Source organism: Cibotium barometz, chromosome 32 (assembly GCF_041138505.1).
Source record: "Cibotium barometz isolate CiBa-2024 chromosome 32, ASM4113850v1, whole genome shotgun sequence".
NCBI lineage: Eukaryota > Viridiplantae > Streptophyta > Polypodiopsida > Cyatheales > Cibotiaceae > Cibotium > Cibotium barometz.
Genome location: NC_141077.1, coordinates 24,760,830 through 24,832,918, shown reverse-complemented (window position 1 = coordinate 24,832,918; position 72,089 = coordinate 24,760,830). Strand labels below are relative to the sequence as shown.

Below are 72,089 nucleotides of genomic sequence, written 5' to 3'. Positions count from 1 at the left end.
ATTCACATCTATCTGATTCACATCATATCTCACCACATCTCATCACCTCTATTCACATCACATCCATCCATCCATTCACCTCCATCTGATTCACATCACATCTCATCACATCTATTCACCTCACATCTATTCACCTCTATTCACATCACATCCATCCATTCACATCTATCTGATTCACATCACATCTCATCACATCTATTCACCTCACATCTATTCACCTCTATTCACATCACATCCATCCATTCACATCTATCTGATTCACATCACATCTCATCACATCTATTCACCTCACATCTCATCACCTCTATTCACATCACATCCATCCATCCATTCACATCTATCTGATTCACATCACATCTATTCACCTCACATCTCATCACCTCTATTTACATCACATCCATCCATCCATTCACCTCTATCTGATTCACATCACATCTCATCACATCTATTCACCTCACATCTCATCACCTCTATTCACATCACATCCATCCATTCACATCTATCTGATTCACATCACATCTCATCACATCTATTCACCTCACATCTCATCACCTCTATTCACATCACATCTATTCATAGAATTTAAGAGAATTCTAATTTTTGATATAAAGATTCTTCACGCATCTATTTATGCATAAAAATAAACTTCAGTGGAAAATAACACTTTTATAAAAATCCTTTTATGCATCTATTTATGCATAAATTCAATTTTAAGAAAAATAACACTTTTGAAATAAAATTAAATCGTTTGTGCATCTTTCTAGGAATAAATTCAATGTTATAATGAAAATAACACTTTTGAAATAAAAATAAATCCTTTATGCATCTTTTTATGCATAAAATCAATTTTAATGAAAATAACACTTTTGAAGAAAAATAAATCCTTTATGCATCTTTCTATGCATAAAATCAATTTTAATGAGAATAACACTTTTGAAAGAAAAATAAATCCTTTATGCATCTTTCTATGCATAAAATCAATTTTAATGAGAATAACACTTTTGAAAGAAAAATAAATCTTTTATGCATCTTTCTATGTATAAAATCAATTTTATTGAAAACAATACTTTTATAATAAAAATTTCCATTATGCATCTTTCTATGCATAGAAATTAAATTCAATAAAAATAACACTTTTATAAAAGAATAAAAATTTTCATTATGCATCTTTCCATGCATATAAATTAAATTCAATGAAAATAACACCGCCTCCTTAATGAGGGGAGATCCCCACACTAAGGTGTCAAAAATGCATCAGTTCCTCTAAATATCTCATCTTTTTTAACTAATAAACCTTGTCCTTAGTCAACTCTTCATCTTATGTGAGCATTTACTCAATTTTTGGGGGATTTTCTTTTATTCTTCAATTTATCTCCTCCCTACATTTTGATTAATCTTATTGGTCCATAGGAATCTTAATTGAAGCATAATTCAAAAAATTTTAAAAATTTGGACCCTTAGGCTAAGGTCCTTTATACCTATTTTTAATTAATTATAATTGCACATTGGAAAGTTCTTTGTGAATTTCTATTTCAGGGTAAATCATTTTAGACACTAGGACGATTTTTATATGTAAAAATATCTTAATTTTGAATTACCTCCCTCTAGACATTTTCTCTCTCTAGGCCAAAACAGGGTAAAACAGGATCTTTCTTTTATTTCAAAGAGGGAAATAATTATAAGATCAGAAGGGGAGGTTCTTACACCTGCACACCTCAAAAGCCGGAGGGAGGAATCTTACAGGAGAGATGAAAATATCTCATTTTATTGATTAAAAATTAGGGGTAATGATGAGAAAAGGCACCTACTTCATGAGGGGAGATCCCCACACTAAGGTGTCAAAATTCAGTTTTTTAATTCTTTTCTTTGGTCCTTACTCCACTCTTCATCTTATGTGAGCATTTACTCATTTTGGGGGGGGGGGGGTTCTTTTATTCTTCAATTTATCTCCTCCCTACATTTGGATTAATCTTATTGGTCCATAAGAACCTTAACTGGACCATAATCCAAAATCTTTTGAAAAATCTGGAACCTTAGGCTAAGGTCCTTTATACCGATTTTAAATTAATTCCAATTGCACATTGGAAAGTTATTTTTGAATTTCTGTTTCAAGGATAATCATTTTAGACACTAGGAGGATTTTTATATCCAAAAATATTTCAATTTTGAATTACCTCTCTCTAGACATTTTCATTCTCCAAGCCAAAACAGGGTTAAACATGATCTTTCTTTTATTTCAGAAAGGGAAATAATTATAAGATCAGAAGGGGAGGTTCTTACACCTGCACACCTCAAAAGCTGGAGAGAGGAATCTTACATCCTATCCCACTTAAAACAGGGTTAAACATGATCTTTCTTTTATTTCAGAAAGGGAAATAATTATAAGATCAGAAGGGGAGGTTCTTACACCTGCACACCTCAAAAGCTGGAGAGAGGAATCTTATATCCTATCCCACTTAAAAAACGTGAGATGTCTTCATCTCGCAAACTAGAGGACAACTCTTTCCCTTAAGATCTAACTAATTCTGGGGTTCCTTATAGTTTGGTGAACCCAAGAGAATCCTGGGATAAAGATCCCTTATATAGATTTCATCATCAGATAACAATTCTTTCAGATTATATCATTCATATCCTTAACACAATAATGGTCCATTAGACCAAAATTTCCATCTGAACATTCCTCCATGGGAATTTCAATTATACAGGTTTTTAATTTGTCATCCCTTAACTTGATCCATTGGGTCAAGTGTTGACAGTAGCAATTTGTCACAGCACAATCTACTAATCTCATAGGTGATTTGCTGAAGTCATAAACGTCATTCCAGTTACGAACATCATCACACAGGGACTCGTCCCATTCATCCTCATTATGGTTTTGCTGAACTTATCGCTTTTCAACCAAAATTCAGGAATCATCATTTTTTCAATCAGAGTCCGATTCAACTTATCAGCTCTTAACAACCAGAGTTTTAAAATCATATCAACCACATTCAAATTCATCATCTGGATAGCATTTTTGCTTATAATTTCAAGGTCTTAGATTTACTCGTATATACTGCCAGTAAAGAGCTGCAGTTATACCCTCGGTATATACGGGTAGTCACGGTCCTTGGAATTATAAGGTAAATACCATCATGTCTAAGCCTCAAGCATGTTAGGGATTCCATGCAATTGCGGTACGTCCATCTAAAGACCCAATTACTAAATTATGAATTTCAGTCTGAATATCAATTTGTATGAATTTCATCACACATTTCTAACTTTTTACTGTTACTTCATAAAATTTTGACATTTTTGGCTTCTCGATTAATCGACTTTAGCCAATTCGCTCTGATACCAGCTGAAAGATCCCTGTCCCCTCCGCGCAACGAATTCAGGGGTGCTAGCAGCGGAAGTAGCAATTCTTGCGCTGCGTGGGGCAGGGTCCCTCACTCGGGGCCTCGCCCATGGATATCCGGACAAGAGACTAATCCCTGGGTTCTTCCAAAACCGAACTCGAAAAACTTCCCTCGCTCGGAAAGCACGGGCGATTCCTCCAAGGTATTTTTACTCTAACGTAGTCAAGAGCCTTAACTAACTAAACTGATCTGACGGATCCCATAAGTATCATAGTTAGATCAAGGAAAAGAATTGCACTTGGATCATAGAGACCAACGCTTTTTTCCTCATTGAGAGGACAGCCGTTGATTCTTTTCCATAGAACAATTTTTTATCCGGGATTTACTTCATCTATCTTACTACCATAACAAAATTGAGTCTCATTTTAGGGATCCATCAGTCCAGCCCATCCAGTCCTCCCGTGGGGTTTAGCTAACCGCCCAACCACTATAGTGATGGGATCCATTTAAGAATTTGGTTAGGTTTTGTCGGTACCAGGGAAAAGAGTTCCCAGGTCCCCTAACTGGATATTCATGCAAACTTAAAACTAGTCACACCACTTACACACCCAATATGAAATTGCCTTTCTCACAGATTCAGCTGTCTTTAAAACAATCTTTTAATGAAACTATAGTATCATTGATCATAATCTTCCAAAATATCCGGTTGAATCCTAATTTCCAAATTTTTCCTTCATCGGTGTACCTATAGCATCATTAGCAACTTGAATGCTCACCACCTGTCCACTCAGGGGCCTTTTCGATATAGTTCCTAGCTCATAGTACCCGGCAATATATTCACTCATAAAAATCAAAATGGAATCTCTATTGAAGATCAGCAAGATCAACCAACAGATCCATATAAAAGAGCCATGGACTCATCCGTTAAGGACCAGCGAGGTCAATCAACTAGATCCATGCCCGAATTCAGAAAACAACTCTTACTCCTTGTTCCAATATCTTCCACGATGCACGTGTGGGTATCTTCGGCAACCCCGAGCACCGTATAGTCAGCACCCTCTAGGATCCTTCGCAGGTCACCTAGCGCTTCACTCATAGGCCGTTTCCTTGGTCCCTCATCCATCGTACCGGAAGCTCACCATTTAAATAGAACCGAGGCTGGTCAAGACCTCGATCGACCTTGCTATATGGGAGACGTCCTCCGTTGACTCTCCGTCAGCTGTTGCAACTTTAATCAGATAGGTCTCCACGACCTCATTTATAAGACAGTTAAAATGCTTCCCCAATATTTTTAACATAAAACAGTCATTTAAAAACAAGTCATAAATACAGTTTCTATAACAAACTCTCATCTTTCCACATTGTTCCACATCAATCCTCATTTATTTCATATGTATTCCCATTCTCATCACATCATTTTCCATCTCATCATATCTTTTCTCATTTATCCGCATCAGATCTCATCCACTCGCATCTATCCATATCCACATCTCATTCACATCATATTCATTCACATCACATATCTCATCTATCCCAATTTTTATCACATCTCATTCACTCGCATCCCGATTCACATGACATCACATCTCATTCATCTCATTCATTCACATCCCGATTCACATCACATCACATCTATTCATGTCCACCATCATATTCATTTACATCACATCCATTTATATCCATCACATCACATTCATTCATATCTATCACATTCATTCATTCATATCCACCACATTCATTCTCATAGCCATCCCATCACATACATTCTCATAGCCATCCCATCACATACATTCTATCCACATTATATCACATCACTTCTATCCACATCATATCTCATTCATACACATCTCATCTCATTCATCCACATCCATCCAATTGTTCACATGTATGACTACTCACATCTATCCATACATTCATATCTATCACTTCACATCCACATATACTCATGTCACATCACATCTCCTCACATCACATTCTTTCACATACACATCCACATCCATTCTTTCACATACATCCACATCCATTCTTTCACATACTCATCCACATCCATTCTTCACATACACATCCACATCCATTCTTCACATACACATTCACATCCATTCTTCACATACACATCCACATCCATTCTTCACATACACATCCACATCCATTCTTCACATACACATTCACATCCATTCTTCACATACACATCTATATCCATTCTTCACATACACATTCACATCCATTTTCATCACATACACATCCACATCCATCCATTCATTCACATCTATCAGATTCACATCACATCTCATCACATCTATTCACATCACATTACATCCATCCATTCGTTCACATCACATCTCATCACATCTATTCACATCACATCCCATCCATCCATTCATTCACATCTATCTGATTCAGATGACATCTATTCACATCCCATCCCATCCCATCCCTTCCATTCATTCACATCTATCTGATTCACATGACATCTCATCACATCTATTCACATCACATCCCATCCATCCATTCGTAGGGTCTCCAACTTAGTTTCAAATTTGACGAGAGTTTTGAGTGTATTTTTCTAAACACGTTACACCTTCTTTCCTCGAAACTAATGAAAGAGTTTGGTCTTGGTCATAGTCTGATTCAAGGTTCGAGGGTCGGATAAGATTTTTCCTAATCTATCTTTCTTCTTGAAAAGGTTTGATAATTCAGTTACTATTTTACTGAATTTCTTTCTTTGAATATTCACTTAACTGATTTCTAAATTAGTTACGCATTCCAATGAGGAAATAGATTAATCATTTATCTGAATATTTTGATCTCGATAGATTTCCTGAATTCTCTTTTTACAATCCGTGTGAATATAAAACGATAGAAATTTCTCTCTTAGAGTATTTAATTATTCATTTATCAAATACTCATAGAATTTAAACATAGAATTTAAGAGAATTCTAATTTTGATATAAAAAAATTCCTTTATGCATCTTTCTATGCATAAAAATCAAATTTAATGAGAATAACACTTTTGTAATAAAAAAAATTCCTTTATACATCTTTTTATGCATAAAAATCAAATTTAATGAGAATAACACTTTTGTAATTAAAAAAATTTCTTTATGCTTCTTTCTATGCATAAAAATCAAATTTAATACTTAATATCAGTGATATCCATGCATATTCATAGGTGAATATGTACATGGAGTAATTAGAATATTTCTTTTAGATGCAAAAATGGGGGAATTACTCTTCTGGAATAACATAAAAACAAACTTTCTTTTCCATAAAATTTTAAAAAATTTTGCCATAACCTCCTTTGTATGGCTGAACATTTCTCTATTCTATCATTCTTTATTTAACTTAAATTAACCCAAAATAGATTTACAGAACTCTAATCTACACACTTTTCTAAATTCAAGAGAGTAAACAATAAAAAGAGTTTAATTAATCCTTTAGTTAATCTTTCTAGGATTGAGAAAGGTTGGAATGTAAAGAGGAGAAGGGGGTGGCCTTTTTATCAAAGGCTAGCATTTGAATTTAATTCAACATCTGCAAAACATAAAAATTAAGAAAACCATAGATTCTTCATTAAAAAGTAAGAAAATTAGCTTACATGGAGCTTGTAAGCTCTCCTCCTTTGGCTTGAGGGATTGAGGGTTCTACTCTTGCTTGAAGCAAGAGTGGCCACCAATTCACTTTGGAGAATTGAATTATTAAAAAATTCAATGTAGATGGCTCAGGACAGCAAGAGAGCAGAGTAACAGTGCATAAACAACATTAAGCTTTTACAAAGGGGGAGGCTTCTATTTATAGGAAAAAGTGAGCCTCTAACCAAGCAAACTGATTCTAGAATTTTCCAGATCAGTTTGGTCAATTTTTTACCATTTTTGGGTCAGTTGAGCTTACTTTTTGGATCTAGTATTGAAATAGGAGAGTGGAGATGTGAGATCCTTGACCCACCGCACAACGAATTCAGGGGTGCTAGCAGTGAAAGTAGCACTTCATGCACGGGGTAGGGTCTCTCACTCGGGGCCTCGCCCACGGATATTCGGACAAGAGACTAATCCATCGATTCTTCCAAAACCGAACCCGAAAAAACTTCCCTTGCCCGAAAAGCACGGGCAATTCCTCTAGGATAAATTTTCTCTAATGTAGTCAAAAGCCTAAACTAACTGAACTGATTTGACCGAACCCGTAAGTCCCATAGTCAGATCAGGGAAAAGATTGCACTTGGATCATAGAGACCAACGCTTTTTCATGGAGAGGCACAACCGTTGATTCTTTTCCATAGAACAATTTTTGTCCATAGATGGCTCTCAGGACAGGAGCAGAGTAACAGTGCATAAACACCATTAAGCTTTTACAAAGGGGGAGGCTTTTATTTAAAAGTGAGCCTCTAACCAAGCAAACGATTCTAGAATTTTCCATATCAATTTGGTCAATTTTTGACCATTTTTGGGTCAGTTCAGCTTACTTTTTGGATCTAGTTTTGAAATAGAAGAGAGGAGAGATGAAAATATCTCATTTTATTGATTAAAAATTGGGGGTAATGATGAAAAAAAGGGGCCTACTTCATGAGGGGAGATCCCCACACTGAGGTGTCAAAATTCAGTTTTTTATTTCTTTTCTTTGGTCCTTACTCCACTCTTCATCTTATGTGAGTATTTACTCATTTTTGGGAGGTTTTTCTTTTATTCTTCAATTTATCTCCTCCCTACATTTGGATTAATCTTATTGGTCTATAAGAACTTTAACTAGACCATAATCCAATTTTTTTTGAAAATCTAGACCCTTAGGCTAAGGTCCTTTATACCTATTTTAAATTAATTCCAATTGCACATTTTTGAATTTTTGTTTTAGGGAAAATCATTTTAGACACTAGGAGGATTTTTATATCCAAAAATATCTCAATTTTGAATTACCTCCCTCTAGACATTTTCTCTCTCCAAGCCAAAACAAGATCTTTCTTTTATTTCAGAGAGGGGAATAATTATAAGATCAGAAGGCGAGGTTCTTACACTTGCACACCTCAAAAGCTAAAGGGAGGAATTTTACATCCTACCCCACTTAAAAAACGCGAGATGTCCTCATCTCGCAAACTAGAGGATACCTTAAGATCCAACTGATTCTGGGATTCCTTATAGTCTGGTGAACCCAACAGAATCTTGGGATAAAGATCCCTTTATATAGAACTCATCATCAGATAACAATTCTTTCATATAATATCATTCATATCCTTAACATAATAATGGTCCATTAGATCGAAATTTCCATCTGAACGTTCCTCCATGGGAATTTCAATTATATAGGTTTTTAATTTGTCATCCCTTAACTTGATCCACTGGGTCAAGTGTTAACAGAAGCAATCTGTCAGCACAATCCACTAATCTCATAGTGATTTGCTGAAGTCATTATCGTCATTCCAGTTAACGAACATCATGACAGGGACTCATCCCATTCATCCTCATTGTGGTTTTGCTCAGCTTATCGCTTTTCTGAAATTTAAGAATCATCATTTTTTCAATGAGAGTCCAATTCAACTCATCAGTTCTCAACCAGAGTTTTAAAATCATTTCAACCACATTCGAGTTCCTCATCTGGATAGCATTTTTGCTTATAATTTCAAGCTCTTAGATTTGCTCGTATATACTGCCAGTAAAAGAGCTGCAGTTATACCCTCGATATATACGGGTAGTCACGGTCTTTGGAATTATAAGGTAAATACCATCATATCTAGGCCTCAAGCAAGTCAGGGATTCCATGCATTTGTAGTACTTCCATCTGAAGACCCAATTACTAAATTATGAATTTCAGTCTGAATATCAATTTGTATGAATTTCATCACACATTTCTAACTTTTTATTGTTACTTCATAAATTTTTGACATTTTTGGCTTCTCGATTGATCCACTTTAGCCAATTCGCTCTGATACCAGCTAAAAGATCCCTGTCCCCTCCATGCAACGAAATCAGGGGTGCTAGCAGTGGAAGTAGCACTTCTTGTGCAGGGCAGGGTCCCTCACTTGGGGCCTCGCCCACAGATATCCGGACAAGAGACTAATCCCTCGGTTCTTCCAAACGAACTTGGAAAAACTTCCCTCGCCTGGAAAGCACTAGCGATTCCTCTAGGATATTTTTACTCTAACGTAGTCAAGAGCCTTAACTAACTGAATTGATCTGACACCGAACCCGTAAGTATCATAGTCAAATCAAGGAAAAGACTTGCACTTGGATCATAGAGACCAAGGATTTTTTTCTCATTGAGAGGGCACAGCCGTTGATTCTTTTCCATAGAACAATTTTTAATCCGGGATTTACTTCATCTATCATACCATAACAGAATTGAGTCTCATTTTAGGGTCCATCAGTCCAGCCTAACCCCATCTAGTCCCGTGGGTTAACCAACTTCCCAACCACTATAGTGATGGGATCCATTTAAGAATTTGGTTAGGTTTTGCCCCGAGTACTAGGGAAAAGAGTTCCCACATCCCCTAGCCAGATATTCATGTAAACTTAAAACTAGTCACACCACTTACACACCCAATATGAAATTGCCTTTCTCACAGATTCAGATGTCTTTAAAACAATCTTTTAATGAAACTATAGTATCATTGATATAATCTTCTAAAATATTTGGTTGAATCCTAATTTCCAAATTTGTTGTACCTATGGCATCATTGGCAACCAGAAAGCTCACCACCTGTCCACTCAGAGACCTTTTCAATAGTTCCTCATAGTACCCTTCAATATATTCACTTATAAAAATCAAAATGGAATCTCCGTTGAAGATCAGCAAGATCAACCAACAGATCCATATAAAAGAGCCCTGGACTCATCCGTTGAGGACCAGCAAGGTCAATCAACCAGATCCATGCCCAAATTCAGAAAACAACTCTTACTCCTTGTTCCAATATCTTCCACAACACAAGTGTGGGTATCTTCGGTGACCCAGAGCCCGAGCACCGTATGGTCAGCACCCTCTAGAATGCTTCACACGTCACCTAGCGCTCCACTCATAGGCCGCTTCCTTGGTCCCTCATCCACCGTACAAGAAGCTCACCATTTAAATCGAACCGAGGCTGGTCAAGACCTCGGCGGACCTTGCTACGCGAGACATCCTTCGTTGACTCTCCATTAGCTGTTGCAACTTTAATCAGATAGGTCTAATGAACATATTTGTTTGTGAATATTCAAGTGATTGGGTTTAACAATTGTGAATATTCAAGTGATTGGGTTTAACAATTGTTTATGATTATGTCATGATCTTATTTTTCATATGAAAAAAGAGAGAAAGAGAGCGAGAGCAATGCATGTTTAGCTTTTGCAATAAGATATCATTGACAGTTTCAACCATGTTTGTGCTCAACATATACAAAGCAATAAAGAATTGAGATGTTTTGTATTGTGTCGATGAATAAGATAGTGTTAAGTTTGTAGACTCGAAGGATCTATACACAAAACATGAGTTAAGTGTACTGTGTTGAGAAATGATAAGGAGAGAGAGAGAGAGAGAGAGAGAGAGAGAGAGAGAGAGAGAGGGGGAGGGAGGGAGGATAGAGAGAGTGAGCAAAGAGAAGGATAGAGCGAGAGGCAGCTATAGAGAGTGAGAGCGAAGAGAGAGAGAGAGAGAGAGAGAGAGAGAGAGAGAGAGAGAGAGAGAGAGAGCAAAGAGAAGGATAGAGAGAGTGATTATTGTGACTTTGTGAGCTTTTTAATCTTACCTAGAATTATCTTACTCAAGTTTTAATTATCTTTACTCTCAATCATGTTGTGCATTACTTGCTATGAACCTCCCTAAGCACCATAAATCTTAAGTAAGGTCCTCGATCGTTGCTATAGTAGTCACATCCGAGTCCTTCTAGCTCATGCTCATCCTATAGGAGGTGCCTAAGAACCAATGGACAAGCAAAGAGTGGCTGGTGAATTTAAGGAAGCTCCCAACTTTTGCCAGCAAATTGATCTTTTATGGCATGGTCAAATACTTCCAATTTCCATAGATTGGTCTCAAAGACATGCTAAATACCAGGTTCTAGAAACTCTTTGATATCATGCATTGATCTAGTCACATTGTCTTTTCCATGCAAGCCTTTCATCACATGTTTCTATGAGACTGGCAGTACCTTTGAAACCAATGCAAGTTTGTAAGTCTCACCCTAAATCGGGCCCTATCTACTACTTTCTAAATTCTTTATGGGCCCAAAGTCGGTACAAAATCCTTGTCCTAGGGTGTGGCACACAAGCTACACGAAAAGACAGTCGAAGATAGCAAATTAAAAGAGTCAAATAAAGTAGTGTGTTGGAGTGTTCACTCAAAGGAGCCTCTAGACAGGAACACCTTTAGCCCCATACCCATGCACAACACCAGCAAATTAAAAGAGTCAAATAAAGTAGTGTGTTGGAGTGTTCACTCAAAGGAGCTTCTAGACAGGAACACCTTTAGCCCCATACCCATGCACAACACCAGCAATACACACATGGGCTCTACATTAATAGACACATCTAACAAGAATAGGCATTGACATCTCAAAGCACTTTGAAGGAGCTAGAAGGAGCTTCTAGACAAGCACACATTTAGTTCCATACCCATGCACAACACTTGCAATACACACACTGGCTCTGCATTTAATAGACACATCTAACAAGAATAGGCATTTAATAGACACATCTAACAAGAATAGGCATTTAATAGACACATCTAACACAGGCTCTGCATTTAATAGACACATCTAACAAGAATAGGCATCGCTATCTCAAAGCACTTGAAGTAAGACTCATCATCGATAGTTGTCTAGGTCCTCAATGGGTGCAAGGTTGGCCCATACAATGACCCATCACATGGATCCTCCTCAGTAGGAACCTTTTGTGGCCTTGTCTTCGACCACACCAACTCTTGATCCACTATCCCTAGTACTTGCTAATGCTAAATCCCTCAAGCCACAGAGGTAACCCAACTCCCTTGTAGCTATGGACAAAAGCCCATTGTCATGCATCAACAATTTAATGATCTTAACTCCTTACGAAAAGAAATGTCAAGCAAATGTCAAAGAAAGCAACAAAGAGAGTCAAAAAAGCAGTTGAGTTGGAGAAGTCTTCGAGTTAGAGGAGTATATACACAAGGGCACACCTTCCGCCCACTACCCATGCATGTCACCTACATATTCCACCCACGAGCATCACATTTTTTTCACATCTCGCATCTCATAGCACACACAAACACATGCACCTGCAACAAACCTTGTCACGCTAGCCCTCTAGGTACGTCTATGGTGGATGGGAGACCATGGTGAGCACGACATATCATGAACCCTTGGGACATCTATGGATGGGGGACCATGGTGAGCACGACATATCGTGAACCTTGTAGAGACATCTGTGTGGATGGGGGACCATGGTGGTGGTCACAAGCCTAGCCCATGGTAAGACATATTGCTTGGATATCCTCAACTTTTAGGTACATTTGTGGATGGGGGACCATGGTGGACACGTCATATTACGAGCATACTGCAAACCCTCTAAGGACATCTGTGGATAGGGGACCATGGTGGTGGGCACAAGCCTATCCCATGGTATGACCTATAGCCTGGAAATCCTTGACTTTGCAAGTTCCTAGAAAGAGCTTCCATGCATATAACATTCCCACACACCCAACCTCTGGCTATGCATTTGCTATAAACAATCCCAATCTCTAAGCATCACGCTGTGAGATTGGGCCGCCCCAACAAAATATCATGTCATGCTGCCAAGAAGATCCAGACCACCCTCTACCCATCCAAATCATTCCATGGTGGTCTTGGTGCTCATTCTGTCAATTAGAGGGTGCGAATTGGTTCTACAAACTACTTAATTTTGAAGGGTCCAAGCCATTTCCACAACAGAAGGAGGTCTCTTATGAAGAACTTCTATATCACCTATATCTTTCATGCCGCCTCAACATGCTTTGCCATGACATGATGCCTACCACTATAGCTACCCGATCTCTATCACCAATATGCTATGCATTTGACTCCAGATTGGTCCCGAATCATACCAGTTATCCTCAGCCACCAGCTTCATGGCGTATCCTGAATCATCCACACCTTTCCACACCAACAGTAGCATTACCACCAACTTTAGTGACACGAGGACATGGCACGAATGGGGTATGTGAACCACATTGTAGGCTAACATGATTTCACCGGTTCTCGACCATAAAGCGCCTTGCCATCTTACCTGCTTGAACGGGCACTTATCTTCTGTAAGATGGCGCTAGAACATATAAAGCGGCCTTATCATAAGCTTAATGGCATTGTGTACATACTTGCTTAAGACTAGTAATGTAGTGGCCAATTTTAAGTTTGACCAACCTAGTGTGAAAATTAGTCACTTGTGTACATTCTTGCTTAAGACTAGTAATATAGTGACCAATTTTAAGTTTGACTGACCTTGTGTGAAAACTAGTCACTTGTATATAAGTCATTTTTGACACTTGTGACCGGCCTAGTGTGGAAACTAGTTAGTTGTATATAAGTCATTTTTGACACGAAGCAAATGGATTCCCTTGCAATATAATACTTGTGAGCTCCCCTGCTTCTCTATTCTTTCTTGCATATATGCTATTGAATCTTACTTACTCTATTCTTACTTGCATTATTGAATCTTGCTTACTTGATGGATACATCCTAGATAGGTTGGTTTGTAGGTTTTTGTCTTGCATTATATTCTCCTTCTTCCCTTGCCTTTTGTGACAGACAACCATTGTGAAGGCTATCTCTTTTACCTCCATATAGGTATAGAAGGTACAATTGTGGCTCTAAGGCAAGGCCCAACAATGACATGTGATTTGATAAGGCTAAGGTAGGCTCTTGATCTGAACACCAAGAGTGCAGCCAATTGGCTTTGCACTAACATGTATCCTACTTGGCTACTTGGCATGGTCTACATAAGTTGTCTCCTAACCATCAGCCACCTGGGTGCTCAACATAATATAGGGGGCCTTTAAAAATCCCCATCCAAGGTCACAGCGAAACATTTCATTGCTGAAACGAAACATTGCTGAAACAATTTATTTTGGAACAAAATGTTTCAATGCCGGGCAGATGAACAATGAAAACGATAGAACGAAACAATTATAAAATCTGAAGGCTGGGGGCCCAAATCTGAAATTTCATATTTGGGCGTTCAATTGGAGAGGAAAAGTGCAATTTCCCCCTCCAATTTAGGGGAAATTTCAAATTCGGGCCTTCAATTGGAGAGGAAAAGTGCAATTTGCCCCTCCATTTTAGGGGAAATTTCAGATTTGGGCCTTCAAAACTGGAGAGGGAAAGTGCAATTTCCCCCTCCAATTTGGGGCCTTGAATTTGAAGTTTCAAATTTGGGCCTTCCAAAATGTGAAATTTCAGATTTGGGCCTTCAATTGGAGAGAGAAAGTGCCATTTCCCCCTCCAATTTGGAGGCCTAAATCTGAAATTTCAAATTTGGGCCTTCAAACTTATTTACAATTTTACTTTAATACTTACAATAAAGAAAACAAAAGTACCAAAAGCGAGTAACGAATAACCAAACAAAGTTTAAAACTATGATGCATAGTTGATTGTATCCATGGACAATTCCAAGGGATTTCCTCATTGTGATGAGTAATACTATATACATGTTACATAAATAAAAAATAGCATGCCTTGGTGGAGCCGCAAGCATAAATTATAATAATGTTCAATATTGAACGTTTTTATTTCTTCCTTCTTGAGTTTTCAGCTGCCCTAAAATGTTGGATGAAACGTCCGGACTGAAACGTTTCAATAGTGAAACACGTTTCACGTTTCAGTAGCAATGAAACACGTTTCGTGGGGTGACCATGTCCCCATTACCATCACAGTGACACAGACAGGATTGATTTCCAACTGTTGGGTTACCACCTTTGGCTATCGCCACCTCTTCCTCTTTGTTAAGGGTTTTGACCATGTTTAAGTCGGAGCTTTGACCTATAACATTCTGGCAATTTTGAAACTTTTCTTTGTCTCTTCCTTTTCCTTTGTCTTGTGATGAAGTCAAACCTTGATGCCCCTTTCTTTCTTGGTTAGTTTGCTCTCTTTGTTCATAAACTTATAGCTTGGATTGTAATTCCATAAAACTTGGTGGCTCCCTTAAAAGATAAAAATATTGGACCATAGTGTCATGATCTTCCCTAAGACCATTCCATACAAATTTGAACCAACTATTCATTCTTCATTGCACCACCGATAGCAGAAAGATCACTATTTAAGTCATATGCATGAGGCATTGAGGGGTCTTTGATAACAAAAGAACTTTCATGGGTGAGGGAGAATTATTGTTCATGCTTTGCCTTTATTTTGTGTCACAAGTTTTTGATGGCATGTAAAAACCCTTTGTCATGGATGGGGGAGACTCACTGTACGTTCCATGTCGGCCATGGCCCATAGCAAATTGTTATAACTTTTTGAAGTGCAGGGTGTGGTGTGTAAACACTCTTTGGGGGTGGGGGGGATCAATTAGACAAAAGTGCCCATCGACTACCCTTCCCTTTTGAAAAAAAACCGACATACAACCTGTTGGATGATCTTGTAAGGGACGAGTTGTGAACCCGGTCATGGTCACACAACACGAAATATATTGGGAGAAAGTGCACGAGACCCGCAAGAGTGATAATAGCATGCAAGTGTGGGAACATCCTCCTTGAAAAGTGTTTTTTTTTCGACCAGGTAAATTAAAGGCAATGCTTTAATCTGATATTATATATATATATTTTAAAATCAGCCTTTGAAATAAAGACAAGATCAATTTCAACCAGGAAATAAATTTGTTGTTGGCGAATGACGTGGCGTCTGTGGACGGGGCTGCCTAGGACCGTCCATGTTGTTGGGGACCGTCCAATCACAGGCTGCCACGTACACATACAACAAACACCTTGTGTAGAAAAGGAAGCTGTCTTACGTGTCGTTCTCTCTCCTTCAAGCCATGGCGATGGCTTCTTCTCATCGGCACACCTTTGGCAGCAGCTTTCAGCACAGTACTGCAAACCCTAAACTTGTAAACTCTAGAAATTTAGGGTTTATCGCTGCTCTGCAGGTAACATTTTTCTCTCATCGTTTCAATCTGATTATTTTCTTTATGTTCGTTTTTCTCTCACCAGAATGTTGCTTTTAAATCTTGCAGAAAGAGCTCCATGGATTCTGTCCGCAGCAGACAGATCGTAGACCATTTCCCTCCACATCTTGCTGTTTCAAGCCCGTGCAAATGACTATCGTTGAGGAAAGGCCTGTGGCTTCCAGAACCTCGACAAAATCATCTCCAACTAAAGTTTTGGTAAAATTCTGCGACCTATCAACAAACCTTTTACCATGAAAAGTCTATTGGAAAAAAAGTGTTAATGAACGTTAGCTATGCAATGAATCGTAAGAAATACTGTTAATTATTCAGTTAATTTTAGGTGATATTGCTCGGAAATGGTTGATCATTCGATGAATGTGGGCGAAGATGCATGATGTTTACTGTTATTACTGCAATGAAATTGCTCATTATTTAATCGAGAAATGCTGATTATTTAACGGGCAGCAGTGATTAAAAACTTGCACGCAATAGATTCGTATTGAATTTTGACAAAGAAATGTCCCAATTTTTGCCCTTACAGGCCTACGAGCTTGTGCAAGGAGCTCTGGTGAGATATTTGCTTCTTTCCTGCTTCACGCAGTGTTAAGTCGCTAACTAATCAGGGATTCCAACATATTCTCTTCATTCATGTTTGTTTGGTGTCGGACTCTATGTGAGAGATCAGGTGAGGTGGAGTGAAGTGATGGACAGGGCTACCCGGGAGCCGCCCACCGCAGTTCTTCTCCATGGAATTCTGGGATCCAGGCGCAACTGGTGTAAGTGCATTACAGTACAAAATTGTTTAATTAATCTACTCATTAGATACATAGAGGAGCTCCCCTCCTTCAAAATAAACTCAACACCACAGGCCAGTACTGCCTGTTGATGCCACCCTCAGGGCTCCATGTGTAAAGGAAAGCATACCGCTTTCGTGCATAGGCTGGGAGCTGTCCGAATGGGCCCTTGGCAGCCACAACTAGAGTAGATGAAGGCTGCGCCTTAAAATGATTTTGCAGGCAGTAGCATGGTGCTCGTCACAGAGGCCTGGGACCGGTGCTGCTACTCAGCCTTTAATGCGGAGCAGTTCATTTTTTGGGGCCCCTTTTATGACGAGCATGTAGAATGGCTCACCAGGATGTGGATTGCAAAAGCTGATACTGGCTGACTTTTGGGAGGATTTGAGGTCTTTTTGACTTTAGGGTGGTGCTACATCTCCTTTCTCTCACATTAATAGCTTTCTATGATGGAATGTTATGCATCGTGAGCGAGCATGTTCTTGTCACATCAACAATCAGATGAATGTGTCATGCTAGGCTACTAGTTAGAGTTAGGGTTTAGAAAATGCATCCACCCATGTTGTGAGCCCTAATCTATGAAGGGACAAAAGAGGCTGTGAGTATGAGGTAGAATGCCAATAACGGGAAACACCAGGCTGCCCAGTTAAGTTTTGAGCACCCTCAGGTGCAATGATTGTGCAAATTAAGGCCACCAACACAAATCTGTTACATGCACTGTGTAAACTTGAGTGGTAAGGCTTGCAAGAGTTTTTCAGTGCGTTACTTTTACTTTAGTTTGAAGAGAAGGGTAAGAGAGAAAATGCACTGACAATCTACTGGGCCCCAATAATCCATCAAGGGCCTGCACCTTTCAGTGTATTTGTTTTCTTATTGAGGTTGAAATGAGTACAATGACAAAATCACGTGTGCGCCCAACAAAGGTGTGACAAGGAAATCATGCATGAACTCAACATGCTGAATTATTAACTTGGCATCACGGGCTTCGGCCTTGAGCCTAGTGGGCATGCCCTCGCCAAAAACCATCAGCTTGCCTCTCTATGGTTGTCAACTCAAGGCAGGCCCACTGAGCAGCCTGCTTTGTGATGACATCCTCTGTGTTGCTGCTGTTAAATATGGCAACAACATGCTGACCACCTACATAGCCATAACACTTGAATAACTCGGCCAGCTTATACTCCCTAGTGGAGTCCCTCTCTTGCTTATTGTCCAGCTCCCTATTGATGGTAGGACCAATTGGAGGTGGAGGTGCTAGAGCAACCACTATCACTGTAGAAGGTGTGGGGCTAGTAGTAGCTGCCAGATGCTTGGCGTAGGACTACTTCTTGTGTGTAATAGTGTGGAGGTAATAGCATTGATTTTCTTTATGCTACTACCACCTTCTGGACACAGGTAAGAAATTGGGCTGTTGTGGCTGAGGCACGGTGGACAAGGTTGTTTGTGGTCTAGCATTGTTATGCATCGTTTCCATATTCTTTTTTTCTTTTGAGAAAGTTTTTCAGCACGGGTTATTTAGCCCGTCACTCTTAACCTCTCGGCTACATGGCAGGAGACATCATTTCCATATTCTAAGCATGCTTAACCATGTCCGCAAAAGTTTGGGGACGGAAACCACGAAAATACCATTGGAGATTATGGTCCAATCCATAAAGCAAGAGGTCTTCTTCTCCCTCTACAAGTGCAAGGCGAACTGGGTGACCACCTATGCAAAATTTGCAATTTCTGCTGCAAACCACAATACTCATCCTCAAGACTATTGAGGTAGGAAACACCTTTTGAGGTCATCCTCAAAACTTGTCCCACTGGTAATGAGGTGGATGAGAGCACTCTTACGACAAAGGAGAGATCCTACTTAGCAATACTAGTCATCACCTAGGTCCGAGGATCTGTGTATGTAACCACCTTTCCAACCACATGTAAGCTTTACTGGGTCAAATGACAAGCGGTTAGCATGACCTATGGACTGAAAAAAAATATGCCTCAAATTGATGTCACTTAGAGTGAAGGGTGGGGGGATAAGCTTAACATTATGCTTATGGAAAGCAATCTTTGCGAGAAGATGGGGGACAATTGAAGACAACGCTGATTATGTGTGAGTGTGAAGAGCGTGCAATTGTTGCTAAAGGATAACTAGGAGGTCCTGATGGTCCTGTCTATGCCTGGCCATCTTAGCTCTGTGGTGGTCCTCTTTGGCTCATCAAGCCGCCTCAGCTTCAAGTCGCTGCAGATCTCAGTTAGCCTACGCTCTAGTTCAAGCACATGCTGATGCTCGCATTCCAATTGCTCGTGTGGTTCCTGTGGATACCTGAGGCTTGTTCATTTCCACAAAATATCTCAATCATCTCTATCAGAATTGAGGTATTGACTAATGCTTCACCCTCTCTGGTGTTGGTGTCAATAGTCAGGCTGAATTTGGGGCTGAACAAGTGGCAGGACTGCTTACTGAGGAGGAATTGTGCACGGGCTGCCTTCTAAGTGATGGAGTACTGGAAGACTAACATAGGGCTGAATAGCAATGATCTGAGTAGAGGCTGATTGCAAATGCTGGCTTCTGGCTATTCCTGTGATGCACTAAATTCTTGATGTCAGATGCTTGATTAATCAGTATCTTGATTGATCTGATGTGGGGAGAAGAGGGGCCTACTTATAGCTCTATCATTTGGTTGGCTGGTCGGCTTGCCCGACCTGCTTCTGCCCTGTGCGATCACTTCTCACACTTGTCTGGCCTCTGCTCAGCCTGTCCAAACATGTCCGGCCTGTTTGTCTTGCCTAGTTGGCTGTCTAGGCTCCTCTCTACATGTCTCCTACCTAGCACAGTAAATTTCAAGCCCATTGGGCGCTGATGACGTTAGTGGGGATGTCGTAGTATCTAGTCCATACTATGCATAATGGAGTTGATAGTTATATAGTCTTGTGGGTTGACTACCATGAGTATATAACATGCACATTCCTAAAAGGTGAATTTGGGCATGTTCCTGGATTCATCTAGGTATATATAGTCTTGTGGGTTGACTACCATGAGTATATAACATGCACGTTCTTAAAAGGTGAGTTTGGGCATGTTCTTGGATTCATCTAGGTATATAAATTTCAAGCCCATGTTGGAAGATGGGTTGAAGTTGTGACTCAAATACTCTACTCACACATGCTATGGTTTGATGAATGGAATTGGTGCTTCTCCCACTCAAGAAGGACAAAGTAAAGATTTGTGTTACTTGGGATCACCCCTACTCAATACTCTCCTTCTCTCTCAACCCACAAGAATGATGAATACTCTCTCAGCGACTCCTCACAAAGTAAGCAACTTCAATGTTCTCAACTATAGTTCACAAAGCATACACAAAGATGAAATTACCCACACTCGCTTGTGCCACTCAAGAAGATGAACAAAACAGAAATTTACAAAGCCACCCAATCTTGCTTACGCTCTAGATTGAGCTTAACCACTAACCTCTATAATGTGCCACCAAAATCAGAGATTAGACTAATGATAATGATTCTCACAAAGCAATGAAGACTCCTCACAATTTGTGCCACTCAACTTTGAGAAATAGTACTCACAAAGATGACAATAACAAATTAACACCCATTCACAAAGATACCCTCTCAACAAATGATCTCCCATGGAAGGGAGCTCTGATACTACATTAAAATACCATTCAATATGGAGAACAACATAAAGTAAATGGATTAATGCTAACCTTGCATAAACACAAGTGAAACAAGCATAAATAAGGCTTGACACAATTATTCCACAAAGTAAGCTTAAAGCTCTGTTATCACTGAGATCTCTTAGACATAGAAGGGTTGTACATTCCTTTGAAGGGAGAGAGTTAGGGTTTCATGTGGGAGACATACACAGAGAAGAAGGGAGAGAGAGAGAGAGAGAGAGAGAGAGAGATGTGGGGATAAGTCAACTCACAGTATGAGTGTGTGACTCCCCTATCACACATGTATATTTGCTCTAGTACACATAGTGCACTTAGTATATTAAAAGTACTAAGTGTACTATGTACTATAAAACTTATGGGCTAGTACACACTATAAGGGTGGGCATAATGCCTTTACCCCAACAACCTCCCACTTAAAGGCAAAGTGCCCTTAAATGAAGGAAAAGAAAAATCAGAATGTACATGATAATATACAAGGCCATATCAAGGCTGAAACTGGCCTCATCCAATGCCCATCAAGTGTCTGCAATGAGCAAACCGCTCCGGAGGCAAACTCTTTGTCAACAGATCAGCCGGGTTGTCATCCGTATGAATCTTAACAAGCTGAATTTGCTTGTTCTCTATCACCTCTCTGATGAAGTGATACTTCACATCCACATGCTTCGTCTTTGCATGAAAGACAGGGTTCTTTGCCAACTGGATGGCACTCTGACTGTCACAATGCAACAATGGAATATCCCCTGTATAACCCAAATCAACCACTAACCGAGATAGCCATAATGCCTCCTTGCAAGCCTCTGTGGCTGCAATATACTCGGCCTCTGTAGTAGATAAGGCAGTGCACTTTTGCATCCTGGATATCCATGACACAGCACCTCCTGTGAATGTAAACACATAACCGGTAGTAGACTTCCGGTTATATGGATGACCGGCATAATTTGAATCCGTGTAACCATGCACTGATGCATCCTGTTTGCCAAAGCATATGCACATATCCTGTGTGCCCTTCAGGTATCTCATGACACCTTTCACTGCTTCCCAATGCTTCTTGCCAGGGTTGGCCATGTATCTAGAAACCACTCCCACTGCAAATGCAATGTCCGGCCTGGTAGCAACCATGGCATACATGAGATTGCCACAAGCTGAAGCATACGGAATCTTGGCCATATCAGCCCTGTCACTATCCGACTGTGGGCTGTCCATAGCACTGAGTTTCACATATGGAGGCAAAGGAGTACTAGTCTTCTTCCCCCCGTCCATATTGAACCTCTGTAAAACTTTGCCAATGTATTCCTTCTGAGACAAATACAACACATGCTGATTTCTATCCCGAAGTATCCGTATACCCAAAATGTGATTTGCATCACCCAAATCCTTCATATCAAAGGTCTGATGCAGCCTCTTCTTCAAGGCATCCATCTCTTTACGAGATTTCCCGGCAATCAACATATCATGAACATACAAGATGAGGATCAATAGACTGCCATCCAAAGCTTTCTCGGTGTATAAGCAGTGATCTATGTCTACTCCTGAAATCCTTGGATTTCATGAATGTATCAAATTTATGATACCATTCCCTTGGTGCCTGTTTGAGCCCATAAAGACTCTTTTTCAGCTTGCATACAAGCTTCTCCTTTCCATTCACTGCATAACCCTCTGGCTGTTGCATATATATCTCCTCATGGAGATCACCGTGAAGAAAAGCAGTCTTCACATCCATCTGAATCAAATCAAGATCATCATGAGCAACCAAAGCTAATACAGCTCTAAGTGTGGTCATTTTGACCACTGGAGAGAAGATCTCATCAAAGTCCACACCATATTCCTGCTTGAAGCCCTTAGCCACTAACCTGGCTTTGTATCTTGGCTTTGCATCAGGTGCAACTTTGAGCCTGTAAACCCATTTGCATGGCAAAACCTTCTTGCCTGTAGGCAAATGCACCAACTTCCATGTTCCATTTTTGTGCAGAGAATCCATCTCTGACTTCATAGCACGCTCCCAAAGATCCTTGTCTGCCCTCTGTAAAGCCTCCTTATAACATGAGGGCTCCCCACAGTCAGTGAGCATCAAGTAGTCAACCCCTGGAACAAACCTTTCAGGGGGTCTGGAGGGTCTTGTGGACCTCTGTACCCAATGACAATGACCATCATATGCAGGTTGCTGTCCAGCCTGCATATCACCTATTGGTGGCTCCTGTTCCATACCATAAGGTTGAAAGATCATGCCCGGTATCTCCTCTAACTGTGGGATATCCATAGGGATATCTTCTGCCATCTCTATGGCTGATTTACAGCCCTTGGTTGTTGTCCATGATGTCCATCATCATCAAAGATGACTCTGCCAGGCTCCTGTTGCCTTGCAGGCTCCTTATACATGCATGTTTCATAAAAAATGACATCATTGCTGCGTATAATCTTTCTATTCACTGGATCCCAAAGTCTATATCCCATTTCACCTCTGTCACCATATCCTAGGAATATGCATTTGTGAGACTTAGGATCAAGTTTGGTGCGTATTTCCCTGCATATGTGCACGTACGCAACGCAACCAAACACTCTCAAGTGCTTGTAGGACGGAGGCTTCCCTGTCCATACTTCCTCTGGCACTTTCCCACCAAGCCTCATGTTAGGTGACCTGTTTATAAGATGAACGGCTGTCATAACAGCTTCAGCCCAAAAACCATGAGGTAACGCAGCATGTGACAACATAGAACGGACCTTCTCCTGAATGGTCCTGTTCATCCTCTCTGCTGTCCCGTTTTGTGGAGGATCATAAGGAGCAGTGAGCTCCCTCTTGATGCCTTTAGCATCACAAAAGTCCTGAAACTGTTTGGACATATACTCTCCACCATTGTCGGAACGCAAAGCCATCAATGTTTTGCCAGTTTGATTCTCAACATGAGCAACAAACTTCTCAAACACTGAGAATGTATCACTCTTCAATCGAAGAGGATAAACCCACACCTTGTGTGTGGCATCATCAATAAAAGACACAAAATATTTTGCCCCTCCCAAAGAAAGCTTAGGCATCTCACATACATCTGTATGCACAAGCTCTAACTGAGCATCTTTCTGTCCAAGAGCTTTCTTGTGGGGGCATTGGAGTTGCCTGCCATATATACAATGCTCACAAAACTGAAAACTTGAGAACTTTAGAGAAGGCAAGTAACCAAAACGAGACAATTTCTCCATTCCTTTGACACTCATGTGTCCCAACCGGCTATGCCACATAGAGATTTCCGGCAGCTCGGTTGCATTTACATTAGCATGGTGACAAACATTAGCATGCATCAAGTAAAGAGTGTCCACCTTAGAGCCTCTGGCAACAACCAGTGAGCCCTTACTAATCTTCCACTTTCCACGACCAAATGTGGTAACATAATCAGCATCATCAAGTTGTCCAGTAGAAAGCAGGTTCTTCTTGATCTCAGGCACATGTCTGACATCATGGAGCATAAGCTGTGAGCCATCTGAAAACACAAGCCTCACATCACCTCTGCCAAGAATCTGGCATGCATGGTTGTCACCCAAATAAACTACTCCTTCATTGCCAGCAGTATACCTGACAAACAAGTCTCTGCAACCTGTGACATGAAAGGAGGCACCTGAATCAATGATCCACGAGTGCATACCATGACCATCTCTTGCAAGGAGTGAATGGGCATCAGGTGAAGACGTGAATAGGACTTCATCCTCACTGGCACCTGCATGTGACACATTGACTTCTTCAATCTTGACTCCACTTTTGCCCTTTGGCTTTGCATCTTTGGCTTCATCTTTGTCTTTGTCTTTTCCTTTGCCCTTTTCCTTTTGATCATTCTTCCATTTGTAGCATTACTTTTTAAAATGTCCCTTTTTGCCACAATAATGACATTCCAAGTCCTTTTTGGAGCGGGACTTGCTCCTTCCCCGTTCTTGGCTTTTACCCCTTTGCTGGGATCTCCCACGTGCATTCATTGCATTGGACTTTCCAACAGAGTTGTTCTTCCTGTTCATCTCCTCTTGAAGGAGAGCACCCTCCACATCTGCATATGACAGCATAGCATTTGAATTGCTAGTGGCTGTCCTGAATGTGTCCCAACTCTCTGGCAAAGTGCATAAGAGAAAGGTGGCTTTGAACTCATCGTCCATTGTCAACTTTTGATTGATGACCTGGCTGACAACACCATTAAACTCATTTAGATGGGCTGTCACATAGACGCCCCTTCCTTCATTTGATGACCTATGAGTTTCTTCAACCAATACACTTTGCTTGAGGCACTTTGCTGGGCATACAAGTCGTGCAATCTTTGCCACATTCCCCAAGCTGTCTTCTCTTCACGTATGCTGAAAAGTAAAGTGTCTGACACAGACAACATGATAGTGGATCTTGCTAGCTCATCCATATCTTCCCATTCTTCAGCAGTAAGAGAAGCGGGCATTACACCCCTTTCTTTGATGGGCTTGTGCTACTTCTTCTGGAGCAACACATTATAGCACTGGGTTTGCCAAATGTCATAATTATGTGAGCCTTCAAGCTTCTTGATGTGAAGCAATGAAGAGCTCTCACCTGTGGTTGCCATAGCAATATGCAACCTTTGTCAATGCCTGACTCCCTGCAAGATGTGCAAACACTGCACCAAAAGCACACAAAGTGCTCACAGTTGTTCTCCCAAAGTTTATCTCCCACTGCGGAAGCACGAATGCAACTCTCCTCCCACTGAATGTGATAAAATCACCAAAATCTGGTTGCTGCAGATTTATGACAGCACCTTAGATGTGCTCTGTTCCCCTTCCAAAATACTGTACAGTAGTACTAAGTGCTCACCAATGATGTACCAAATCTGTACCGGCAAGTACAGCAGTTGAAAATGAACCTTTTCCTCACTCAAATCAATGTACAGCCATGCCAAAACTTGTACAAAGTTGTACCAAATCTTTACCAGCAAGTACAGCAGCAATAAATGCTCTCCTAGCTGTCCAAATGAGTGAAAATCAGACCTTGGCAGTCCCTACCACTGCATACAACAGTCCCGGACAGAAATTGGGCAAAAGCCCCTTGATTGCAAGTGGATTACTGAGGGTTCAAGGCATAAAAGTCTTCCCTACTGCTTTGCCAAGCTCAACAAGCACAAAATCTTGAAAAGCCCCTTGATTCAAGATCAATTTCTGATCATGAATGGTACATTAATGCACACGAAGGCATCCAGAGTCTTCACAATGCTTCCCCCTGGCCACATATACATCCAATAAAAGCCCCTTGATTTACTGGCACATTGAGTGCTTGACAAGCATCAACACATTGCCCAAAGCATCAAATGCCAGTGCCTGCATGCAAATCAGCCCGATTGGCACAAAAGCCCTTTGATTTGCACTTCAATTTCTTGCAATTTTGGCCCGAATGTGAGATTGCTCACATCATACAGCATGTATGAATGCCCAATGGCACAATTACATCAAAAAGCCCCAAATGTTGACATCCAATTTTCTGCAATTTTGGCCCGAATGTGACCAATGTCACCCAATGTTGCCAATTTTGCTCAAAATTTGAGCCATTTGGACGTGTACGTGCTCAATTGATGATAATGGACATGCAAATCCCAAAAAATTGAAGCAAATACCTCAGACAAGTTTTGATTTCTGTTGCAGAAAGGGGGGTGTCGAATTTGCTGCTGCTGTGCGGGTGCGGATGCAGGTGGGCGGTACCTCGCGACTTTACTCTCTGTTACCTTGTGGCGCAGAGAACCAGGTTGACATGATGAAGCCACTGGATGGCTGCGAGGTGCGCAGCTGGATGCGTGTGGTTGTAGCGATGGCCACTAGGCGCTGAGCGGTTGTAGCGCTGGTCACTAGGCGGAGGCGGCGGCTGGTGCTGGCGTCTGTGGTGGAAACAGGCCGCGCCGCTCAAAAGTGCGGACTCTGTGCACTTGTGCTGCCCAGGCTAGCGGGCAGAGAGTGGTGGGCAGCGGCAGTATCGCCGAAACGGGCTGAGCCTCTGCACTCATGCCACCCAGATTGGCGGGCGGAACGTGGGAGGATTGGCGACTGGTTGTGAACGGGGTCTGGATGGCGGTGGCTCTGATATCGCTGTTGGTCACACTTGTAAGCGCACACACGCGCACGATTTCCAGCTCATGCGCTTTCAAGCGCTTCACACTTTGCGCACAATTTCCTCTCTGCACGCTTCACAGCTCTGCCGGCTTGTGTGACAATTTGTAAGCCGTAAAACCCTTCGCTTCACCCACAGCTGTACGACAGCAAGTTCTCCCTCTCACTGTCTTGCAGCGCACGTGCTCCTTGCTGAGCACCAGAAAGCTCCAAGCAATCTCCTCTACTCGTGCCAAGCTCAAGGCTCCATAGCCGAGCTTCTTCTTCGCGATGAAGGTGACTCCGCACACCCGCACTGTCACCAATTGGCCGACCATTTGGTCCATTCCTAGTTTTTGCGTCTCGTTCACTTGAGGCCAGGCCGGTGTCTCATGTGAAGAGGCCAGTATTTTGCTGACATGGACGGGAGCCAGACTGGTGCCACCCGTGTGTTAGCAGGATGGTGTCGTATGGACGGGAGCCAGATCAGTGCCACCCGTGTATGACCTGGACTGTGTTTGATCCATGGGACTGTCACGCCATGGAAGAGCCAGTATTCGTGCCGTGTTTTACGTATGGGACTGTCACACCATAGGGAAACTCGTGCCTGGAACTGTGTCTTACCTATGGGACTGTCACTCCATAGGAAGACCAGGTTTTTATGTTTTATGTCGTGCCAGTTTTGTGCCGACAGATATTTTGTACATGTTCCATGAACGGGAGATATGTCCATGTTACTATTTGCACATGCACACATGATTTGCATGCTTGAAACTGTTTTCGCATGACATGTATTTGTGTGTTTGCCTGCCTGACGTGTTACTTACTGAGCGGGGACGCCTGCCAGTGAGTCGTGAAGTCTGCCCTGTATTCTGACAAGTTTCAGTGCATGTGAACAGGTGGTAAGTATATGGTACATGTTGTTTTAATGTTATTTTATTCTAACCCCTTTATTTTATAAGGTTAGGGGTTCACACTTATTTAAAAGTGGGCACCCCCTTTTGGGCACCCACTTTGGGGCCAAGGTGGGGAGCCTCACTTTTAAGTGAGTGTGGGGGTGGGCATGGTCTCCTACCCCCACTAATCCCCCACATGCAAACGTGGGTATGACCAAGGTTAACTCCACTTTCAATTTTATTAAAAAAAGGGCCCCCTTCAAGCGTAGAGGGCATCGCATCTTCTTGGCGTTGATTTTTCATCACCCGGCGATCAACCTTTTTGCGTGGGGAACTGTCGACCATCTCCTCGCATGCTGCCTCTTCCATACAGGCTGCGCATGCTTCTATACGGCTGCTTTCACTTCCTCTACAGGCTGGCTGCAACCACCCCTGCAGGCGGCTGCCTTCTCTTTCCACCTCTACAGGCGACTCCTCCAACGGGCTGTACCCTCGGCTGCCGGCTGCGCTTGCCCCTCTACAGGCTGGCTGCAACTACCCCCCACAGGCGGCAGCATACTTGAAGACTGGCGCTGCTTTTCTCCTCTGCACTCAGACGTGGGTTCCACCTCCACAAGGACTGTTGTGGCTGCTGTCACAGGCGGCTACTGACAGGCTGCCATTTTCTCTACCTTCAGGACATTGTCCACCACCAGTAAGTTGTGCTCATTCTCTCACAGCAGGCGGCTGTGGCCCTTCGTGGTGGTGCTTGTCTTGATGCTACTACTTGAGGCAACTCTTTCTTCGACAAGGGTGGCTTCATAGTCTACACAAACACCACAAGTTTTGGTTTTCTATCAACCATCTACAAGTAAGTGATTTTCAGATTTGAGTAAAGTATTATATGTTTAAATCTGATAAGGGATTCATCCCTCTACGGCCAACACCCGTTCGGTGCCGGGTTGTCCAAGCTGTATTGGCGAACCTCGGTCCAAAGGTGCTGAGATCGGGAGAGCCAGGCGTTAGTACGAGAGCGCCTGTTTGTGCGTGGTCTCGGAACACCAGTGAGGCGCTCTCCGCGGAGTCCAGTGAAAGCACAGGACCGTAGAGATTGGGCCACACTAGTGGTCGTTCTGCTTCGAGTTTTCTTCATTGAAATCCGAGCCTACTTGTTTGGTACTGTTTTCATATGTACATGGACATTATCTGGTTCTCAGAACCCATGGAGCATTGTATTCATTAAAATACTCCCAATAAATATATCATATATTGAGGGGGGGGTCGGCCCGTTCCGGCCCCAGTGCTGGTGTCCATCTTCCATTTCTGTTCATTTAAATTCAAGTTGTTTTAAAGTTGTCCATTTCAAATTTGTGGTTTAAAAGTTGTGCTATTAAGCGTGTGGGTGTCCAACGGAGTCCTTCCCACTTGACGGGATCGGTTTCATTGGTATCAGAGCACGGTTGTTTCCCTCTTCCTAGTGGGGAAACGAACCTGTGTACTGGACATCCCGCTTCTAGCAAACTTTGAACACAATGGACAGCCAAGGCAACCCTTTGGAAGTACCAAATTCAAGGGGTCCATCTAGTGCTTCTCGTGGGTCTGATGCCCTGCGAGGTAGGCACAAGCCCCTTGAAAGGGTTCTTGATAGTGAATCCAAGGGTCAACTGTCTCCAGGGAAGACAGTTATGCTTGAACAAGAGCCTGAAGCTATGAGGGCTGAAATGGAACATATGAGAAAACTTTTGTAGGCTCAGGAGCAAGAGTTAAAGTTTTTGCATGAAGATCCACATCTGCAAAGTGCTATTGAAGCCAGGAAGGCTGATGCTATGGTTGATGTAACTTTTGAATCAATGGCTCGTGAAGTGGGCAAGAAATCAAGGGAGTTGGCACTTGCCTATCTCCTTCGCAAAGGTGATATCAAAGAGGGGGATGACGGAGAGCTGAAATTCAGAAATCCACCTCGTTTGAAGCATGGAGATCCCGCATCCCAGAGGCTGAAATCTTTTATGCAAAAGGAAGAGGTGACTGTCACCTCTCGACATGCATCCTCTCCCCAAGGCACTAAGCCTGACAGATATATGTATGCCAGTGCTCATGGAGGGCATCAAAGTCACATGCATGCAAGATATGTATCTCATGGTGACAGGTCTGTTTCCAGAAAAATTTTGCCTTCTGAGTTGTCTCATGGAGAGACTATGCCATATGCAGGTAAGTCACATGCATCTGAGCTTCGAGTTCGTGGAGCACATGCCACCGTGCCCCATGAAGCTTCTTTGACGGCCCATGGAGCCCATGCAGACAGGGCTACCCCGTTGGATAAGGGGAAAAGAAAAAGAGAGGACCATGAGCCTCATGCCAAGAAGCTCAAGGAATTCAAAGCAGGTGATAAATCTGTCAAATTTGATGTCTTTCATGGTGAACATGATGCTTCTAAGGTGTTAGCGTTTGTGGCACAGTTCGACATTGCTTTTAGCGATGAAGACTTTACAGAAAAGTCAAAGGTGCGCCATGCTAGCATGTTTCTGAAAGGCACTGCTGCCCATTGGTGGATCACCGAAAAGATCACCAAGGATCCCATCTCTACTTGGAAGGAATTCAAAGACAGATTTTATGCTCAGTTCTTGCCACCCAATGCAGAGCAAACTCTCACTCAAAAGTGGGATAGGCTGGAACAAAAAGATAATGAGAGTGTGCAACAGTATGTCAACAAATTTTGGAAAGTGTTGCTGGAAGTGACTCCCTTTATGCTAATCACAGAGGATGAAAGAAAGAGGAAGTTTCGTTCTGGATTGCAACCTGCTTATAGATCGGGTATTGAATTGCACCCAAAACATACGTTGCAACAACTCACAGCTTCTGCCCTTGCTACAGAGCAATTGGTGCTCAAGATCAAGCAGGATCAAGGAGGTTCCAAGGGAAAGGACAAGGCTGCCCCAAATCAGCAAAAGGGCGGACAGCCATCTAAAAAGAACTTCCGGGACCCTTACAAGGGTGGTAAAGCTGAAAATTACACATCTAAAGAACAGGGCCCAAGAAAGAACAAATTTGGATTAACTCCGGAGCAAAGAGAGCAATATGCTAAGGATGGAAAATGCTTTTCTTGTGGTAGCAAAGACCACATGTTCCGGCAATGCCCAGATCGCAAACCAAAGCACGAGGACAAGCACACCAAACCAAATGTTCATGCCGTTCCTGATGTGCAAGGTAATACAGGTCATGATGCAAAAGAGCGTATGGTTTGCAAGGCTTGGGGGCAAATCAAGGATCAGCCCGCACTATTCATGTTTGATGACTGTGCAACTGACAATTTCATCTCTATGCAAATGGCAGCTGCATTGGGTATCGAGGTTGAAAACATGGGACCTCAGATTGAAGCCGAAGCTGCATTTATTGGTAAAGAGGTGCAGGTTACCCCTTTGATTGGGAAGTTGCGTATCCATATACAGGGCTATCTTGATAATGAGCATTTTCTAGTTGCTCCTCTGAATGGATGTGATGTATTGTTGGGCAAGCCGTGGCACCATAGGCTTGAGCCCCGTAAAGACTACAAGTCTAATATGATTTCTTTTATGCATAAAGGCCGCATGCACTTTATTGATGCTGGCAAAGAAGGGGATTCTATCCCAGTTGTATCACACATCCAAATTAATAAAGCAATGAAAAAGAGTCTTTCAGCGTACTTGGTTTTTGTGCGTGATAGTCTTGTGCCAAATCAACAAAATGTGGATGCTATGTCTAATGATAGACTGAATTTTCTTAATGCATTCAACGATTGTTTTGCTGACTCATTGCCAGGTGAATTACCTCCCCAAAGGCCCGAAGATCACCGTATAGATCTTGTGCCAGGTAGTTCTCCTCCTAACAAACCCGCATACCGAGTGAGTGCCGCACAACAAGAAGAAATTATGAAGCAGGTAAACGAGCTTTTAGAGAAAGGTTTGGTTCAGCCCAGTTCCTCACCTTACTGCTCTCCTGTGCTTCTTGTTCAAAAGAAGGACGGATCATTCCGTATGTGTGTGGACTATAGAGCTTTGAACAAGCTTACCATCAAGAACGGATTTCCTATTCCACGTATTGATGATATCCTGGATAAGCTTGATGGTTCAGCTTGCTTTAGCAGACTTGATTTGAAGAGTGGTTATCACCAGATACGTGTGGTGCCACAAGATGTCCATAAGACTGCATTCAGGACAGCCTTCGGATTATATGAATTCTTGGTAATGCCTTTTGGTCTCACCAATGCTCCTGCTACTTTTAATCGTATGATGGATAGGATATTCCGATCCCATCGCAAGTTTACAGAAGTCTTCTTTGATGATATCTTGGTTTTCTCCAAGAATGAACAGGAACACAGAACTCATTTGGTCACAGTGTTCGAAGAGTTGCGGAAGCATAAACTTTTCGTCAATGCCAAGAAAAGTGAGTTCTTCCTTTCAGAGATTCATTATCTGGGACATATTGTATCCAAGGATGGAGTTACAATGGATCCTGCAAAGATAGAGACTATTCGGAATTGGCCCGAATTGCAAAACGTACATCAAGTACGTAGTTTTCTGGGATTATGTTCGTATTACAGGCGTTTCATAAGGCATTTTGCTATGATTGCCACTCCTCTACATGATCTCACAAAGAAGAAAACTGTTTTCAAATGGACTTCAAAGGAACAGGATGCTTTCTTGCAGCTCAAGCATGCGATCATATGTGGACCAGTATTGATTGTTCCTGACTTGCACAAGTCATTCGTGGTTGAATGTGATGCTTGTGGTGATTGCATAGGAGCTGTCCTAAATCAAGAAGGGCATGCAGTTGCATACGAGAGCCGTCGTTTGCATGATGCTGAGCTTCATATGGATATCTATGAGAAAGAGCTCTTGGCTGTAATTCACGCCTTAAAGATTTGGAAACATTACCTTCTTGGGGCTGAATTTGTAGTCAAGACAGATCATCAAAGCTTGAGATACTTTCTATCTCAAACTAAGCTTTCAGAGAAGCAGATGAGAATGGCAAACTTTCTTTCCATGTTTCATTTTCAGATTGTGCATACTCGAGGAAAGAAAAATGTCGTGGCCGATGCACTATCTAGGAGGCCTTATATTGCTGCAGTCTCAGTGGCCTCTCATGGAGATCTATCTGCTATGAGAGATTTGTATCATTTGGATGCTGATTTTTGCCATATTTGGACTGATTTGATGGCTGGTCATTCACATGCCTCTTATGTTATCAATGAGGGTTATCTAATGAAGGATAATTGCCTATGTGTGGTGAAGGATTTCCGTCCAAAGGTTATGGACGAATGTCACGCTCCACCATATGCTGGTCATAGAGGTATTATGCCTACTACTCGCATGATTCAGAGGTATTTCTTTTGGCCAAGCATGCGTAAAGACATTGAGGCTTATGTGCGTGCATGTATCACTTGCCAAAAGGTGAAATTTGACAGGCAAAAGCCTCCAGGTTTGCTTCAGCCATTGCCTATTCCCTCGCAACCTTGGGAAAGTATCACGATGGATTTTATTATGGATTTGCCTAGATCCCAGCATGGGAATGATGCTATTTGGACTATTGTGGACAGGTTTAGCAAGCAAGCTCACTTCTTGCCCGTCAAGAAAACCATTAAAGCTGATCATATGGTAAAGCTTTTTCTTGCTAATATTTTCAAGCATCATGGTATGCCTAAATCCATTGTTGGGGATAGAGATCCCAGGACTACAAGCCTATTTTGGAGGGCTTTATTTGATAATATGGGTACTAAGCTTGAGTTTTCATCAGCTTATCATCCCCAAACGGATGGCCAAAGTGAAGCTGCAAATTCAGCAGTGTTGGATTTGTTGAAATGTTATGTAGCAGATCAAAGGAGTGCATGGGAGAAGTATCTTCCACTTGTTGAGTTTGCCTACAACAATACGATCCATGCTTCCACAGGAAAGGCTCCGTTTGAGATTATTTATGGGGGCAGAGTGGTCTTGCCACCCATCCTTCGTACAAAGGATGAGATATTTGCAGCTGATGAATTTGTTCGTGACTTGGATGTTGCCTTTGGTCAGGTGCGGACAGCCATTGCAAGATCTCAGGATAAGCATAAAATGGCTGCTGACAAGCATAGAAGGGACATGGAAGTCAAAGAAGGTGATTGGGTATTGCTGAAATTTGAGAAGGCTAGGCTTCGGAAGAGGCCAGGACGAGAAGGATCATATCCTAAGCTTTCTCCTCGCTATTATGGACCCTTCAAGGTGATTCACAAAATCAATGAAGTGTCCTACAGGCTTGCTCTACCTAGTCATTGGAAGATTCACAATGCTTTTCATGTGAGTCTATTTCGGAAATATGTGGGGCCAGATCCTGATGAGCCTGTCACAGAAGATCCGCCAGAGATTGAAGAGCTTGAGGAGATCCTCCAGCCAGAACAGATTGTTTTACACAAGGAGAGAAAGCTACCTGCAGGAAAGCTTTCCAGGAGATACCTTGTGAAGTTTAAGAATTATTTGCCTATTGATGCCAAATGGGTAAATGAGGATTATTTTGCAGATTATCCGCAATTGTTGCAGGCATATCTTGAGGCTTTTAAGTTGAGGTCAACTCTTTAGAAGCCCGGGGGGATGTCACCAATTGGCCGACCATTTGGTCCATTCCTAGTTTTTGCGTCTCGTTCACTTGAGGCCAGGCCGGTGTCTCATGTGAAGAGGCCAGTATTTTGCTGACATGGACGGGAGCCAGACTGGTGCCACCCGTGTGTTAGCAGGATGGTGTCGTATGGACGGGAGCCAGATCAGTGCCACCCGTGTATGACCTGGACTGTGTTCGATCCATGGGACTGTCACGCCATGGAAGAGCCAGTATTCGTGCCGTGTTTTACTTATGGGACTGTCACACCATAGGGAAACTCGTGCCTGGAACTGTGTCTTACCTATGGGACTGTCACTCCATAGGAAGACCAGGTTTTTATGTTTTATGTCGTGCCAGTTTTGTGCCGACAGATATTTTGTACATGTTCCATGAACGGGAGATATGTCCATGTTACTATTTGCACATGCACACATGATTTGCATGCTTGAAACTGTTTTCGCATGACATGTATTTGTGTGTTTGCCTGCCTGACGTGTTACTTACTGAGCGGGGACGCCTGCCAGTGAGTCGTGAAGTCTGCCCTGTATTCTGACAAGTTTCAGTGCATGTGAACAGGTGGTAAGTATATGGTACATGTTGTTTTAATGTTATTTTATTCTAACCCCTTTATTTTATAAGGTTAGGGGTTCACACTTATTTAAAAGTGGGCACCCCCTTTTGGGCACCCACTTTGGGGCCAAGGTGGGGAGCCTCACTTTTAAGTGAGTGTGGGGGTGGGCATGGTCACCTACCCCCACTAATCCCCCACATGCAAACGTGGGTATGACCAAGGTTAACTCCACTTTCAATTTTATTAAAAAAAGGGCCCCCTTCAAGCGTAGAGGGCATCGCATCTTCTTGGCGTTGATTTTTCATCACCCGGCGATCAACCTTTTTGCGTGGGGAACTGTCGACCATCTCCTCGCATGCTGCCTCTTCCATACAGGCTGCGCATGCTTCTATACGGCTGCTTTCACTTCCTCTACAGGCTGGCTGCAACCACCCCTGCAGGCGGCTGCCTTCTCTTTCCACCTCTACAGGCGACTCCTCCAACGGGCTGTACCCTCGGCTGCCGGCTGCGCTTGCCCCTCTACAGGCTGGCTGCAACTACCCCCCACAGGCGGCAGCATACTTGAAGACTGGCGCTGCTTTTCTCCTCTGCACTCAGACGTGGCACAAGGACTGTTGTGGCTGCTCTCACAGGCGGCTACTGACAGGCTGCCATTTTCTCTACCTTCAGGACATTGTCCACCACCAGTAAGTTGTGCTCATTCTCTCACAGCAGGTGGCTGTGGCCCTTCGTGGTGGTGCTTGTCTTGATGCTACTACTTGAGGCAACTCTTTCTTCGACAAGGGTGGCTTCATAGTCTACACAAACACCACAAGTTTTGGTTTTCTATCAACCATCTACAAGTAAGTGATTTTCAGATTTGAGTAAAGTATTATATGTTTAAATCTGATAAGGGATTCATCCCTCTACGGCCAACACCCGTTCGGTGCTGGGTTGTCCAAGCTGTATTGGCGAACCTCGGTCCAAAGGTGCTGAGATCGGGAGAGCCAGGCGTTAGTACGAGAGCGCCTGTTTGTGCGTGGTCTCGGAACACCAGTGAGGCGCTCTCCGCGGAGTCCAGTGAAAGCACAGGACCGTAGAGATTGGGCCACACTAGTGGTCGTTCTGCTTCGAGTTTTCTTCATTGAAATCCGAGCCTACTTGTTTGGTACTGTTTTCATATGTACATGGACATTATCTGGTTCTCAGAACCCATGGAGCATTGTATTCATTAAAATACTCCCAATAAATATATCATATATTGAGGGGGGGGTCGGCCCGTTCCGGCCCCAGTGCTGGTGTCCATCTTCCATTTCTGTTCATTTAAATTCAAGTTGTTTTAAAGTTGTCCATTTCAAATTTGTGGTTTAAAAGTTGTGCTATTAAGCGTGTGGGTGTCCAACGGAGTCCTTCCCACTTGACGGGATCGGTTTCACGCACACACACGGACACAACCGTGGCTTTGATACCAGTTGAAGGGAGAGAGTTAGGGTTTCATGTGGGAGACATACACAGAGAAGAAGGGAGGAGAGAGAGAGAGAGAGACATGTGGGGATAAGTCAACTCACAGTATGAGTGTGTGACTCCCCTATCACACATGTATATTTGCTCTAGTACACATAGTGCACTTAGTACATTAAAAGTACTAAGTGTACTATGTACTATAAAACTTATGGGCTAGTACACACTATAAGGGTGGGCATAATGCCTTTACCCCAACACCCTTTATAGAAACACATGAGCAATTCAAGTTCCTCCCATGAATCTCTCCAGCTCCCACTATTCTATCCACCTCTCTCAATTAAGGGTAAGTGGCCTAAACATGGGGGGGTGTAAGTCCGGCGAGGCGTGCCGTGATAGATTCAACCACGTGTCCAAGAGATAAAGATATATAGAGAGAGGGGGGAGAGAAGGGAATAAGGTTCTTGCACACTACAACACACTAGAGCGGGGAACATCCCTTGTCCCCTTTCAGGAATTTATTCACGAACAATCCATGGGAACGTTGGCCAGGATCAATACGATCAATGAATACAAAACAAACAGATATGCCGATGTAGGATATCCAAGTCGATGTCGATGTCGATGTCGAGGCCCAAGATCTCTGATGCCGAGCACACCATGGGATGACCCACAAGTATCTCTCACCAGGTTAGTACTAGATCCAAAATCCAAAATTCAAGCCCAAGCCCAAGCAAGGGCGGCGACGGTGAGTAGATGAAGATGAGGATCTTCTTGCTCTCCGCAGGCTTGATGCCCAAAACAAGAGGGCTCTAGCTTCTTTTATACTTAGGGAGGGCCTTGCTTTTTGCTAAAAGCAATACTTTATGCTTTGCTTTTCCCTTTTTGCTTTAATATTTTAGTAATAGTAAAATATTGCTCATCTTTTGCCAAAGTTCTTGATTTATTGCCTTTCTAGCTTCAGGGCCTTACTTTTTGGCCCTGGAGTTGCTTTTTGAAAAAGAGGCTTTTAGCTTTTTGATCCGGCTCAGTCTCCTCTTTCCAATGGTGTCCAACTGAGTTTGACTTTTTCCTTTTTCCTACTTTTTGACCAAAACTAGTGCTTTTTTTCTTGAGCCTAACTTCAAGATCCCTGTTCCCAAGCTTTCATCCATTTGTCCATGTCATAGTCACCAGAAACGAGAAACGAGAACGGAAAAGTTGAGGAATGGAAACGGGGAAATGAGTTTTTAGGGGTGGAAACGGCCGTTTTTTGTGGCAATATCACTTAGGAATCAAGACATGGCCATGGAAACAGATGGGATCCTGAAATGGCCATTTCTTGTGACTATGGTCCATGTGTTCGGGTAAGAATTCCATCATGTGAAAAGAGCTAGGAGGGCCAAATAGTTCCAGGGGGGCCACCTAAGAAGATTGGCTAGCTAAACCCACCAAACTAGGCACTAAAGATAACCTTATTTCTTCTACCAAGATCAATACCCTGAGATATTAGTACCACATAGATAATATGCCCCAACACATAGATACACACCTATATATGGAACAGTCATCAAAGGCGCACTGTGAGGAGCTCATCCACCAATTGAAGGCCAGTTGTGGACAGAAGATCGTTGTATCCACATGATTCTTTAGCAATATGTTTTGGTGTTCATCTTGTTGCAATTCACTCCGTCGTCATATTTTAACATTGTTCGTACAACATATGCAAGGTACGGATTGAGATGCAAAAGCTACTGTGATGTGACTGCTCAGCATGTTGAGTACCCCTGCTACGGCGATAGGGCAAGTGTATGGACGATATTAGTCGATGGTGATGACTTTTTTTTTGAGGGAGAGGTGTGCATAAGCCACCTGGGAGAGAGAGGAATAGAGTGTGTAAGGTGGTGGCCATTGGGCCACCTCACCCTTGGCCACACCTCTCCCATAAGTGAGTGTGGAGAGGTGCCCACACCTCAAATAACGAGGCGCCACTTTAAAAGATCCTGGGCAGCCGGATTTATTAAAAATGTCAAACTCACCTATAAAGTATCCGCCCACATGTTAATAAAATGTGTACTTGCAAAGCCAAGGTATAATATGTAACTCTTGCAAAATAAATGAAGCGTTGAGAGTCACCACCTGCTCACAGTCCACAAACTAAGTTAATATACAATTCACACACACTGTAAGACATCCCCAACCCGTAAACTAGACATATAGATCTTGTAGGCAGTAAAACCATTTCATGCGCAAACATTGTCTAGCATGCAAATATGCCATGCAACATACAAAATGTATTGGACAATCTCCCTTTCATTTAGCTTGTATCTAGTTGATCCCGAGCATAGGCAAAGCATCTTCTTCATTACAAATCATGCAAATGGGATTCATTAAACTAACTAGCATCATGTCCTTTTTAGTCACAAAATTTGTCCCCAAGCCAACCAGAATACCATACTACGGATTGGGGTGCGGACCACGTCTCCAGACCTACCAGATGTAGCCTCCTGGCCCATGGCATAGACTCAAGTCCCCTGCCTTTAGGTGCCAGTCCACATGACTCTTGGGGTAGACATAAGTCCCTTGCCAACTAGGTGTCATGCCTACACTATGGAGCTCGTCCATAGGTCGCAGATGCCCAAATGATGACAGTCGGAGTTTTTGCTTCAGTGTATCAGAGGAGATATTACTTGGAGTTTGTTCCACTAGGAGGTGGTGGTCGTGCTGATCAATACTGATGGATACAAATTCGGTGCGATTCTTCTAGAGAGTAGTGTTCTTGTTTTTTCTTTCTTCCTTCAGGGCGCATTGGAATTGGTGCAAGAAGTTCTTGTGATCCATATGAATCAATGCATTAGTGGCTGAAGTGTAGATATCGAGTTTTGCCAGGCGATTATGTGTTCTTTTCGTGGGCTACTAGAGGATACTCAACAGCCTGTAATGTTTCTTTATGAACAGTTGGAGAACTGGAAAGTGTTGGATCATGTGAAAGTTGGTCATCTACAGGTTTCTTTGCAAGTCTTTGCGTTGACGCAGCAAGGACGGAATGTAAGCCTTCGTAGTAGGGCGCAAAGTGATCTCGTAGTGTCCGGGATCTTGGGTACCTTGGATAAACTTTGTTTGGATCTTCTCTTTTTATGAAAGGGCCCTTTATATGGGCGTTGTGCAGCTGAGTACAGCTGCAATGCGAGGAGAATGGACACGCCTCATCCTATGGTACGTGTGGACAGCTTGCAGGATAGTGGGGCGTAGTAGGTGCTTCAAGTCGGGCAGTAGGAATAGGTGTATGCCTGTGGGCTGCATTGGGACAGGCGCAGGTTGTAGCAGCGGCAAAATCAAGGCACATCCTATCTCCATTTGTAGCACCTCACGCATCCCACAAACAAAGAGATCCCATTAAAGAGAGGTGACCACGATGAGCTCATCAAAATCCACGGATAAATTTGATTTTATATGGTTGAACCATAGTCCAATCTCATGCATCTATTTTAGAATATTTTGGACAAAATTAGGAGCTAGTCTATTTCTAGCTTGTTGATCTCCTATAAGGGGCATTGTACACTTTCTTTTGATAAATATAGAGTTATTTTCTTCTTCTTCTCGTGTATCATGCAGTTCTTTCAAGATGTAGACATTCAAGCTTCTTGGTGTGTAGTTTAGGAGTAGGGTATTTTCCTTTTTCTTTTTCAACAATTTATCCAACATACTGGTGCATAAATACATGCACAAGGAATTCATCAATCCATCTGCATTTCTCAGTGCTAGGCATCGACAGAGCATTTCTCTTTTAGAGCGTGGGTTGGCCAAGGAGATCTTCAGCAGTGTTGGCCTGTGAATTGATGTCTATGTTCTCAGCCATCTCTTGTACTTGAATTCCAGTTGTAACATTCCATTCTTTTTCAATAGTTTAGGACACTTGTGTGTGTTGTGTTTATTGATTCCAATGCACTCTCCTCTCAAACCCTAGCGCATAGACATGAGTGTTCTACAGATCGGTCCAAGGCTTCCTATTGCAATAGATTTGAGCAATATGAAGAGGACCACAGATGAATCCAAGGATTGCTATTGATTAGATTTCAGCAATTGGAAGAGGACAACAAAAGGTTTTCTTGCTTTGTTATTAATCATGCTATTGGAGCTTAGCAAGCAGTTTAGTTCTTAGCAAATCTAGCAAGATTGTTTGTAAATATGTTGGATTTATTCAGCTTAGCAATATAAGCAGATTAGGTTGAGAGAAATGGAAGGTTTGTTTCAATGTATTGGCTTGTAAGGATTCTGTTTCTTTTTCAGCAACTTTTGCAAAAAGACTTGCACAAGAGTTTCCCACTTGGCAGGTACATTTCAAATTGTTTCTATACTTTTCAGAATAGTTTGGTTAGTGAAAGGTCATCCAGGAGGACTAGCTTTTTGCTGCTTTCCGATTTACTTGAAAGGCTTAGGTAGTAAAGCATGACAATTTGTGGGTTACATGGGCAGTTTCTCCTAGTTGACTTGCGGTGCCATGGTGATTCTGCAACTATTCAGAAGCATGGTCCGCATACAGTTGCATCTGCTGCACAAGATGTTCTGAGGCTTGTAAGATTTCCAAGGAATCTCATTTTTTAACTTGGTTTGGTTTTGTGCCCCCTTTTTAGACGAGATTCTTTAGAAACCCTTTGTCATTTAAAAAATTATTATTTTTATTTAAAAAAATGCCTGTGTAGATTGGACAACTGAAGCTGACACCACGAGTCTTAATAGGTCACAGTTTTGGAGGAAAAGGCAGGTGTTATGTTCTCAGCAATAAGCTTGCCTTCATGAATAGTTATAGTTTTTATGCCACCTGCTAACAGGGTTGTTTGAGGATTTTTTTTCTAGTTGAAGAAAAATAATATATTCCCTTTTTTTTAATGAATGTTTTTGAGTAAACAGTTGCATTGAGTATTGTTGATCAAGCTGCAAAACCTTTGGCACGCCCGGTTCAGGTAACGGCTGACACTGATTGATGCGAACTAGGAAAAGCTATGCTGATAGTCCCTTTCCCTTAAGCTGGTGTTGGTGCCCCTAAAGAGTATTTACACCAGCATTCCTTTGAATGCAGGTATGGGTGCTGGATGCTACACCTGGAACAGTTCGAGCAGGGGGCAATGGAGAGGATCATCCTGCTGAACTTATAGAGGCTCTGACAGAAATGCCCAAGCAGGTGTAACAAGTGAAAAAAGTCTCGCACGCATTTAAGATGGTTTGCATGGAGAAAAGGCTTTAGATTTATTTGATAAGGTGATACATATCAGTGTTCCATTGGCAGGTCTCGTCAAGAAGGTTTGTAATAAACACCTTATCAAAAAAGGGCTTCTCGGATGGTGTTGCACAGGTGGATAACTTGCCTATTGATGTGATTTTTTGGAATGAGCTTGCTTTTTTGAAGCTTAATTATGTATGACGCTACCTTTGGCAGTGGATGACTACAAATTTGAGACCTGTGGAAAGTGCAACTTCTCCAGCGTTTTCATGGAACTTTGATTTACAAGGCATTTCAGACATGTACCAGTCGTATGAGACTACTAACCTATGGTCTGTACTTATCCATGCATATTTATCTTTCATGCAAGGACAAATAACATAGATATGCCCATAATTCTTATACATATTTCTTATGCATATATTGATTATGTCTATTAGAATAGATAAAATTACTTAAAATGTACTCATTTGTATTGGGAGGTAGATATTGCACGAGTGCTCTTTTTTTTCACACACACATAGATGCATACAAAGCCAACTGTAGAGAGAGAGAGAGAGAGAGAGAGAGAGAGAGAGAGAGAGAGAGAGAGAGAGAGAGAGAGAGATGAAATGATATATTAACGTCTTCAAAAGGCCAAAATGACCTATGAGACCAAAAAGGTTACAACAATTGGTGGATCTGATACAATGTCTGTGTAAGGAAAGCTAAAAACAACTAAACAACTAACTGAAACTGAAACAACTATGAGGAAAAGTACGGTACTAGGAGCTCCTAATGGATAACATATGGGAGGAAAACTCCAGCAACAAAGGTAAGCATCCTACACATCACTATCCAAAGATGTCTCTCATTGGTCGATGGCGGATATCCTCAATGTCCTCCATGGTGAGTACTCTGACTGGACGTCTCCCATGCCGTGCTAGTATGGTCCTGATCCTCTGTTGTAGTCTCCGCCGGTGTCGAGATGGGCCTCTCATCTTGGGGCGCCTGGACCGCCCCAGCTCTATAACCCGATCAATCATCAGTGTACCTCTGGTGCGGCTGTACTCTGGGGCTAGCTGCAATGCCTGCTGACCCGACTGCTCAATCTCTGGTCGAAAGAAGTCTGTAATCTGCCTCTGTAGGTGTCTCTCCCTCTCTGATCCCCTCCCTCTCAGGAGACCCTCTCTATGTCTACGCAGCTCCAGCAAGTACAATCCGAGGCATCTCTGATCCTGGTATCTCATGACTCTAGAAAGTGGTCCAAAGCCCTCTCTGAACAGGCAGTGAAAACGGCCTCGTATCTCATAATATACTGGACAATGACATATGTAATGTAACTCTGTCTCTGGCTCCATCTGGCACAGCTGACAAATCCTGGCCTCAGCTGGTACTCCTCTAAATCTGCCAGTCTCAATCTCTAGCTGGTGTGAGGATGTGCGCATCTGACCAATAGCACACCGTACCCCATGAGAAAGATGAGTATCCATGTAGCTGGGTCTAATCACAAACCCATCCTCCGTGAGCTGGAGAAGATGATCTCTATAGAAAGCCATCTTCGTACCAAGCTCGTGTGTCGGCTGTATCCATGTCCTCCTAGTGTCCAGCTGAGTCAAGTCCTGCCTGATAAGTCTGGTAATCTCTGCCCGTGTGAGAGAGAGGGAGGGTGCATCCAGGGAGTACTGAAATGGAGGTAGCCTGTCCATACTAAAGCCATGCAGTTGGAACCAAGCTGTCATCTGTGCATACCAACATGATCCGTCTCCGTGTGATGCCAACTGTCGTGAAGACTCCAGGGCTAAGCGAGCATATCTGTCTCTAGGGAGAGCCCAAGTGCTATGTATAAAGGAGATTGATCGAGTGAGTGCCTCTACTACCAATGAGGGGGCAGCCATCTCTGCACGGATAATATCATGTGGTACAGAGGCCTTGGCCCTAATCATCCGGGAAATCATAGAAACCAAGGACCTCTCCATACGTCTCCATCCATCAGTGCTACCAGCTCGGCTGTGGTGATCCACTAAGGGTCCCCATATCTCCACTCCATCCAGCATGGCTGAAGTGACCAAAGTGTCAAAGAGCCAGAGCTTTGTTCGAGGTTCCTGAAACTGAACCTGCTAACACATCCTCTCTAGTCTCCCCAATGCTGCATAAGCTCTGGTCAATCTGGTCTCCGCTGCTCTCCTCAAGGAAAATAGTGGGCCACTAAAAACCACACCAAGGTAAGTATATGCATCTGTATACTCCACTGTCTCCTAACCATATGTAAAGGTGGGCATTGACCTCCTAACCCACTGTGCTGTGGTGTTAAACACCATCACCTTGGTTTTACCAAGGTTAACAGACAATCCACTATCCTCTGCAAACATGTGCAATGCATCCAAATGACGCTGCATCCCCTTTGGAGAATCTGAGATCAGCACAATATCATCAGCATACAATAACAGCGGAATCCATGTCCCTGCTAGCTGTGCTCCTCTGTCACCCTCCCGCTCTACATAGTCCGAAACCTCATCCACATACATCCCAAATAAGGTGGGGGAAAGGAGGCAGCCCTGTTTCACCCCAATAGTGGAGAGAGAAATGAAATGAAATGATATATTAACGTCTTCAAAAGGCCAAAATGACCTATGAGACCAAAAAGGTTACAACAATTGGTGGATCTGATACAATGTCTGTGTAAGGAAAGCTAAAAACAATTAAACAACTAACTGAAACTGAAACAACTATGAGGAAAAGTACGGTACCAGGAGCTCCTAATGGATAACATGTGGGAGGAAAACTCCAGCAACAAAGGTAAGCATCATACACATCACTATCCAAAGATGTCTCTCATCGGTCGATGGCGGATATCCTCAATGTCCTCCATGGTGAGTACTCTGACTGGACGTCTCCCATGCCGTGCTAGTATGGTCCTGATCCTCTGTTGTAGTCTCCGCCGGTGTCGAGATGGACCTCTCATCTTGGGGCGCCTGGACCGCCCCAGCTCTATAGCCCGATCAATCAGTGTACCTCTGGTGCGGCTGTACTCTGGGGCTAGCTGCAATGCCTGCTGACCTGACTGCTCAATCTCTGGTCGAAAGAAGTCTGTAATCTGCCTCTGTAGGTGTCTCTCCCTCTCTGATCCCCTCCCTCTCAGGAGACCCTCTCTATGTCTACGCAGCTCTAGCAAGTACAATCCGAGGCATCTCTGATCCTGGTATCTCATGACTCTAGAAAGTGGTCCAAAGCCCTCTCTGAACAGGCAGTGAAAACGGCCTCGTATCTCATAATATACCGGACAGTGACATATGTAATGTAACTCTGTCTCTGGCTCCATCTGGCACAGCTGACAAATCCTGACCTCAGCTGGTACTCCTCTGAATCTGCCAGTCTCAATCTCTAGCTGGTGTGAGGATGTGCGCATCTGACCAATAGCACACCGTACCCCATGAGAAAGATGAGTATCCATGTAGCTGGGTCTAATCACAAACCCATCCTCCGTGAGCTGGAGAAGATGATCTCTATAGAAAGCCATCTTTGTACCAAGCTCGTGTGTCGGCTGTATCCATGTCCTCCTAGTGTCCAGCTGAGGCAAGTCTAGCCTGATAAGTCTGGTAATCTCTGCCCGTGTGAGAGAGAGGGAGGGTGCATCCAGGGAGTACTGAAATGGAGGTAGCCTATCCATACTAAAGCCATGCAGTTGGAACCAAGCTGTCATCTGTGCATACCAACATGATCCGTCTCCGTGTGATGCCAACTGTCGTGAAGACTCCAGGGCTAAGCGAGCATATCTGTCTCTAGGGAGAGCCCAAGTGCTATGTATAAAGGAGACTGATCGAGTGAGTGCCTCTACTACCAATGGGGGGGCAGCCATCTCTGCACGGATAATATCATGTGGTACGGAGGCCTTGGCCCTAATCATCCGGGAAATCATAGAAACCAAGGACCTCTCCATACGTCTCCATCCATCAGTGCTACCAGCTCGGCTGTGGTGATCCACTGAGGGTCCCCATATCTCCACTCCATACAGCATGGCTGAAGTGACCAAAGTGTCAAAGAGCCAGAGCTTTGTTCGAGGTTCCTGAAACTGAACCTGCGAACACATCCTCTCTAGTCTCCCCAATGCTGCATAAGCTCTGGTCAATCTGGTCTCCGCTGCTCTCCTCAAGGAAAATAGTGGGCCACTAAAAACCACACCAAGGTAAGTATATGCATCTGTATACTCCACTGTCTCCTGACCATATGTAAAGGTGGGCATTGACCTCCTAACCCACTTTGCATGCATGAAAACGTCCTACTAATCACACATGCATGAAAACATCCAACTAATATACTAGTAAATATGCAATGTCAAGTATCAAGCACAATCACCTTCGCTTTGGTTTTATTTTTGGGCTTTTGGCTCGGATTTTTCTTTGGGTTCACAAAAATCCTCAAATTTGCTCTACCTTTGTCACAAGTAGGGGACCCAGAACAATACTAGACCAACACGTCAAGTACCAGACACAGAGCATGGAAAACACAACGGAAGAACCATAAACAATATAAAACCATCGTACTAAGCAGGAACGGCCAGACTCCCGTAGGAACTTCTTTATTTAGATAGAAGCTTTTTACTTTAAAGCAAGGTGCGGGTGTATGCAGCACCGGATTTTCCACGAAGCATCAACAAATCTCTTGCCTAGATATCTATCTAGTGCCAAGATAAAAAACACAGCACCAAAAGTCATCCGAAAACTGTCTCAATATAGTCCCATGAATCAGCTCATAAACAGTCCATAAATAAGCCCGGAACGGAGCCAAAAACAACCTTGAACTCCGTGCCATATCAGCCCCAAAATAGAGCCTCAAATCAGCCCCAGAAGAGCTCTCAAAACTTTCCCAGATTCCTCCAAAAACAGCCCCAGAAACTGCCCCAAATCTGCCCAAGACAAGGCCAGAACTGATGACAGCTGTCACACGCGTGGGTATGGCTGCCGTACGGCCAGCATTGTACGACCAGCAGTCAGCTGCTGTACGGCTAGCACGAGGGAAATTCCACCACCAGCCAGCTGTACGGCCAACGCAAAGGAAAGAGAGAGGCATAAGGCTGCAGTTGGCCAGCAGAAAAGAGAGAGAGTACCCCTACTGTACGGCTTGTGCCAAAGAGAGAAAACTCCAATTGGCTGAAACTGGATGTGCATGCCATAAAAGGAGAAGCCCCACTCGTTTTTAATGAATTCAACCAGCTATATATACACAGTGCTTTTCCCTTTTTGTTTAAAATAGGTGTACTTGCCCAAAAATGTCAACTTTATGCTTTTCCCAAGCTTGCTTCCCAATTTTCATGTAGGCGCCTTCTTTTGTCCACATAAACATGCCCAAAATAATAGTAAGTCCAGCCCGTCTTTCATGATGTGTGAACACACCGACTTATAAACATTGTAAGTCACTTTATTGATAAAAATCCCATGGTGCTCATGTTGCATAGCCATCTTTTAGGCCAAACTTTGCCAGTAAATGCTCCAGCTTGCTTCTGTGGAAAATCCCCGTTCACACCTTGGCTCCGATTAGTGTGTGAAACACTGGTCAAGTGGTGAAGGGACCAAATGGTGCCATCCCCTTCGTCTTATAAACCAATTGTCTGCAATTGTATAAACCTGATACCACTGAGATATCTTTCAAGTATAGCAGATGCATTGCCAATCCATGATATTTCATAATTTTGGCATTAAAGCCATAAATTCAGATCCACTATCCGAAGTCAGATATGGGCACAAGAGCCAACCGTATCGAGAAACCATCTTTATCCATATCCTAAGTCAACAATTCTGATAATAACTAGACACAGGCACAAGAGCCAACTGTGTCCCAAATATCCATAAATCTATATGTGGAGTCAACAACTCTGATATTAACCAGACACAGGTACAAGAGCTAATTGTGTCCCAAATATCCATAAATCCTTAAGTAGCTTTAAGTACCTGCAAAAGAAAAGTAAGTAGAATACGTAGTCACAAAACATCTTGCCATGCCATTGGATTGCATAAGAGCACCACTCCTATGATCCATACGCCTGCCCAAGCCAACCATGCTTCACATGTCCATATGGTTCACCAAGGCAACGACCCTTCCATGAAACCATACATGCTTGCCAGGTTTCCCCTTCCACGAGGCTTCACTCACCAGGGCAACTACCCTTTCATGAGTGTTGATAATACTCACTAGGCTTACCACCCTTCCATGAGTTTATGAGAGATTCACCAGGGCTACCACTCTTCCATGAGTTCTCCGAATCACTCACTAGGGTTACTGTCCTTCCGTGAATGAATCCATCCATAGTTGGCGTAGACACAGTCCCCTACCAACGAGATGTTAGATCACATGACCCTTGGCGTAGACATAAGTTCCCAGCCAGCAAGGCGTCATGTCCACTCTACCACATGCACTCCATGTCGGTACACTGGAGGAGAGATGAGCTCAAGTTCACTCTACCACATGCACTCCGTGTTGGTACTCTGACCACACACCTTGGACGAGAGGTGAGCTCAAGTTCACTCTACCACGTGGAGTCCGTGGTGGTATCCTGATCACAGACATGGAAGGGAGAGGTGGGCTCAAATGTAAAACACAAGATGAGAATGAGTCACAGGCAGAAATATCTTGGTTCTCCATAAACATGTCAACGACAGATAGTTTTATAGGCATTTTGGCTGCCAATAGTTTTACAAGCATTTCGGCCGCAAATAGAAATCCATTGAAAAATCCTCGATCCATGAGATATCCATGAGTTCCAGAAGTCCACTGCATCCCAAATAAAGGGATCCAAAAACATACTCCATCCAAGCAAAAGGACCCAAAGAGCTATATATAAAGCCCAAGAATTACCGAGCCAACGATAACTATATAGATGAGCCAAAGCATCATATATGTATAAATCCTCAAACAAAGATATGCCAGAAACTTTGTCCATAGTCCTTGGACATATCCATAAGAAAAACCATATAAACTAGGCTTTTCAACCATAATGTTTACCTGAAACAGTTCAAGGCAAACAAACAACACACAATTCTCCTTGTACAGGCATACAAGGGTTAAGTGTCCAAAAACACTTGGAATAAATTGCAAAAAAAGCAGCAACTTTGCAAAATTCAAAGTAAACTTAGCTTTTCTCGCCATGTTCATCATGAAGCCAAAAGAAATATCTCCTCAACATACGCATAAGATATCTTGAGATATAGCTCCATATAGCTTGCTCATAACCTTGATTTATAATCCATATGGAAAAAGTGCTAAACATGAGCACATAAAGCCAACTCCATATTTCGAGGATAATATATGTGAATCCATAAATCCTTAGTCCAATGTCTACTGCTCATGCTCGTGACTGCTTCCACAAGCTCAATAGCAAAACTGTTGGTCAGTGTTGTCCCCACTTTTGATCTTTTCTCTTTCTCATTGTTGGAAGAAAGCCTTTGCTTCCTAGAAAGCCTATGCTCTGATACCACTGTCACAAGTACCAAACACAAAGCATGGAAAACACAACGGAAGAACCATAAACAATATAAAAACACTGCATTGAGCTTGAACGGCCAGCCCCCCGTAGGAACTTCTTTATTCAGATAGAAGCTTTTTACAATAAACCAAGGTGTAGGTGAATGCAGCACTGGACTTTCCTCAGCAAATCTCTTGCCCAGATATCTATCCAGTGCCAAGATAAGAAACACAGCACCAAAAGTCATCTGAAAACTGTCTCAAAATAGTCCCATGAATTCAGCTCATAAACAGTCCATAAATCAGCCCGGAACGGAGCCAAAAACAACCTCGACCTCCGTGCCAAATCAGCCCCAAAACAGAGTCTTAAATCAGCCCCAGAAGAGCTCTCAAAACTGGGCCAGATTCCTCCAAAAACAGCCCCAAATCTGCCCAAGACAAGGCTAGAACTGATGACAGTTGTCACATGTGCAGATGCGGCTGTTGTACTGAAGTAGTAGTACGGCCAGCACTGTACCACCAGTAGTCAGCTGCTGTATGGCTAGCTCAAGGGAAAGACCACCACTAGCCAGCTGTACGGCTAGTGCAAAGGAAAGAGAAAGATAGACGGTTGCACAATCGACCAGCAAAAAAGAGAGAGGGTATCCCTACTATACGGCCTGCACAAAAGAGAGAGAAAGAAAGAAAGATTTTATTAACGTCTTCTAAAGGCCAAAAAATGGCCTACGAGACAAAACCTATGTACATCATCATCATGTCTCAATGGACATCAAATGGATACAAAAGAAAAAAAAAAGTACAAAGTACTCTATAATGTGGAGATAAATCTCATACAGGGCTCTGGCTAAGTACTCTGGGGTGGGTGGGAGGCATGGTGGGTAAATACATCCAATAAAGCATCTAGCTCCATCCGGTGCCAATGACTGGGTGTAGGATGTCATACATTGGGTTAGGGGCAAGATATCTCCCAATCTGTGCTAGATCAATCTGGGGTCTGTCCTCTTTGCTATGTCTCCTCAAGAGCTCATCAATCTGTGTCTGGTGGAGACTTGGGGAGCGAGGGCTAGTGGGCGGAGGTGTCTCCTAGATCATAGCTCTCTCGCTCGGGCTGATGTCACTCCTCTGGTAGTAGATGTAGATATAGTGCGTCTCCGAGTGACTCGGGTTTGGACCAAAGGAGCTGTGGAGGATGTCCCACCACTAAGGAGAGAGAGAGAGAGAGAGAGAGAGAGAGAGAGAGAGAGAGAGTGAAAACTCCAATCTGCTGAAACTGGATGCACATGCCATAAAAGGAGAAGCCCCACCCCTTTTTAATGAATTCGACCAGCTATATATGAAGCGCTTTTCCCTTTTTGCCCAAAATAGACTTGCCCAAAAATATCAACTTTATGCTTTTCCCTTTTTGCCCAAAATAGACTTGCCCAAAAATATCAACTTTATGCTTTTCCCAAGTTTGCTTCCCAAGTTTCATGTAGGCGCCTTCTTTTGTCCACATAAACATGCCCAAAATAATAATAAGTCCAGCCAGTCTTTAATGATGTGTGAACACACCGACTTATAAACATTATAAGTCTCTTTATTGATAAAAATCCCATGGTGCTCACGCTACATAGCCATCTTTTAGGCCAAACTTTGCCAGTAAATGCTCTAGCTTGCTTATGTGGAAAATCCCCGTTCACACCTTGGCTCCAATTAGTGTGTGAAACACTGGTCAAGACTGGTGAAGGGACCAAATGGTGACATCCTTCGCGCGCGCGCGCGAGAGAGAGAGAGAGAGAGAGAGAGAGAGAGAAAGAAAGAAAGAAAGAAAGATTTTATTAACGTCTTCCAAAAGACCGAACTCGGCCTATGAGACAAATCGGAGTACCTGTATGGGGTTATCCTCTGTCATCCCAACAAAATGAAAAAGTACTGAATAAAAAAGCTGAATCTGGGTGTGCAGGGGATGGAGCTCTATTACTAGGAGAATGCAAAGCTATATGCATGGAGTATACAATCATGATATGCAACCTAGCTAGCTCCATCCTGTACCATACTGGGGGTATAAAATGGTATACATCAGTGAAGGGGGTGTCCACAGCTCCCTGAGAGAGAGAGAAAGAAAGAAAGAAAGAAAGATTTTATTAACGTCTTCCAAAAGACCGAACTCGGCCTATGAGACAAATCGGAGTACCTGTATGGGGTATCCTCTGTCATCCCAACAAAATGAAAAAGTACTGAACAAAAAAAAAGCTGAATCTGGGTGTGCGGGGGATGGAGCTCTACTACTAGGAGAAAAATGCAAAGCTATATGCATGGAGTATACAATCATGATATGCAACCTAGCTAGCTCCATCCTGTACCATACTGGGGGTATAGAATGGTATACAGAGAATCTTTTAATCTCTAACAAGAGACTACAAGGGTCTATGAGACCATGGCAATACATCAAAAATGAAATCGTAACATGCACAATGGCATGTAACAAGACTTACAAAAAAGAGAAAATAAAAGGAGGAAAGTGGAAGCAACTTAAAATTAAGAAAAAAACTCTTACAAAGAAAAGTGGAAGCTTTGTAGGAAGTTCTAGCAGCATGTTTGTAAGGGCTAAATGTATCCATAATGTCTCTACTCATGCGCTTCCAAAATAAGCTCCTCCAGGTCAAGCAGAGGCCTAGTGTTGCCCTATGTCGTCTCCTGATATCAGCCACCTGTTGGTGTCTAGTCTCAGTGAACGCCCACTTCCTCAGAGATCCTTGGGGAAAATTGAGGGTTCATATACTATTGCCTCCCCTCCCTGTGTGAAAACATGGTTGTCCCACCACTAAGGAGAGAGAGAGAGAGAGAGAGAGAGAGAGAGAGAGAGAGAGAGAACTCCAATCTGCTGAAACTGGATGCACATGCCATAAAAGGAGAAGCCCCACCCCTTTTTAATGAATTCGACCAGCTATATATGAAGTGCTTTTCCCTTTTTGCCCAAAATAGACTTGCCCAAAAATATCAACTTTATGCTTTTCCCAAGTTTGCTTCCCAAGTTTCATGTAGGCGCCTTCTTTTGTCCACATAAACATGCCCAAAATAATAAGAAGTCCAGCCAGTCTTTAATGATGTGTGAACACACCGACTTATAAACATTATAAGTCTCTTTATTGATAAAAATCCCATGGTGCTCACGCTACATAGCCATCTTTTAGGCCAAACTTTGCCAGTAAATGCTCTAGCTTGCTTATGTGGAAAATCCCCGTTCACACCTTGGCTCCAATTAGTGTGTGAAACACTGGTCAAGACTGGTGAAGGGACCAAATGGTGACAACCTTCGCGAGAGAGAGAGAGAGAGAGAGAGAGAGAGAGAGAGAGAGAGAGAGAGAGAGAGAATCTTTGAATCTCTAACAAGAGACTACAAGGGTCTATGAGACCATGGCAATACATCAAAAATGAAATCGTAACATGCACAATGGCATGTAACAAGACTTACAAAAAAGAGAAAATAAAAGGAGGAAAGTGGAAGCAACTTAAAATTAAGAAAAAACTCTTACAAAGAAAAGTGGAAGCAACTTAAAATTAAGAAAAAACTCTTACAAAGAAAAGTGGAAGCTTTGTAGGAAATTCTAGCAGCATGTTTGTAAGGGCTAAATGTATCCATAATGCCTCTACTCATGTGCTTCCAAAATAAGCTCCTCCAGGTCAAGCAGAGGCCTAGTGTTGCCCTATGTCGTCTCCTGATATCAGCCACCTGTTGGTGTCTAGTCTCAGTGAACGCCCACTTCCTCAGAGATCCTTGGGGAAAATTGAGGGTTCATATCCTATTGCCTCCCCTCCCTGTGTGAAAACATGGTTGTGGGCACTGGAGCATAAGGAAGTGATGCCTTGTACCCAAGATGATGAGAAGCCCAAGTGGATCATGGTTCCCTCTAGGAAGGCCCAATCGACTTTGTCATAGACCTTCTCGAATTCAAGAAGAAGCACTGCAAGGTCCTCCCCCCACATCCTGGCAGTCGAGGTGGCCTCCCAAAAGGTGAAGATGTTATCCAAAATGCTCCTATCCTGGATAAAGCCTGTCTGTGTCGAGTGGATCAGATTTGAGAGGCGTGGCTGAAGGCAGAGGCTGAGTGCCTTGGCGAGGATCTTATAGGGCATCCCCAAGAGAGGGTGACGGGTCTCCACTTGCGAATCTAAAGTCTGTCACCTCGCTCCTTTGGGATGAGGCAACTGAGACCTCCGCCATGCGCTTGGGAAGGGAGCTGGTCTAGGAGGTAACCTCGTTGAAAGTTGCTTGGAGGCCAGCCTTCATGAGGTCCCGATGCTGCATGAAGAGAGAAACCGGGAGTCCGTTCTCCCGGGGCACTTCCTGGGGAGTGCTGAGAGGGCAAGCATAAGCTCCTCTGAGGAGAAATGGAGATCCAATGATGTCTGAAGGGAGTCCGAAATTGACATAGAATGTGGTGCCAGACCCTTTGACAGACCTCCTCATGCTTGGGGGAGAGGGGGGGGAGTCTGGTTCAGTAGAGAGCAGGGTATGGTAATACTCCCGGGGCAACAGCCTGGACCTTTGGAGGGGTGGCCGCCATCAATCCATCTGGCCTCCTCAAGCATTGAATACCCTCATGGGCGGAAATGGAGCCCAGTCGTGGGCGAAGAAATCTCAGGAGACTCTGGCCCCACCTGGGGCCAAAAGGAGGCCTGGCATGATATGTGTAACTGCTCCTCCAATGTCGTGAGAGCGGTCTGGGCTGTCTCAAGCTGTCCTCCAATCCAATGGCTATGAAGGGTCTCCTGAAGGATCCGAAGAGGAAAAGCTGCGGTGGAGCCCTCTCTCTGGCTCTCTGAAAGCGTTGAGCTGCTCCTAGGCTGCCACTTGGAGGAAGTGGCTAACCTCCTGGAGGGTGTGTTCTAGGTGCTCCATGGCACCTTTGGGTGTCGCGGGGGGGGGGGTGTAAGCTGACCATATCTCCTCGATCCTCTTGATGATGATGGGGTCCTGTAGGAATGTAGAATCACTTGGGTCATGGTCGGAAGGAGTGGTCCTGTAGGAATGTAGAATCACTTGGGTCATGGTCGGAAGGAGTGGTGCTGGCAAGGAGGCCCACCATACCGCTACTATCGCAACCCCATTCATCCACATAAAAGTGGTCCAGGCGGGATAAGCTAGGGCTGTCCAACTGGCCGTCAGAGTGGGAGAAGAGAGGCTATGAGGCGTCCAACCAAACCCCGGGAGGTAAGGTAACCTGGCCTCTGATGTCAAAAGCAAGCTCCTCTCAAGCTGAGCAATTGGGTCCTGGGCTGCCGCCCTGCAGTCCTCAGGGTCCTCAAGCATGTTAAAGTCTCCTCCCATGCACCATGCATCTACAGGGGGTAGACCACGGCACACCTGAATCCAAAAAATGTTGCTCTGTGGGAGTGTGGATGTTGAGGAGGCCAAGTTTTGTCGTCCCAACCTAGAAAATCAGCCATTGAGCTCTTCGAAGGACTATTGTGCCTGGGTCCACCACCCAGCTGCTACTACTGACTCTCCGAGTGAAATGCAAACTCCACCCTAATTCCTAAAATGCAAACTCCACCCTGATTTCCATGAGGGGTCCAAAAGCTAGAGACAGTAGGCGTGCCTCTTGCCAGGAAGAATCTCCACCAACGATGTGTGCGGCCAGGTGGATCATGAGCACATCAATGGTGCCTCCCACAAGGGCCGTGTGAAGCTGTCCTTAACGGCCGACTTCTTGCGCCTTCTGCAAGAGGCGCTCCTCGCCCACAAGCATTCCATGAGACAATCCTTATAAGGACTTCTTAGTCTAATGATATTTGTAAACATGATTAAAGACTCAATACTGAAAGTTAAGACAAATAGAACAGAAAGTTGAGTGTTGTTGCATTGAGAAAGGAGCCATTCTTATATAGGGCCTGAAGACTGATTAAAGACTCGATACTGAAAGTTAAGACAAATAGAGCGGAAAGTTGAGTGTTGTTGCTTTGAGAAAGGAGTCATTCCTTGCTTGGTCTCCGTTCGAGCGATGGGGAATCAACTTTGTGGGCCCCGTAAACTCTTCAAGCGTGACCAGCTCCCCCACTCTTTTGGGTTCCTCATCGCCATTAACACATCAGCAAACACCCTGCCACCATCACATCTCCGCCATCAGTGCAACCTTCGGCCTCTGCACTCTCTTGGGCGTCTCACACCACCTTCCCATATCGCCATCTTATCACCTTCACGGTCCGAATCTGTTTCTGCCAAACCCCCCTCCTGTGCATTCATCACGCCATCGACATCGCCGACTAGTCTTCTGCGCATTCCGAATCCATATCGTCCTCTCGCTGTCTGAATTACCCCATGGCTTCCACAACCACACCCACACCCACCTCCGCCTCTTCTCTCTCTCTTCTCTCTCTAGGTGTTACATTCTCTCTCTTGGACAATACATATTCTCCTTTCTCTCTTCTCTACATAAAGCGTCCCTTTTCTCTCTTCGACACCTGTTGGACAAGAAGTGTCCAACAGGTGTACCTTCTCTCTCTTCGCCAAAATGTGCCCTTTCTCTCTCATGGACAAAAAATTGTTCCCCTTGTCAACGTAACAGTCCCCTTTCTCTCTCTTTGACACACCCTGGAATTGTTCCCTTTCTCTCTCCTCGACATGTCATGTCCCCCCTTTCTCTCTCTTGGACACCATCGTTCTCTTTTCTCTCTTCGACACTTGCTCCCTCTTTCTCTCTGCCAACATGTCCTTCCCTCTCTCTTCGACAACTTTGTCTCCACTCTCTCTCTCTCTCTCTCTCTCTCTCTCTCTCTTCATCACAAGCTTCCCTACACTCTCTGTCTTCGTCACAGTGCTCCTTCTCTCTCACTTCAACATCAAGCACCCTCTCTCTTCGACAACCCTATAAGGGTTTCTGTTTACCTTCCATTTCCAGTTTCATTTTCTAGGTGCCAGTAGTATCATCTTTATTTTTCATTTTCTGGGTTTTTTTATCTAGACATTGTATCAGATCCACCATGATGTAACTTTTGGTCTCATAGGTCATTATGGCCTTTTGAAGATGTTAATATAACATTTCATTTCATCTCTCTCTCTCTCTCTCTCTCTCTCTCTCTCTCTCTCTCTCTCGCGTTGCACCATGCTCAGTCTCTCGTCATTGCTGCTTCACCCTGCTCTGCGTGGGCTACTATGCCATTCTGGTCGACACTTTCTCATACTCGGCCACTTGCCAACCCCCCCCCCCACCCCCACCCCCCCCCCCCCCCCCCCGACGCTCCCCCCCATTCACCGCCAACCTGCCGGCCTCTCTATACACAACTTCTAGTGCTTATCCTACGCCCAACATGGGATCGGTCGCCTGCCAACAAACCTCGCTTATCCCTGCTCGCTTCCTCCTCCCATCACCCACACCCTTGCCCCCCTTCCCACACCGGCCTCTTTAGTAAGAGAAAGAAACTCAAAGGTCTAGAGAGAGATGATTGCACGACTCAATAGTACTTTGATTCATGTGTTGTGAAGTACGCCAAGTACATGCTTTTATAGGTTGCAAGCCTTATCTTTTGACTCACATAAATAACATACACATATAAGCATATGACACATGTCATACACTTATCTTATCGAGTTATAAAAGTGTTCACACACACACATACACGAAAAACTCTACACACATACATACGAACACATAACCCTTTGGTGGGGGCAGCAGTTCACACATGGATACACACACGAGACTCCAAAAGACCCAACAAACCCAACAAACCCCCCTTCGGAGCGAAGGTCGAGTGACCTGAGATAACCTTCATCATGCTCTATGATGGCCTGTGGATTGTACCATGTCTCCTACTAGACGTGTTTCCCATGCCAACTCAAAGATTTAAGTCGGAGCATGGTTCAGAGGTTGAATTGAGCACACTCATGGCTTTATGTTCAAACATGACCAGAGGCTTAAGTCTAAAGCATGGATGCATGACAACTCAAAGGTAGGGGACCAAGGCACCTACATCTGGAACTTCCCTTCTAGGAGTGATTTGTGGGAGCTCCACCCATAGCAACTACATACTTCAGTCTACTCATGAGAAAACTCCCCCTTACTCTAAACATTGTAAACATTGGAGATGCAGCCTTTTATACAACTAGGCAATACAAACATTTAGACGGAAGAACACGTGGGAAAATGTAACACACACACAAGATTGTTTTTTAGATTTTGGAAGAAATCCCGGGCAGAGAACCACGACTCACACACAACACGGAAATTAGAAATCAGGGTAAAATCCTCTCTCGATGCCCGTGGTGTCGCCTTTTTCAGCATCTTTTCTGTGCTGCCACCTTGTCCATGGCCTTATGGAGACTTCAATGTGCTGCAAGAAGCTCCAATTTTATCAATTTTGGCCCTATTTTGGAAAACTCCCTAATTTATGTATACAGGAGCTTTATCTTGATGCTAATGGCTCAATTTTGCAGAAAGCCTCAAATAAATTGAAAGAAGAAGAGTTTAATTAGAGAATTATCATCTTGATTTAAAAAAGGCCTAAATTTTCTTTGAAATTGCCGGTTTACTGATGATGATGATGATGGCGAAGGCGAATCCAGTAGCAGCTGAAGGTGATGGTGGTGGGCTCATAGTGGGTTATGAGTCCACATAGCAGTGGTTGGCGGAACATGGTGAAGCTGATGACGAAGGCGGCCAATTTCGAAGGTGGCGCTTCGGCCGGTTGCGTTGACCTCAGAGGCAGTGGCAACTGCTATAGAGTTGCGTGCAGGGCAGCTACAGTTGGCATAGTGCCCATTGGCCGGGAGGCAGGGGAAGGTTTGGCGATGGTCAGGTTGTCGAAGAAGCATCAGGTTCGCAAGCACCAAGCTCTGATACCAAGTGAAGGTGTCATTAGGGTTAGACACAGGCAAGGGCTATGGTGGCTCAAAGATAGCCATTGTGGAAGTGTACATGTAGAGAGAGAGAGAGAGAGAGAGAGAGAGAGAGAGAGAGAGAGAGAGAGAAATTCAATGCTCTAGAGAGAGATGATTGCACGACTCAATAGTACTTTGATTCATGTGTTGTGAAGTACACCAAGTACATGCTTTTATAGGTTGCAAACCTTATCACATAAATCACATACACATATAAGCATATGACACATGTCATACACTTATAAGAGTGGGTTCACACGTAAGCAGGTATTTGCACACACACATACATGAATAAGGCTACACACACATACATACGAACGCATAACCCTTTGGGGGCAGTACACACATGGATACACACACACGATACCCAACATCAATTGCCTGTCCCCCCCCCCCCCCCCCCTCCCTTTCAATCGTCTCCGGCAGACAATCACAAAACAAGACCATGGTGTTGAGGTCGAGTTGGGAAGGGCAGGTGTTCGTCATGCTGTGGAAAGGCTGCTGATCTACGCAGATTCAAGCACCTTAGTGCTGCACAATGGTGAGACCCGTTGGAACTGCAAGCACTACGTGAGCTGCTGCCCTCTACTGGAGATAAACTCGATACTTGCTCAAGAGGTGGTTGGGCACTGCTGTGTTGGATTTCTGCCATGTGCATCTACTAAGGCCTTGCTAAGATGCTTGTTAGCACGTTTCGCCACTTTTTAGTTCCTGTGCTTTTCCTTCTCTCTTCAACACACTCCACCTTTTCAGAGTGTGTGGGTGTGTAGTGGAGCGGGGCAATGTAGCCGCACGTCTCCCTAGCCAAGTAGCAACTCCTAGAGGCATACTGCCTTAGAGTGAACTCACGACACAATCAGTGTCACCAACCCTAGTGTGCTAGGCAACAAGATCTGCTACATTAGGCTCACAGAGAAAGGCTTCATCTAGTAGCGAGGCTACTTGGGTATTCACACATCACATGCCATGTGGATTGCGATTGGCCAGCTACTACGGGTATCCTCCCACCGCCTACAGGTAGGAGTGCATATTTAGAGATGGAGAACTCATACGAAGACCTTTAGAGGAGAGGATCTGCAGATTATGCCACACAAGGGTCGAGACGGAGGAGCACTATACCTACCACTGCCCAGTGTACTATGAGATCTGTGGGAGGTACCACTATCTGTGCCGTGAGGGTTTTGGCCCATTATCGATGATCGTGGACTTCCCTTACTAACGCTGTGTGGGACTCTTCTTACCGGAGCTTCACAAACACAGAGATACACTCCCAAGACAGAGGTCATAGCCACCACCCCTCCTTCCTCGTGCCAGCCAACGATCACCAGTTTCTTCTGGGCCCAAGGAGAGGATATCGGCATAGTGGACCCTGTGGGTGGTGGTCCACCACGGGATACCTCAACTTGGCCCTGTCCTGAGGAGTCACTTTAGAACGAGCTTGCGCGCTTCGACGTACCTAGCGTCCCCTATCCACGAGACACCAACCACGATCCTCCATGAGCTCCAGATCGAAGACATGCTCCACCGCCATCACACCACCTTTCCACGTACTGTGATAGGAGGGAACCTCTCGGCCATACTGAGTAACCCCATACTTGAGAGAGGTGTATCCTCTACTAGAGGACGATGTGCCCCACATGCTTCATATTCTCATGTACTACATGATGAGAGTCTCTTGTAGCTTATACCCCATGTACTTCTGCTCGTTTCGGCTTCTCATCGTCGAGTGGTCATCGCATTCGCCTCTGTCGCTCGCTGCTGCCACTTCTGCCTGTTTCTCCAACGAATCGCCGCTAGTTGGGGCGGAGCTCAATATTTCCCCAGGCTCTTTGTCCATCCGGTGGGTCGGAAGCTCCGCTAGGCTCTTTGTGCCCCCAATTTGCCAGCCAGGCTGAGTCGAGCCACCTGCTTTGTTGGTTGGGCGAACTGGGGGACAAAGAGCCCAATTGAGCTTCCCACCCCCACTGGGTGAAAGTTTGCCCTTTGTGGCCTTTTCGGACAACTGCCAGTTTTGACCACCTAGAGCCTCCCATGCCCACCTACCTCGACAGCTGCGTTGTTGAGTTTGCCTCTGGCGACACCCAACAGCTTCTCCACGTAGAGCCTCTCCTCTCTGGAAGCCCTCAATCGTTGCATCCCGACCAACAAGCTTAGGAAAGTAAATTCGATTTGGGCCTTTTTTTTTTTTGGCAAATTGTGCTTAATCAAAAGTAATTAAACCTAATTACTTTATCATATTTCAAAATTGAGAGTGCAATTCTAGCATTGAAGTGTTACTACAACATGCTAAAGTATTATTGATTAAAACCCTCATGTTTGGAACCCCTAATTTTTGGAAACCCTAATTTTTTTTCGAGGGATTAGACACTGGCGTTGGAAACTCTCCTCTGTTAAGACCTTCCTAGATTCATAGCATATCATGACTACCCACATGTTCATCGAAAAGTTCAATGGGGAAAGTTTCCACACCTGGTAGGAAGTTTAATCTCATGAGGGAGGGCCTTTGGCCTTTCATTGAAGGGAAAGAGAAGATGCCCGAGAATGAAGATGCAGCTCAGAAAGCATGAAAGCTTAGAGATCAAAGAGCCTTTGGCCTCATAGCCCTTGGCCTCTCTAATAATTTTATACATCATGTTGTTGATCTCCCAACCTCCAAAGAAGTCTATATGATGGAACTTTTCTTGTGACTATGTGTTAATAGTTCTCAAAATTGACTTCTTAGTCAATTTCACCTAATTGTTGAAATTTCTTAGAAGTATTTCACTCACTCTTCAATTTCTCACTTACCCCCAATTTATAAATCCCAATTTAGTGCTTTCAACCTCAATGGTCAAAACATCATTTTGCCCAAATTTGACTTCTTGGTCAATTTCATCTAATTTCGTATCCGATTGTACTAGTGTTCCACTAGCTCTTTAATTTTTCACTTTCTTCCAATTTATAAATCCCAATTTCATACTTCAACCTTAATTGCATCTAATTTCATACCCAATTGTGAGAATTTCTTCAGTTTCTCACTTTTCTTCAATTTACAAATCCCAATTTCATACTTTCAACCTTAACCGCATCTAATTTCACACCCAATTATTGATATTTCATACGTTTTCGTTAAATTTTCTTACTAGTGTTCCACTAGCACTTTAATTTTTCACTTTCTTCCAATTTATAAATCCCAATTTCATACTAAAACCTTAATTGCACCTAATTTCATACCCAATTGTGGGAATTTCTTCAACTTCTCACTTTTCTTCAATTTACAAATCCCAATTTCATACTTTCAACCTTAATCGCATCTAATTTCACATCCAATTATTGATATTTCATACGTTTTCGTTAAATTTTCTTACTAGTGTTCCACTAGCTCTTTAATTTTTCACTTTCTTCCAATTTATAAATCCCAATCTCATACTTCAACCTTAATTGCACCTAATTTCATACCCAATTGTGGGAATTTCTTCAACTTCTCACTTTTCTTCAATTTACAAATCCCAATTTCATACTTTCAACCTTAATCGCATCTAATTTCACACCCAATTATTGATATTTCATACGTTTTCGTTAAATTTTCACTCTTCCTCGATTTGATTTAACAAGTGTCACTTTGAAACTTCTCTGTTTCGAAACGATGAAACGATGAAATAGACGAAATATTTCTTGTGACTACGAGCCTTATGCTTACATGCTCCAAGTATGAGGGGGAGGGGGAGTGCATAGTATGAGCTTATTTACCTTTTGGTGTTCCTCTTGCATGATTGCATGCGTTTCCCATGCAGTAATTGTGCAGTAATTTTAGACTGGGGCATGCTCTGGGGCCCTTACTAGGTGTGGGTTTTTAACTATTTCAACGTGTTTGGGCACCTTTTCCCAGATTGGTGCGTTGTTCTGGATTTTCTCTGTAGTTCCTTTGATCTCCTGCTTTAGTGTGGGAAAAAAACCTTATGGGCATGTCTTTGCTTCATGTCACGGAATGAGTTAGAGAGAGAGATTCTTATAATCCTTTCTCTGTAAGATTGAATGTCTTGACTAGCTTACAAAGGGATCCGTGGTATGGCCAGGCATATAGTTGAGAATGTACCTCAAGGTGTTCATTGCAACTTTCTTAGAGCAGAAAGAAGTTTACACAGATGGGCACATGAAGATGTGCAAAGGATACACTTGGCTGAAACCTTAGCTGCAAGTGAAGGGGCTGGAGTAGAAATGCATGTTCTCGAGGATGCTGGCCATTGGGTATTACCTTCTTGTGTTAAGTATAATTTCTGTATCATGGGCTGGTTGGAAGGTTTGTGTTTGTACTAATCTCTTTTGGCACCATTATTGAACTGGCAGGTTCATACGGATAATCCTGATGGCCTTTTCAGGATTTTGACAAAATCTTTTCAGGGCTTTTAGTCAGTGAGTAATAGTATATAATCTGAAGTTATCCCCAACAGATTTGGCAGCATTGCTTTAGCAGGCTTATATGCAATCAGATTCTTGGGCTTCCTGCTTGTTTCATGTTGAGATTATCTTCATATTTTTTGTTGCAATTGGAGTGATATCTCAAGGCCACATGTTCTGGATCATGTTCTTTTGGCTGTAAATAACTTATCATGAGAGCTTAGGTGAGTCATAACCAAGGCAAATGCTGCTGTAAAGGGCATTTCATTTGCCACTTGGAGGACTGAGTACACAGAATTCTATGGCTTGCATGCCATTTTATTGGTACTTCTTCACATGTATTCTTATTTAAAGCAACTATTTGGACAATCTTCTTCTTTAAGGTTGTATATTATATTTTTGCATCAGGATTCTAACTCATGCCCCATTAGTGGCCTTGCAGAGCTTTGGAATGCTAACATAAAGGTTTATGCATTGGACTCTACTCAAGAGATCTTGGGTTCGAGTCTCATTCCCTACACCATCACATGTAACTTGAGTTGTCTAGCTTGGCCATGACAAAAGGACCTATCTCATCATTGGAAGACTCATCTCACCTCATCATTAGTAGTGACTAAAATGGGACTCGTGAGGGAGCAATTTGAGCACACCCTGCAAGTGGTAGAGGGTACCATCCTATCTGTCTGCTCCTCTTAAGAATCCCACTTCCTAGCTCTAGTTGTTGTCTTCTACATTTTGACAATATTTTTGGTTGAAGGCAGAGTAGGGCAGGTCAAAGTCACAATTTGAGAAACTTGCAATTTTAGGGTGCCTTTAGGTTGGGGGATCTGGAGAAATTTCTCTGCTCAGGACTTCGGACTGTGGATCGTGGAGGGAAGAGATGGTTTGTGTAGATCTTTGTTTTGCAAAATATCTTTAGAAAACAACAATGTCCTCTGGGAAACTAACATGAAAGCAACTACCATGCCACTGCCATCAGAAGTTATCAAAAGGAACCTTGCTAAAGGATTGGGAAGTAAAGTGTAAGCTGAATAACTTAGTGATATATAGAGGCCAAATAAATGTACATAATGGCCATTTTGTGTCAGTATGCGGTGGGCAGCCCTTGCCTGAGTGGATATAGGGGTTGCACCCCAATGTGTGTAAGCCACAATAAAATCACTCCAACAAAGGGCTATGCATGCTTGGATAGAGGACATTGTGCAAGCCAGGGTGGAAATGAGAATGGCATAACGTGTAGAGGGTGCTTTACGGTGTTGGGCATAAGCTTAACTCCAATCTTCATTTGACGAGAGTAGAAGCACAGTAGGCCACCTATAATGCTCGTCACAGAATAGGACAATATCTTCTTGCAGATTTAGTGCTTTCTCAAGCAAGAGTCAGCTTTGTCACCGAATATGGATGAAAATGCAGAAGGCAGAATAGGATGGAGTGGGATTCAGGAATTGGCATTTGAAAATCAGATGAAGATTGGCTTTTGGAGGGTGCATGACATACCCTCTCCTTTCATTGAAATGGAACATGCAGTCTCTCTCCTTCTATTACAACATACCTACGAGTATGAACTTCTTTGGATGTGCAATCCAAAACCTCCCAAGAAACCCGTAATGCACCTTATACCCCAATCCAACAAAATATGCCCCCTTGAGTAGACTAAAAACCAATTCCCCAAACTTACCAAAAAAATCCCAAATCATGGAATCAAGAGCGGTCATAGGTCCCCCTTAAACTTTGAGTTGCCTCATGTGTTGCCGCTTTGAACTAACCATGCCCAAAAAATGCTTTCCTTAATTGCTCAAGAGTCTTAGCATGTGATGCTAAATAGAGCTTTCAACTAACCATGCCCAAAAACTGCTTTCCTTAGCTGCTTAAGAGTCTTAGCATGTGATGGTAAATAGAACTAACAGAGCTTTGTGATAAAAGTAATCTCTTTGAAGGCAAAGTAAGCTTGTGCGTGTGGGTGAGAGAGAGAGAGAGAGAGAGAGAGAGAGAGAGATTAAGCATCTATTAAAGACTTGATGAACATTTGAGACCAAAGTGATACAATAATGTCATGTCCTATCTTATCATGAAACAGAAAATAAAATAGAACAAGTCAAAACTATCTCATCATGGAATACAAGGAACATGAAATGTGAGATGAGCATCATCGCCCAATAGATGGTATATCACAATCTAAAATATCAAGCATGGGGCTAATGAGTAGGGTTGAGTGGTCTCCCTCAGTTGCGTCACGTGAAAAGGTAGCTCAATGGTGATGGAGCATGTCTTAGGTTTGGAGCTTATGAGGAGATCGTGGTCAACATCTGGGGCCAGGGGCATCAAGCACGTTGGAATGTGGAGGCCTAGTCCGAGGTAACTCCTCTCGAGCGAGGTGGGTTTGAGCAGGGGCCTATGAGACCATGAATAGTACAATGATACCATGGGTATATAGTGTCATGGAAAAACTAAAGAAAAAGGATGTGAAAATTGGAAACTAATACATGACTCTATAAGCCTCTTGATGGTAGATGTGGCTATGGTGAGGGCATGTCATGTCATCGAAGAATCTTACGAATTTGTCTGTGTGTGGTGGAGTTCCTTCGTGCTCTAGGTCGAGGATGCCAAGCACGTAGGATGGAGTAGGCCTGCCCATTTAAAACTCCTATGGGGCCCATGTGTACGATTGGTATGAGCTGATGATGATGTGATAGTGTCGGCGTGGGTGGTTGATGTGGATGCTCATGCCGTGAAGAAATCAATGATGGATCTTTGTGCAATATCTTGTATGGGCTGCCATTTTCTCTCAGCATGTCCTCTCAATACTATGTCCCACTTAGGACTCCTCATCAGGACTCCTTGTGGATGCAAATATGGTCCATGTATATGGCTGGTATGAGCTGATGTGGATGCAACATTGTTGGTGTGGGTGGCTGATGTGGATGCTGGCGCACAACGTCTTATATGGGTTGGCATTATCTCTCAGCATGTCCCTTCAATACTCCGTCCCTACAAAAGACCAAAGGGTCTATAAGACCAAAAGTGTTACGATGTGTGTGAATCATGGGAAAAAAACATACAAAATTGAACTAGATTTGAAAGAGAAAGCATCCATGTAAGTGTAAGTGGTACAATGCTACAATGTGAGGAGATCAAAGTGGGTCCTCGACATCTTTGACTCTATGGAGGATTTCCATGTGTCTCGAGGATCTCTTGGATTCAGGTGGAGCATCTCCTCAAGCTAGTGGGTCTCGGCAGGCATCACTTGGATCGTGTTGTCAGGGAAGATGCTCAAGGGAAAACTGTGTCACATGGACTGCGAGTGTTGCCTGAGGGCATCCATGTCAGAGCTCTATCGTGGTTGTTGGTGGGGGACTCCTAGGTCTGATGAAAGAAACTCGTGATGGAGGTTGAGAGAGAGAAAGAGAGAGAGAGTGAGAGAGAGAAGAGGGAGAGAGGGAGAAAGAGAGAGAGAGATGATGATGATGATGTGGTGGAAGATTGCCATTGAATTATTACAAAACTCATGTATGCGCTCCTTTTCGTAAATAGGTGCGTAAATTTTACTTGAGTGAGATTTTGTTTTGGCATGAAAATCTAAGGAACAAAGGTTATCTCGATAGCAAGAAAATTTTGGTTATTAAAAGTGAGATCAATAGCTTGTGTACCTCTAGATCTCATTCTTCTAATGGTGATTCAATCGTGTTCTCTTCTCAATGGTCTTCTTTGGGGTTTCTTATTTCAAATAAATGGCATGTCATGTCGGAGGCTTTGTGTTTGACTGATTTTTCCTTGGAGTGTAGACTTTGTCAATGCTTTTTTAAGTTACAGATTTCATTCTTATATAGTGACTATAATCTTTTAAAGTGTTGCATGGAGGTTTAAGTGGTAATTATTTGAAGAATCTCTTGTTTGCTTATGGGAAGAGTGGTAATTAATGTGCGTACATGGATTTGAGAGAGAGAGAGAGAGAGAGAGAGAGAGAGAGAGAGATGTGATAGCAAGCACAAGAGAAATACCAAGTGCATGCTTTTATAGGCATCAGCCCTATCTTATGATCTAGGCTTTAATAAGGGGTGTTCACACCAACTAACTCCAAAATACACAATACCCCCCTTCGGAGTCGATAGAGGTGATGCTTGGCAAACCTTTAATAGTCCCCCTTCGGAGTTGACAGAGGTGATGCCTAGCAAACCTTCAATAGTCTCTATACTCCAACACTACCCACATCAGCATACCAAAACAACCTCCCCTTGCTCTAAAGAAGGGTAAAGAGGGAATGATGGAGCATGTGAGGGACTTCCGAGGTCGAGAACCCATGAATACATTTTGGTGATGTTTCCATGACAATGTCGATGCGCACTTTAGTGTTGTTTTCATGCCAATGTTGTCGCAGAAGGCAATAGTGCCATAATGCAGATGCTTAGACCTTCCATGACGTTGCAAAAAGTCCAATTTAATGTAGGAAGCTTGAATTTTTAAAATTTTCTTCATATTTCAAAAAAAACCTCCTTTCACATGATGCCTATTGCCACAAATGAATGTAGGGAATGACTTCAAGCACTACAAACCTGATTGTATATTGACTAAGATGCATAGAGAAGATGGTGTGGAGAGGGTTGATTTGCGGGCCAATCAGGTGCCCTTCTCTTGGCAGCTCCTGAGCATTCCGTTTTTCTCCTTTAGAGTAAGAAGATGTATGGTTTTACATAAACTTTGTTGTGGGTTGAATTGGACCTAATTTGGGCCTGAGATGACCCTATTTTGCTAAGTGTTTTGCTGTCCAAGCACGCTGCCATGTTGCACTTAAGATGGGCTGTATTTTTCCTGATTTGATCCCTAGCTATGCAGTGATTTCTACACTGCAAGCTCTAGGTGCTTGCACTTTTTGCTCTAGGGCATACTTGGACCAACAAATGTACCTCTTCTTCCTTGGGTTAATGACTGAATGCTACAGAAATGGTGAGAGAAGGTTGCAAGCTATGTGGACAGCAAGCGTCTCATGAAGAGGTACACATGGCAACACACTTACAACTTCAGAAAAGAAAACACAACATTGACTTTAAAAAAAACACAAAGCTGCATCATAGCATATGAGAAAAACACAAAGCTGCAGCATAGCATATGAGAAAAACACATGTTCATATGGAAAAAAAATGCATAGAGGATATTGCTATGGTGATACCATGTTAGCATTCACCGTGCTTAGATGGAGCAAGTGCAAAGAGAGAGATGAAGGATCAAGCCATGTTGAATTTGTGTGTGTAGAGAGAGAGAGAGAGAGAGAGAGGTGATAGCAAGCACAAGAGAAATTTGTTGCACAAGTCAAATGATAGTCTTGTAATTAGAGAACCTCCCATGTACATGGTTTTATATGATAAAATTCATGGTATATCCTACACACAGCTACAAGGATTAAGATTAATCTAATGACTCACTAGCAACACATGATAAAGTTAATCTAGGGTGGATGGTGCCTAAGTGCACTCATAATGATGAGTGTATGCATTAGACTCAAGCACAATTAAGTTACAAGATTTAGACTTGTACTCATAAAGAGGCTTGAGATGTGTGTAAGTGCTTCATACTTCCATTGCTCGAAAATGACCCCTTTTATATGGGTAGAGTACATCTTTGCTTGGTCCATGCATGTGGGATAATCCACTTCTTCGATATGGCTTCATCCTCACCTACTCACTCCCTCCCTTTACATGTGCTCTATGGCACCACACTTCTCAACACCCCCCCTTAGTACCATATCTCTCTCAAGGTGGTCGGATGTGAGTTGCAACAATCATTACCCCTTCTAGGTGCTCAACTGGCTACTCTCAATTGGTCGGGTATGAGTTACAACGATCATTACCCCCCTGGGTGCTCAACTCAGGTGGTCCGGTAGATACACACAACAAACAAGATGAAATGATAAGATGGGTATCTACTCATATGGTGACCTCTCTTTTACAATAGATGGCTAGGGTAGTGGTGGAGTTTGCCTCCTTGCTCTTTAGAAGAGCTGATCTCTAGGGATCTCTTCGTACTTGGTGGTCAAAGTAGTCCCCACATAAAGTTGCCTTCGTTTTTCTTCAATCTCCAATCTTCTTCTTTGTGCCCTAACTTGTTGCAATAGTTACACTTTGGCTTGTCTTTGAACCTGCATTCATTTTGAAAGTGCCCTTTTCTGCCACAATTGTGACACTTCAAATTGCTTTTGTTGAACAATGCATGCTCAATAGTGCTGGGATTGTTTCCTTTTAATTCTCTCTCCCTCTCCAAAAGGAAGAGACACATCCATCAAATGTTGGCTCTGGTAGATTCTTCAAGGTTGTGACAAGTGCGTTGTATTTCTTTGGCATGCTTTTTAGGATTATTGCAACCACATCTTTGTCTCCAATCCTACCATCTATGGCATCTAATTGGGTCATGATGCTTTTCATTTTACTGACAAACTGAGCCAAATATGCATTGAAGTTCATTTCTAGATCGTAGAAATCACCTGGTTCTTTGCCTTAGCTCCAAACATGAGATTCAATGTATTCCATGCAGCTTTTGTGTGTTTCTTAGAGTTAATGTGATGAATAAGACTTGTGCCTAGGTGTAAACCAATGAGTGACAATGCTTGCTCATCTTTTTCAACCCACCCTTCACTTAGTTCATCCGGCACATTCTCCTTAATGATTTTCCACAACTTCTTATGCATTAGAAGGGTACTTCATTTGTGTTGCCCAGGTGTGGAACCCTTCCCCATTGAACTTCTCTACATGCGAAGTGATGCTTGTTTATGTTGCCATAATGAGAAGGTCTTACCAATGAGCTTATGATGCTTCAATTGGAAGTGTTTATTCTCATATAACTTGACAAATGTGGATGCTTTAAACAGGATGAAATGCGGATGCTTTAAACAGGATGAAATGCAAGTTGTGTGTGAGCTTTCAAATTCTAATTTTTTTTTGCTTCTAAAGCTTCCTTAGTATATCCCCAATGCAAAAATAGTGATTTTGATGTGTAAACACACTAAATGCAACCCTAATTGCTCAATTGTATCCCCAATTTCACCTAGTTTTTGCTAATTTCTTATTAATTACATTGATTAGTCTTAATCACAATGTTTAAGCGATCAAGAAGGTGGAGGATCAAATTGAGCGGCAAAGTAATTGGGGCTTTTTGCATGGAGTTGTTGTACTTGATGAGGAGAAGTGGCACAAACAAGGGTTTTAGCTCAAATGCACCCAAAACTCCCAGATTTGACCTAAGGCCAACTGACTGTGTTTTTGCTTGTTGTGACTCACACAGTGGATGAAATGGTACCAAATTTGAACTGTGGGAAGCTCATACCATTGCTAAACTTCACCTAAGGGGGATTAGGTCAATTGCAAGCACACGTGGAGAAAGGAGCAAAAGACCAGTCGATGCTAAATTGTGAATTACGGGCTACTGCGCGAAATAGACCGATTCCTTCAAGCTGTGAGGTTGCCTAGCCCAGGTCAATTGCAAGCACACGTGGAGAAAGGAGCAAAAGACCAGTCGATGCTAAATTGTAAATTACGGGCTGCTGCGCGAAATAGACCGATTCCTTCAAGCTGCTGTGAGGTTGCCTAGAATGGCCAAGAGAATAAGGAGAAATCAGGTTGGCAAATTTTGGCCACAAGTGGAAAGAGCGGATAAAATTAGGATTAGTGAGGTTAATGATATGATTAGGCTAATATAAGTTGGGATTAATGCAATGAGAAGCTAGAGAGGCTCATGGGGTGAAGGGGATGGCTCTGATACCATGATAAAATTCATGGTATATCCTACACACAGCTACAAGGATTAGGATTAATCTAATGACTCACTAACAACACATGATAAAGTTAATCATGGGTGGATGGTGCCTAAGTGCACTCATAATGATGATGAGTGTATGCATAAGACTCAGTCATAAATAGGTTACAAGATTAAGACTTGTACTCATCATCAAGAGGCTTGAGATGTGTGCAAGAGCTTCATACTTTCATTGCTTAAAAATGACCCCTTTTATATGGGTAGAGTATATCTTCGCTTGGTCCATGCATGTGGGATAATCCACTTTTGCCATATGGCTTCATCCTCACCTACTCACTCACTACCTCGCATGTGCTCTATGGCACCACACTTCTCAACATTATAGGCATCAAGCCATATCTTATAACCTAGACTTTAATAAGGGTTGTTAAACACCCATAGACGGAGTTTACACCAATTAACTCTGAAATACCTAATCTCTCTCTCTCTCTCTCTCTCTCTCTCTCTCTCAGATTGGGATGAATATATATGTAGATTATGTAGCATCCGAGAGAGACAAAGTGTAATGTAAAGGCCATGGACCATGTAAATAATCCGTAAATAATTGGGACTATGGGCTAAAGCCTTGGGACCATGGGCATGGACAATAATAAGTGTAGTGTGAAAAGGGACCATGGTATATAAGTGAATATGGTTTCCTTAATCATAATTAACAACAATCAATAATCATTTTTACTTGCTAATGAGTTTTTCATATCCTAGCCTTGTGGTACTCCAAGCACGAGTGCAAAGATGCGGTACTCCATCTTAATTGGGTGCATCTCCTTCTTACAGTGGTATCAGAGCTTGATTTTGATCCCATTTTCTTAAAATTTTAAATTTTCTTGAGTTTCTTGATTTTCCCTCTTCTTGCACATGAAGAAACCCTAGAAATCTTGATCAAATGCCTTGAATCTTTGGGCTTTAGAGGTTTGACATTAGGTAACATTGGCTTTCTTTGCACCTTCCAAAACCCCTAAAAACAAGCAGCGATCTCTCTCCAGGGAAGGCACCAAAATTCGTGGTTCTCCATGAGTGCAAAGTTACAAATGGCAAGAATGATTACCATTGTTCTTTGATAAGGCCTCCTTAGCCTTTCTAATGGTGAAAGCAAGCCATTGTGAGCATTTAGCTCTCTCCTACAAGCCAAGAGAAGAAAAACGTAGACTCTTGAAGCTGAAAATTGGTGTCTATCACTAGCTTCCATGGAGTTCTTCTTCACCAAGATTCAAGCATTGGTGCTCCCTTCTTGTTTCCAGTGAGTTGCTACAACCATTCTAAGATTTGATGGATTTTTCATGCCTATCACTTGATTTGGGGCTTTCTTCAAAGAAACACTAATTTCCATAAATTAGTGTTTCTTCAAAGAAACACTAATTTCCATAAATTGGCCATTTACACATGCTATTGACCATGCCTATGTACTATGGAATGCTTCAATTGTGTCCTAATGCTTGCCCATGTATTCATACTTGGCATTGAGCAAACCCTAATTGCATAAATTGAGAGTTTTTATATTTTCATGCCATTCGATAGCATTAAATGCCATTCATAAGCTCTCATATGACAACTCATATTATTCATGGCCATTCCAATGTCATCTGAGTGATATTAAAACCATTGGAGCGAGCTTGATTTCTAATTGGAGCAATAATCATCATTTTGGTGTTAATATGAGCCATTACATAGATAATTGGGCCATACACATGCATAATGATGGAGCTTGATATCATATAGCAATGTGGAAATGCATGTAACGCTTTTGGAATGGTTCTTGTTGTTGATTTGAGCCTATGGTGAGAGGCTTATGCCAATGGAAGCATACCAAATGCTTATAGAATACAAGCTATTGGATAGTTGATATGCTTGCACTTGTAATAAGTGATTTAACTCTTGTCACATTCTAGCATCCATCTATTTCTTGTACAAGTGATTTAACTCTCATCGCATTCTAGCATTCATCTATTTATTGTACAAGTGTTAAAGCTAGATGTGTAGTGAGGGTACCTTGGCAATA

General features: G+C 42.9%; 1 protein-coding gene across 1 annotated transcript; it reads left to right on the top strand.

Moving 5' to 3' along the window:
- The first annotated feature begins 16,230 nt into the window (after window positions 1–16,230).
- Window positions 16,231–62,662, top strand: LOC147620002 (alpha/beta-Hydrolases superfamily protein). Its single transcript, XM_086772125.1, has 13 exons — window positions 16,231–16,381; window positions 16,469–16,618; window positions 16,944–16,970; window positions 17,088–17,178; window positions 40,692–40,735; window positions 40,878–40,976; window positions 41,105–41,162; window positions 41,313–41,365; window positions 41,482–41,583; window positions 41,689–41,754; window positions 41,839–41,954; window positions 61,972–62,143; window positions 62,243–62,662. The coding sequence occupies exons 1-13, from the start codon at window positions 16,271–16,273 to the stop codon at window positions 62,303–62,305; spliced, it is 1,152 nt and encodes a 383-aa protein (XP_086628251.1). The 5' UTR covers window positions 16,231–16,270; the 3' UTR covers window positions 62,306–62,662.
- Window positions 62,663–72,089: the final 9,427 nt, after the last annotated feature.

Excerpts from the sequence above, each read along its gene's own strand:
- LOC147620002 (XM_086772125.1), top strand. The coding sequence starts at position 16,271 with ATGGCGATGGCTTCTTCTCATCGGCACACCTTTGGCAGCAGCTTTCAG. Across the intron at positions 16,619-16,943 it reads CATCTCCAACTAAAGTTTTG|GCCTACGAGCTTGTGCAAGG; the intron begins GTAAAATTCTGC and ends TTGCCCTTACAG. Across the intron at positions 41,955-61,971 it reads TATGAGACTACTAACCTATG|GCATATAGTTGAGAATGTAC; the intron begins GTCTGTACTTAT and ends TGGTATGGCCAG.